The sequence below is a fragment of the Salvia splendens genome, unplaced genomic scaffold (assembly GCF_004379255.2).
Source record: "Salvia splendens isolate huo1 unplaced genomic scaffold, SspV2 ctg1014, whole genome shotgun sequence".
In the NCBI taxonomy this organism is placed as follows: Eukaryota; Viridiplantae; Streptophyta; class Magnoliopsida; order Lamiales; family Lamiaceae; genus Salvia; species Salvia splendens.
In genome coordinates, this window is record NW_024598553.1 from 25020 (window position 1) to 97108 (window position 72089).

The 72089-nt window shown below is 40.6% G+C and overlaps 4 protein-coding genes and 2 pseudogenes across 4 annotated transcripts in view; 4 read left to right on the forward strand and 2 right to left on the reverse strand.

The window, feature by feature from the left end:
- Positions 1-14756: 14756 nt before the first annotated feature.
- Positions 14757-16991, forward strand: LOC121788328 (annotated as a pseudogene).
- A 9033-nt stretch (positions 16992-26024) lies between these two features.
- On the forward strand, positions 26025-30352 carry LOC121788335 (SMR domain-containing protein At5g58720-like). The gene is made up of 11 exons (XM_042187043.1): positions 26025-26928; positions 27293-27318; positions 27475-27564; positions 27790-27872; positions 28426-28655; positions 28854-28930; positions 29013-29069; positions 29450-29517; positions 29594-29700; positions 29807-29877; positions 29953-30352. The coding sequence occupies exons 1-11, from the start codon at positions 26403-26405 to the stop codon at positions 30079-30081; spliced, it is 1464 nt and encodes a 487-aa protein (XP_042042977.1). The 5' UTR covers positions 26025-26402; the 3' UTR covers positions 30082-30352.
- Positions 30353-34561: 4209 nt separating this feature from the next.
- On the forward strand, positions 34562-35307 carry LOC121788329 (protein EARLY FLOWERING 4-like). The gene has a single exon (XM_042187035.1). It carries the CDS (start codon positions 34752-34754, stop codon positions 35112-35114), a length of 363 nt encoding a protein of 120 aa, XP_042042969.1. The 5' UTR covers positions 34562-34751; the 3' UTR covers positions 35115-35307.
- Positions 35308-35432: 125 nt separating this feature from the next.
- On the reverse strand, positions 35433-38340 carry LOC121788330 (peptidyl-prolyl cis-trans isomerase CYP20-1-like). Its single transcript, XM_042187037.1, has 7 exons — positions 38184-38340; positions 37741-37819; positions 36757-36804; positions 36646-36669; positions 36221-36403; positions 36053-36128; positions 35433-35706 (listed from the first exon to the last, which is right to left on the reverse strand). The coding sequence occupies exons 1-7, from the start codon at positions 38250-38252 to the stop codon at positions 35568-35570; spliced, it is 618 nt and encodes a 205-aa protein (XP_042042971.1). The 5' UTR covers positions 38253-38340; the 3' UTR covers positions 35433-35567.
- Positions 38341-55510: 17170 nt separating this feature from the next.
- LOC121788333 lies at positions 55511-63657 on the forward strand (annotated as a pseudogene).
- A 7008-nt stretch (positions 63658-70665) lies between these two features.
- LOC121788331 overlaps positions 70666-72089 on the reverse strand; it is a 1482-nt gene continuing 58 nt past the window's right edge. Inside the window, exons 1-2 of the mRNA XM_042187038.1 lie at positions 71287-72089; positions 70666-71232 (exon numbers count right to left, since the gene is read on the reverse strand). The exon at positions 71287-72089 is cut by the window's right edge and continues 58 nt beyond it. Coding sequence (XP_042042972.1) covers positions 70666-71232; positions 71287-72089 — 1370 coding nt within the window. The remainder of the gene's footprint in view (positions 71233-71286) is intronic.

Here is a 72089-nt window from a genome sequence, read left to right on the forward strand (position 1 = left end):
GACGTGATCGAACTTCAATTGGTGCGGAGATTGACGATTCCGCTCCTCTGCAATTGGTGAATTCAGAACTGCAATTCTTTCTTAATCAACTCTGAATTTCATGGAGTTTGACGATCCCCTGTCATGGAGATGAGTCAATTCCCCGAGGGTAAGAAAATCATCAAGCCGTCGTAATGTATTCTCTAATTGAAATTCATGAATTCCTTGCTGCAAGTCATTGTTGCTCCTTCGATAATCTGTAAACTTCATGTTTTTTTATTAATGATTATTTGATAATCTGCAAATTCATCGTTTGTTTGATTCATAATTGTTTGATAATGTGTAAATTTCATGTTTTTTTAATTAGCTTTGTTAATCTGAATTTGATTCATGAGTATTATCTATTGTTATTTGTCTACTTGATTTATTTTTGGTGTAACAAGTTTTATGAATCTCATATGTTTGGTAATGTATTATGAATTGCATTTCTTTGAACTTGCAATTGCACAAGTACTGTTCAAATTCATATTGATTCGTTTACGAACAAGATGTATCGTGTTACGCTGTTGGCACACGTTTCTTGTTTCCCCAAGGGTTTAATAAGATTAGAGGCTAGGGTATAGTACGTACACATTAATAACAAATTATAAACCGATTTGAATAATGCACCAAATTGTAACGAGTAATGGATATTATTGACTATATAATGCAAAATATGTGAACTGCAATGCATACGAATAAGATGTACCGTGATACGATGTTTGGCACACGTTTCTTGTTTCCTCCAAGGGTTTAATAAGACTATGGGCTAGGGTATAGTACCTACACATTAATAACAATGTTTTTAAAAGCGCTTGTTTGTACTTGTATGCATTCGCTGAACTATTTGCTTTTTTTTACAGTGGTGGTTGTACTTGAATGTTCGTCGGAGTCGAAGCCTTTATATCTCTCATAATGCAACGTTTGATTTTTATTTAATGAAGTCAACTATGTATCAGTTGTGTTCGGATGGATTATTTTGTTTGTTCCAATTTTTTTTTTATTTTCCTAGGTCATAATGCAACGTTTTAATTAAATAATGCACTAAAATGTCTACTGCAGAATTTATTTCCGATTTTATTATTCCATGGACCCCTGAATTCTGGCGAAACATTTAACTTAAATAATTCACTTATTGGAGTAAATAATGCAGCCCATTGATAGTTCGTATTCAATACAAAATTTTAAATAATGATAATATCTTGGTAAATAATGCAACGTTTTAATCAAATAATGCACTAATTTATCTATTGCTGAATGTATATCCAGTTTTAATATACCATGCACCCCTGAATTCTGGCGTAACGTTTAAAAGAAATAATGCACTTATTTGAGTAAATAATACAACACATTGAAAGGTGGTCTACCATACACCATTTTAAATAATGATAAGGTCTCGGTACATAATGCAACGTCTTAATCAAATAATGCAATTATCTGTGTACTGCTGAATTTATATACACTTTAAATATACCATGCATACTTCTTTTAATGCATAATTAATTGTACATAATAACAATATAATTACACATAATGCTCAGACTTTGCATATACACAATTATTATCCTAATGAACACTATATTGCAAATAATGACAGTCGATAAAGGAATAATGCACAGATTGTAAACCACAATGCATAATCTTTAATGCTGAATAACGACAATTTATGCAGAGTCTCAAAATCAGTAGCTAATATCCGAACACACTTATTAAGTTGCGAAAAAGTACAGTTTTAAATTGAAACATCTATCTGAATATCAGTTAACCCATTAACCAAGTTCACCCTATAGCCGAACCAAGACTCATGCCAGACCATAATTCTCGACCCACTGTTCAAAGTTGAACTTGGGAGGTCTCTCTCTCCAATAGAGTCGATCAGTTAAGGAATTCTGACGGCGTTCGCCGACAGTAGAGTCGATCACCTTTTCAACCTGTAGGTTGATTCGGCTCACCCTCACTTCTAGACGTACTTGGGCCTACATCAGCTAATCTCTCTCTTAATTTTTTTGCCAACGCAACTGGTATAATGTCGTGCACTGCGTAGTCTATCTCGTCTATAAGCTGCTTCTCTGATATTACCAAACAACACAACACATCAGAAAATTATCACCAACTCAAAAGACAGCATGATATGAGCTGTGTAAGTTTGTTGTGGGAAGTGCATTAAGTTAATCAACAACCTGAAACTTAATGCATAAAACAGAATCAATAATGCGTTTGCCAAAGCAAATAATGTGTTAGACAAAGCAAATAATGCACATGTATTAATCACAACAAATATTGCTTCAGTCAGAACACATAATGCATAAAACAGTACCCATAATGCGTTTGACAAAGCAAATAATGCACTTATTAACATCTAATAACATATTTGTCAATTTAATCAACAACCTGAAACTTAGTTTCTAATCTGAGGCAATTAACAAATACAATCAACACCTCTGATGTGCTTACTATACTCCTAATAGTTACATAAACCGGCTGCACAATGGCATGACATATATTAATAATACCCTGTTATAATGCATAATATACTTCACATAATGTAAATTTCATAGGACATAATGCATTGTCTAAACCCAAAAATGCACATGTATTACACCCAAAGACTATTAACCAATATCAAGAATACAACTCATAATGAACCATAAACTACAACATATGCATAATTACAGATTCATACTCCAACTCCCAAACCAAGTATTAACCATATTCAATCTAGACTGAGTTGCTTAAACATCATAGACAATACCGGTATTTATGCCTAATATAGACAGCATAATGCAAAATACATGATACATAATGCACAGTCCAAAATAAATAATGCAAATATACAATTATGCCCATGTATTACACCCAAAGACTAGTAACCAATATCAAGATTACAACTCAGGCTGAATCATAAACTCCAACAAATGCATAATTACAGATTCATAATGCACTTCCCACACCAAACAATAATCATATTTATACTTTGCCGGAGTTGCTTAACCCCCGTAGTCAATACCCGTATTAATGCATAATATAGCCATCATAATGCAAAAATCATGTTACATAATGCATAGTCCAACATAAATAATGCACAAATATAATTTTGCCAGAGTCTAGTCAGTAAAAAACACAACACCCTACATAATGCATCATTTACTGCACATAATGACACTTACATATATACATAATGCATTAATCACACTATCCTTCCACAAAATCGACAGATAATGTATTGAATAGCACAAGCAGCGCCGCAAATATACCTGCCGCTTGGGATGGTTGTGAGCGCGGACGTCCCGCTTAGGCATATTAAATCTGTCGGGAAACAACCAAATCAAATACCAAATCAAATACAAGAATCCACGCTTTCAGACCCAAAATACAAAAAAACCAGTCGGATACAGAGAAATGTCAGCATAAACAATATAACCCAGTTGGATAACAAAATCCATGCTTTTATACCCAAAACAATAAAATCCAGTGTGAATTTCATGAGCCGCGACAATTGTCACTGTTCCAATTTATAGTTTTCGAGGCTACAAAATAATTACAGGAAAGTAACGTACCTTGTCGCCGGTAGCGGTTCGGTGTTAGCAACGGTGGAGGGTGGGTGTTGAAATATAGGACGATTACTTCAATGAATTCAGAGCGGCGAACGAGATCTAGGGTTTAGATAGTGGAGAGAGTGGAGAGTGGGTTTACAGAGTTTAATGAGCGAGAATGAAGAGACGGATGTTTCAAATCCCAAAAATTTTGCCCTTTCCAAATTCTGGCGGTTCTATTTGTGTAGAATGACAATTTTAGCCTTATAATGCATACACACAGGTTCCATAATGCAACACGGATAAATATTGGTAGTAAAAATCTGAACCGTTGATGCATACGATCTAACGCCTAATAATAAGAAGAACAAAGGATGTTAGTGTTGAATAGGAGAATAATGCTCCCTTATATATATATATATATATAGGGATATATTCATTTCCTTTTCCTATATTTCCTCCTTTTTCCTTCTTAATATCAGCCATTAGATTAGAGAAATGGACGGTCAAGATCAACATTGGGTAATTAATCACGTGTTGCATTATTTGTCCTATTTTGTGCATTATGAGGGTACAATAGTAATCTAATAATGGCTGGAAACCGCTACGAATAATGCACCACATGGTCACGAGTAATGCATATAATTGCCTATATAATGCACAATATGTGAACTGCAATGCATACGAACAAAATGTGTTGTGTTATGATGTTTGACACACGTTTCTTGTTTCCCCTAAGGGTTTAATAAGCTTAGGGGCTAGGGTATAGTACGTAGACACGTATGTAATCTTCACATGGTAACGAGTAATGGATATAATTGACTATATAATGCACAATTTGTGAACTGCAATGCATACGAACAAGATGTGCTGTGTTATGATGTTTGACACACGTTTCTTGTTTCCCCTAAGGGTTTAATAAGCTTAGGGGCTAGGGTATAATACGTACGCATTAATAACAAATTATAAAACGATACGAATAATTCACCAAATTGTCACGAGTAATGGATGGTATTAACTATATAATGCACAATATGTGAACTGCAATGCATACGAATAAGATGTACCATGTTATGATGTTTGACACACGTTTTTTGTTTCCCCTAAGGGTTTAATAAGCTTAGGGGCTAGGGTATAGTACGTAGACATTACTAAATGCACGTATGTAATCTTCAATCCGTTGATTAACCCATATACACAATACCTCTAATAATGCATAATATACTGAGATAATGACAATTAACAGCTACATAATGCACTACCTAAACCAAATAATGCACATTAGTATATTCCAATAACAACAATTTGTTAGTAATGTCTACGTACTATACCCTAGCCCCTAAGCTTATTAAACCCTTACGGGAAACAAGAAACGTGTGTTAAACATCATAACATGGTACATCTTATTCGTATGCATTGCAGTTCACATATTGTGCATTATATAGTTAATAGCATTCATTACTCGTGACAATTTGGTGAATTATTCGTATCGTTTTATAATTTGTTATTAATGCGTACGTACTATACCCTAGCCCCTAAGCTTATTAAACCCTTAGGGGAAACAAGAAACGTGTGTCAAACATCATAACACATCACATCTTGTTCGTATGCATTGCAATTCACAAATTGTGCATTATATAGTCAATTATATCCATTACTCGTTACCATGTGAAGATTACATACGTGTCTACGTACTATACCCTAGCCCCTAAGCTTATTAAACCCTTAGGGGAAATTAGAAACGTGTGTCCAAACATCATAACATGGTGCATCTTATTCGTATGCATTGCAGTTCACATATTGTGCATTATATAGTCAATTCTATGCATTACTCGTGACCATGTGGTGCATTATTCGCAGATACCAAAATGTGGTAGTTACTTTTCCGTCATATGTCAATAATAAACCTGTAATGCATACAACCACCTTCTATAATGCAACACAGAACCAGTTTTATAGAATCAATCTGATCCGTTGATGCCTTAGATCTAACGCGTAATATTAAGAAGGAAAAAGGATCTAAGATGTGAAAAGGAGAATAACGCTCCCCTATGGATGTATTCATTTCCTTTTCCTATATTTCTTCCTTTTTCCTTCTTAATATCAGCCATTAGATTAGAGAAATGGACGGTCAAGATCAACATTGGGTAATTAATCACGTGTTGCATTATTTGTCCTATTTTGTGCATTATGAGGGTACAATAGTAATCTAATAATGGCTGGAAACCGCTACGAATAATGCACCACATGGTCACGAGTAATGCATATAATTGCCTATATAATGCACAATATGTGAACTGCAATGCATACGAACAAGATGTGTTGTGTTATGATGTTTGACACACGTTTCTTGTTTCCCCTAAGGGTTTAATAAGCTTAGGGGCTAGGGTATAGTACGTACGCATTAATAAGTAACTGCCACATTTTGGTATCTGCGAATAATGCACCACATGGTCACGAGTAATGCATAGAATTGACTATATAATGCACAATATGTGAACTGCAATGCATACGAATAAGATGTACCATGTTATGATGTTTGGACACACGTTTCTAATTTCCCCTAAGGGTTTAATAAGCTTAGGGGCTAGGGTATAGTACGTAGACACGTATGTAATCTTCACATGGTAGCGAGTAATGGATATAATTGACTATATAATGCACAATTTGTGAATTGCAATGCATACGAACAAGATGTGATGTGTTATGATGTTTGACACACGTTTCTTGTTTCCCCTAAGGGTTTAATAAGCTTAGGGGCTAGGGTATAGTACGTACGCATTAATAACAAATTATAAAACGATACGAATAATTCACCAAATTGTCACGAGTAATGAATGCTATTAACTATATAATGCACAATATGTGAACTGCAATGCATACGAATAAGATGTACCATGTTATGATGTTTAACACACGTTTCTTGTTTCCCCTAAGGGTTTAATAAGCTTAGGGGCTAGGGTATAGTACGTAGACATTACTAACAAATTGTTGTTATTGGAATATACGTATGTGCATTATTTGATTTAGGTAGTGCATTATGCAGCTGTTAATTGTCATTATCTCAGTATATTATGCATTATTAGAGGTATTGTGTATATGGGTTAATCAACGGATTGAAGATTACATACGTGCATTTAGTAATGTCTACGTACTATACCCTAGCCCCTAAGCTTATTAAACCCTTAGGGGAAACAAGAAACGTGTGTCAAACATCATAACATGGTACATCTTATTCGTATGCGTTGCAATTCACATAATATGCATTATATAGTTAATAACATCCATTACTCGTGACAATTTGGTCAATTATTCGTATCGTTTTATAATTTGTTATTAATGCGTACGTACTATACCCTAGCCCCTAAGCTTATTAAACCCTTAGGGGAAACAAGAAACGAAGTAACTGCCAAATTTTGGTATCTGCGAATAATGCACCACATGGTCACGAGTAATGCATAGAATTGACTATATAATGCACAATATGTGAACTGCAATGCATACGAATAAGATGTACCATGTTATGATGTTTGGACACACGTTTCTAATTTCCCCTAAGGGTTTAATAAGCTTAGGGGCTAGGGTATAGTACGTAGACACGTATGTAATCTTCACATGGTAACGAGTAATGGATATAATTGACTATATAATGCACAATTTGTGAATTGCAATGCATACGAATAAGATGTGATGTGTTATGATATTTGACACACGTTTCTTGTTTCCCCTAAGGGTTTAATAAGCTTAGGGGCTAGGGTATAGTACGTAGGCATTAATAACAAATTATAAAATGATACGAATAATTCACCAAATTGTCACGAGTAATGGATGGTATTAACTATATAATGCACAGTATGTGAATTGCAATGCATGCGTATAAGATGTACCACGTTATGATGTTTGACACACGTTTCTTGTTTTTCCTAAGGGTTTAATAAGCTTAGGGGCTAGGGTATAGTACGTAGACATTACTAACAAATTGTTGTTATTGGAATATACGTATGTGCATTATTTGGTTTAGGTAGTGCATTATGTAGCTGTTAATTGTCATTATCTCAGTATATTATGCATTATTAGAGGTATTGTGTATATGGGTTAATCAACGGATTGAAGATTACATACGTGCATTTAGTAATGTCTAAGTACTATACCCTAGCCCCTAAGCTTATTAAACCCTTAGGGGAAACAAGAAACGTGTGTCAAACATCATAACATGGTACATCTTATTCGTATGCATTGCAATTCACATACTGTGCATTATATAGTTAATAACATCCATTACTCGTGACAATTTGGTAAATTATTCGTATCGTTTTATAATTTGTTATTAATGCGTACGTACTATACCCTAGCCCCTAAGCTTATTAAACCCTTAGGGGAAACAAGAAACGTGTGTCAAACATCATAACACAGCACATCTTGTTCGTATGCATTGCAGTTCACAAATTGTGCATTATATAGTCAAATATATCCACTACTCGTTACCATGTGAAAATTACATACATGTCTACGTACTATACCCTAGCCCCTAAGCTTATTAAACCCTTAGGGGAAACAAGAAACGTGTGTCAAACATCATAACACAACACATCTTGTTCGTATGCATTGCAGTTCACATATTGTGCATTATATAGGCAATTATATTCATTACTCGTGACCATGTGGTGCATTATTCGTAGCGGTTTCCAGCCATTATTAGATTACTATTGTACCCTCATAATGCACAAAATAGGACAAATAATGCAACACGTGATTAATTACCCAATGTTGATCTTGACCGTCCATTTCTCTAATCTAATGGCTGATATTAAGAAGGAAAAATGAGGAAATATAGGAAAAGGAAATGAATACATCCCTATATATATATATATATATATATATATATATATATATATATATAGGGTAGTGTTAATCTCCTTTTCCTCCCTTAGATTTAAGTTCCTTCTTAATGTGGGTCGTTGGATTTGGTGGATGGAGGGACAGGATGAAATCCCATTTTTTAATCCCGTGTTGCATTATATGGTGGATTTTGTGCATTATATAGTGGATTGTTGAAGGCGTCGACAAGGTAGGGTTGCAAAAGGTTTCTATGGTGTTTGATGTTAATTTGAAGAAAATGGGGTGTGATGAATTGTTGATGGTAAATTGATGTGATTTCCTTTTCAAATTATGTATAGGAATCCCACCGGATCAGAAGCAATTAATTTTCGTCGAAAAACAGCTTGAAGATGGCCTAACAATTGCTGATTACAACATACAGAAAGGTAATTCTCTCTCTTCATTTCTAGATTTAGTTATGTTGTTACGCTCTGTATTCTGATTAGCGGAGTGATGAATAATTCTGTAGAGCCGACTCTGCATTTGGTATTGAGGCTTAGGGGAGGTATCATTGAGCCTTCGCTTATGGCATTGGCTAGGATCTACATCAAGTAGTCTTCGTTGGCGCATTCGTCAACAAATTTTGTAAATGGGTGGAAGGGTGAATGTAAAATTCTTGTGTGCATTATTTGATTGTTTGGGTACATTATTAATTAATGATTACACATTATTTATCATGTATTATCCATTATTTGACTGCTTATGTATATGCGTGATTGGGTGAATGCAATATTCATGTGCGCATTATTTGATTGAATATGTGCATTATTTATCTTGTAGTATGCATTACTCATAATGTATTAGGCATTATTTGACTGCTTGTGTACATGGGTGATTGGATGAATGCAATATTCCTGTGCGCATTATTGGATTGAATATGTCCATTGTTTATGTAGTAGTATACATTATTTATCAATTATTAGGCATTATTTGACTGCTTGCTGAGGGACGTGGGTGAATGGGTGAATGCAATATTCCTATGTGCATTATTTGATTGAAGTTGTACATTATATAGCTAGTATGTTACATTATTTATCAAGTAATAGGCATTATGTGACTGCTTGTGTACATAGGTGCATGAGTGAAAACCGGAATTCCCAAATTTGCTTGTATAATATTCCTTTGTGCATATCTGATTGAATTTGTACATTATTTAACTAATAGTATAAATTATGTATCAAATATTATGCATTATTTGACTGCTTGTGTACATATGTGAATGGGTGAAAGTCATTTTCCTTTGTGCATTATTTGATTGCTTCTGTACACTATTTATCAAGTATTATACATTATTTACCAAGTATTATGCATTAATTGACTGCTTGTGTACATGTGTGAATGGTGCATTATATGTACATTATGTGTATAGGTAAAAACTACTCCCTAGCCAAGATGATATCTGAACCCTAGATGAATAAGTGAAACTCGTCCATTCAATTGGTCATCCTCGTTCGACTTCTTCTTGCCTTTCCTATTGCATACAACATAATACGAGGTTGTAACGTCGTCCATCTCTAGGGATTGAAATTTCTGACCGTTGTACATTATTTAGCTATTTCTATGCATTATTTATCTTGATTTATGCATCATTAGACTGCTATTGTACATGATTCTAAGAATGAATGCAATATTTGTATGTTCATTACTTGAGTGATTATGTACATTATTTGACTATTTGAATGCATTATTTATCATGTTTTATGCATCCTGTGGTTGATGTCGTACATACTAGACCCTAGCCCCTAGGCTTGTTAAACCCTTAGGGAAAACAAGAAATGTGCGCCAAACATCGAAACACGACACAACTTAAATTAAACGGGTTAGGATAAATATTCATTTCATATTACAAATAATGCATGACAGAAACTAAACTACGCATTATACTACACTAAAATGTTCTTTATGTATGTCTATTTTAAAAAATACCTACGCGCTATACATGTACAACCCGAGATGAATTACTGCAGCTCATGTATTTGGACAACGTTTTTAAGACTTAAAACATACTACACCCTAGCCCCTGGGCTTGTTAAACCCTTAGGGAAAACAAGAAACGTGCACCAAACATCGAAACACGGCACAACTTAAATGAAACGGGGCAGGATTTACCTTTTTGTAAATTATTTACCTTTTTTTATGCGTTATTTATCATGTGTTAGGCATTATAAACCTGCTGTTTTACATGGGTCAATGGGTCAATGCAATAATTGCATGTTCATTATTAGATTGAATCTGTACATAATGTTGATATTTCGATGCATTATTTATCATGGTTTAGCCATTATGTGACTGCTGTTCTACATGGTGCAGAGAGTGAATGCATTATTTGTATGTTCATTACTTGATTGAATCTGTACATTATGTGGCTTTTTCTATGCATTATTTATTAGTACATCATGTATTAGTTTTTAGACATTATGTTGTATCTCCTATTACATACAAAAACAACAACGACGCAATATAATCAAAACCAGACAAAACGGCTAAGAAGATCAATACATGGCAGTTAACATATCATGCATTAAATATTCAATACCATGCATTATCTATAAACAGTTGGTGCATTATGTGTTGATTACAATATGTAAACCCTTAAGGACGGACTAATACTCGCGGTCTTTCGTAGAGGTTGTGTTGCTTACAATATAGTACACCCTAGCCCCCGAAATTGGGCAACCCTAGGGGAATGAATGAACCCTAAACCCCAAATAATCAAAATCAGACTAAACGACTAAAAGATCAATACATTGCAGTTAACATATCATGCATTATATATTCAATAACATGCATTATCTATAAATAATTGGTGCATTATGTGTGCCGGCTTAAACTACTACCCTAGCCACGCCAAAATCTAAACCCTTAAGGACGGACTAATACTCGCGGCCTTTCGTAGAGGTTGTGTTGCTTACACTATACTACACCCTAGCCCCCGGAATTGGGCAACCCTAGGGGAGTGAATGAACCCTAAACCCTTAACGACTGACCTATTCATGAAATTCTATAACATATACAAACAAACCCGCTCATAAAACCTATACATTGCCGTTCGCATGTCATGCATTATATAATCAATACCATCCATTATCTAATAACATTTGACCCATTACTTGTAGCGGTTTAAACTACTAACCTAGCCATACCGAAAATTAAATCGTAAAGGAATGCCTCATACTCGCGGTCCTTCGTAGAGGTTGTGTTTCTCACAGTATACTACACACCTAGCCCCCATAATTGGGCAACCCTAGGGGAATGAATGAACCATAAACCCCACATTCAAAAACTGGCAATCATGTTTCAATATAAAGCTACGCGCTATGAATGTGCAACCCCAGATGAATTACTGCAGCTCGTGTATTTGGACAACGTTAATTAGACTTAGAACATACTACACCCTAGCCCCTAGGCTTGTTAAACCCCTAGAGAAAACAAGACACGTGCGCCAAACATCAAAACACGGCATAAGTTAAATTAAACGGGTCAAGATAAATGTTCATTGCATATCACATATAATGCATTACAGAAACTACACTCTGCATTATACTATACAATATGTAGATTATGTATATCACATATAATGCATCGTCGTCTTCGTCTTCATCAAAATTTCGATCGACAACCTCGTGTTTGACGTGAGGATTTTGATTTTTCCTCTGATAATTCCTCAGCAGATCTCTCGCCACCTCCTCGACGCGGCGGTTTTGATCCATGACGGGTGCCATGAGCTCTTCGTTGATCACGCTTCTGATGCTATTCATGTTGTTGTGATTCTTCGTGGAAACGTCGCGATTTGGTGATGATTTGTTGCTGATTTCTGATTGTAGTGATTTGTGGCGGCGATCGTCGTCGACAATCACGCTGACCGAAGATAATCTCACGGATCTCTTTGCGCCGACGGAGTGGTTGCCTCTAGATGACGGCGTTTTGCTGAGGCAGGATCGGGAGAACGACGAAGCGGAGGAGCACGTCGATGCATTTGTGGATTTCAGCGACGGCGACACGTCACCGCCGATTTTGCTCTTCTTCATGTTTTCGCCAGCGAAGAGCGAGTTCAGGAATTCGGCGAGTTTGCCGCCGGGGGAAATCGGCTGCTTCACCTTCTTCAATTAAACCCGGACGAATGGAGTAACAATTCAACGAAATCTGCATAAAATATTTTGCTAAACTGCTGGAATACTCTACCGCTGAAATCATGGAGCATTCCATAACTAACTCCAAATGCTAATGTCTATTAGGCCCTTTACACGTTAAATATTAAGAGAATTAACTAATTTCAGCCAAATATTTTAACCATCCGATCACTACAAATTCATGGATGAGATTAAGAAGGAGATTGGATTAATAAGGGGAAAAGGATTTGAATACAATCCTATATATATATAGTGCAAACATGCTACCACTAATTAATTATGTACTAGTACCTAAGGGTTAGATTAGATATGTTGAGTTATTTTGGAAAAAAGAATGGTGAAATGATGAGATGTAATGAACCAATTCTTTTGATTAAATCATTCATATGGGAACAATTATTTCGATTTTTTTGTATGTATGATATATATAGGTAATCTAATCTGGTGATAGATAGAGTCATTCAATTTTTTAATTAATACTATTGATGAATGATTTTTGTTATCACCTTATGAATAGTTTAATGCATGTTTTTGTAGATGGAGTAGGTATACGAGGCCCATATTTGAAGCCCACGTCTTAGGTGATAAAAGCCCAATTCGTGGAGGCCTTAGTTTCCAAGTTGAAAACTAATCGGAATAAGAAGTGGAAACAGAGCTTACCAGTGTATGAAAATTTTCTAATTAATTTACATAGTACTTAGTAGTATATTATTTAAAAACATTTAAAGCAACCCTTATTTTCACCAAAAAAATTATCAGAACTTTTATTAATATTTGTGCAGACTCGAACTTCTTAAATTTATTATGTACATTCAAATATTCTTTAATTAGGAGTCCCCAATCCTTAAATAAAAATTAGAATTGGAATTTATATAGAAAAGTTGCATAGGATAGGAGTGTGCTTCCTTAATTTAATTTTGTTCACATTATAAACATAAATATATTTAAGTCGAAATCGAACTACGACATGCATAGAATGGGGACACGTGGGGGGAACTGCTATATTTATAAAAAATGAAGTAAATTAATTAGAGTTTGTCTTCCAGCACGTGTGAGAGTGACTAAGCTGATTTTGTCTTATTTCCCTTTTCATCGTCCGTCTATTTTCACAACAAAACGATAAAATGAATTTCCATACTGTTGGTGAGTTGTTAGAGTCATTAAAAATAAAAATAAAAATAAAAATAAAAATAAAAATAAAAATAAAAATAAAAATAAAAATAAAAATGAATTTCAATTTAAATATATTTATAAGGCCAAATTGTAAAAATAAATATACATTAAATACAAGTTAAATTCCATTAGAACTTTGTTAAAGAAATGAAGTACACTTTACATAACTTTTTATTCAGACTCAATTCAAATTTATGAATACATTTAATTATATTTATTTGTGTAATGAGTATTAATCCTTTATTAATTCCATGAATTTCAAAATACGAGATTTCGTGAAGAGCAGTGTTTTCAAAACCAGACCAGCCGGTCGCACCAGGTTCGGCCACGAACCAATCCTAGTCCGATCCGGTTCACCATATAAAACCGTCGGCACATTAAGCCATTTTAAACCTAGTGAGCCGGTCAGTCGGACCGTGAGCCGCTGGCCGGCTGGACCGTGATCCCAAGGGGTTTCGAACCATATACCTCAAGGATGAGAGGCCAACTCTTTGCCACTGTACCACTTTAATTGGTTTGAGATATGAACAACCTTAATTATACTTAGAGTAAAATGTCGTTTATTTAATATTTAGTACTTCTCAGTAATTAATTATTAATACAATTAATTATTTTTTATACCAACTAATTTATTCTAATTTGCTATATGTAAGTTATTTACTTATTTTTAATACTAATATTTTATCGTTCATTAAATCTTAATATTGACATATGTATATGTATAAATATATATAAGTTTTAATATTTTAAGTATATATTAAAAATTTCATTATACTTATTATCAACTAAGTTTAATAAGATGATGTAATTCACTAGATTATAATGTTATAAATATATATTTTGATCAAAATTTAACCATATCTTTATTATAAATTTGTATATATATATATATTTAATTATATATGATACAGTAAAACAGTTGAATCAATGGTTGAACCGTGAATCGGTAGTTTAGAACCGTGAATCAGAGCATATATTCGGAAATAGAGAACAAATCGGGCAACTAAAAGCAGAATCATAGATTTTCAAATGTTCGCTCAATCTGAATGCAATTGCAAATACTAGCTTCATTTCAAAGCATCAAACCCTACCCCGTCTCCTCCACGCGTTGCCACCAATCGCCCCTCCCATTTTTGTCCCCTTCCCTCTCTCTGCATTTCAATGGCGTTTCCAATTCACTAACGCCTCCAATTTTCCAATTCCCCCGAAAAATGATCGAAAATCGATGCCCTAATTCCTGCCTCGTCGTCGGCAACTACTGCCACGACGTCCTGCTCAAGGATGGCGTCGTCCTCGCCGAGTCTCTCGGCGGCGCCGCCGCCTTCATCTCCGCCGTCCTCGACGGTGCCGCCGTCTCCTCCACCTTCGTCTCCAAAGTCGGCTCCGATTTCGCCTACTCCGTCCCGCGGCCCCCCTCCGTCTCCCTCTCTTCCAAAACGACGGCGTTCCACGCTCATTTCTCCTCGCAGGTGCAGCGGCACGATCGGGTGTTGAAGCGGGTGGAATCGTGCGCCCCGATCGCCCCCTCCGACCTCCCCGCCTCGCGGCGGTTCGAGTTCGGGATGGCAGTCGGCGTTGCCGGGGAAATTCTGCCGGAGACGCTCGAGAGGATGCTCGACATCTGCGACACCGTGTTCGTCGACGTCCAAGCCCTGATTCGCGCGTTCGATCCCGACGACGGGACGGTGAGCCTCGTGCATCTTAGGGATTCCGGATTCAGTCACCTGGTGCCGCGGATCGGGTTCCTGAAGGCGTCGTCGGACGAGGCGCCGTACGTCGGCGTGGAGGCGGCGAGGAAGGAGTGCTGCGTGGTGGTGACGAGTGGGGAGGAAGGGTGCACGGTTTATTACCGGAACGCGGAGCAGCGGATTGCCCCCTTTCCTACCGTGCAGGTCGATCCGACGGGGCTGGAGATAGCTTTCTCGGCGGATTGGTGGCGGGGTTGGTCCAGGGGCTGCCCGTGCCCGATGCCGCCCTGTTGGGGAATTTTCTTCGGCTCCCTCACTGTCGGGCAGCTCGGGTTGCCCAAATTTGATTCTAAGGTTTTGCAGGTTCGTCTGTAAAATCAATCTCTCTTTCTCTCTAATTGTTTTTTATGATCAATTAGTTGTAGTTTTTCCTCTAATTTAGCTGTTGAGTTGATTGCATGCTTTCATAATTTAATGATTTGAGATTGTTGAAGTGCTGCTGATAATTCTGGGCTGTCAACTGTTTGAGAAAATGATCAATTGCATGTTTCCTGAATTTGTTTGAAACTCTGTAGCAGAGGATTTGTTATTCCTCTATAATTAAGCAGATAATTACCTCACTAGCAGTGTCAGTTTCTTTTATCAAAACCTGTGATAATTGTTAATGGAACTCTTTAACATTTCTGCTTCTCAAATCATATGGATTTGAGGAATTAGTATGTATAATCATTTTGCCTGTTCTTGGTCTTCAATTTCGTGGATTTGGATTTTTGTTACTTCATCTAGTTGGGTTGGTAGGGAAATTGTTCAAATCAATGTATTAAGAATGAATTTGTTGCTCCAAAAACTAGCAAAAAATATGCATAATTGGAAGATTCTATTAGCTTATGTTACTATTTATGCTTGTATTGCTACTTGACCTTTTCTTTTGCTGATTATTGCTGTACTCTGCAATTTCCTTCAGGCAGTCAAGGATGAGCTCCAACGAAGGAGGTTGAAAATGCTTGGCAACGAGAGGCTAAACGGAGAACTGGTGTTCGTGAAGCCAAATGATCACGAGGACTTCCATATGGCTCTTGTTAGAGCCAAGATAATAGCCTCTCTTCCAATCCGAGACTGCCAACAAGAATCACCTAGATTTGTTGAAAATCACAACCACGTCTCCTCCAACGGGCAGCCAAAGCTTTTGTCCAGCCATGCTTGTGAGGAACCGATCATGTCAGCTAACAGGATACCTTGACGAATCTCTGCAGCACCAGCCCACCACCACCACCACCACCACCACCACCACCAATCGGGCAAAGGATCAATAAATGGGGAAGCAAAAAGATATGAAAAATAAAGAGCCGAGGACACTGGCCAAGATTGTTCCGACTCCAAGCACACTTCAATCTTATAATCGTCGATGTTTCTTGAGTTGGTGAGCGGCAGTATCTTCGTGCTGCCCTCGCCACCATGCAGTCGGAGGACAAAGAAGAAAGATGGTAGGGCGAAAGATGTAGGCATATGTAGTACATTTAATGGTCTTCGAAAAATGTAAATTATCTATTTGGTTTTCTATTTTCGCCTTATTTATTTCTCCATATATTATTTCCACAAACATAAAACAAGCTTATTTTAGTATAACAAGTTACTAATTTAGTTCGAGAGTTTTAAGATAATTCAAATTAAGAAGTGGCTTATAGTTTGGGATATTTCAAATAGGAATACAGTGAATGATTATGATGGGAGAGATTGAATAGATATACAGGGAGTGGAGTACTGCCGTAGACTACAGTTTATTTGTTGGTGATTATTAATTGAGTTAATGATTGATTTGTCTCTATCTTTAATTTTATTCAAACTTTTAAAAATAGTAATTTTTATTTTTATTTTAATATTTTAAATTTATCAATTTTATCTTCAATTATTTTTTTGTATCGATTCAATCTTTTTATTCGTATCAATTTAATCAAATTTTAAATAATTATTTCTAAAAAGTAAAAACTAAAAACAATATAAAAGGTTAATATTAATTATTGTGTGTACAACGTAATTTTGGCAAAAAAAGTAAGTAATAGTTTGATACGTCATGAAACAATTTCTACCTTAGAGTGAAGTTTTCATAGTAAAAATTGTTATAGATTAAAAAATTACAGTATATGATATAATTGATAAGTTAAAAAGATTAAGATATAAATCGAAAAAAGTTGTGATAAATATTAAAGGCTAGGTACCTTTCGTTAATTAATTTTTTTCCTAAATTAAATCTAAATCCAATTTATATTAATATAACGGTATAGTGATTTGAGGTTTGATAGGAAAACTAATATGATCGGGAAACTGCCAAGAACAAACTCCATAAACACTAGTCGCGTGTAGTAGAACAAATAGTATTTGGCCCTTTCAAGAAAAAGTTCCGATGGTAAGAGCATCCACGATGGTTTTAGATAAACAATAGCCTAGCCACAAACCCCTCTTGTTACATCAGTGATGAATCCGCGAATTTCTGATGTTTGTAAATGCGGGTAGAAGATAAAGACTACGACACAAAGAATTTACGTGGTTCGATTTACTGAAGTAAATCTACGTCCACGGGAAGAAGGGAGGGCAAGATTGTATTGCTTGATCTGGGATTACAGCTTACAACACAGACTTGCTATATGATCTTTTATCTCTAGAGTTAGTCCCTCCTGGTCTATCAGATCTAAGTTCTATTTATATATTGAACTGAGATCGTGGCTTGCATCACCACCCTAAGTCGTGGAGGTCATGGAGGTCATGAGATCCTGCATGGCCACTAACTAGGCAGTGGCTTACATCATCAGTAATTATGTCGTGGATGTCGTGGAGGTCATGAGAGCCTGCATGGGTCCACCACTAGATAGATCGTGTAGTGGAGGTCGTGGCTCCCAGTTCGGTATTGCCGAGCAGCTTTTGCCGATGCTGAGACCGAACTGCTGAACTATTGCCGAGCAGCTTTGTAGAGCTTGATGCCGACCTGAGAGCAGAGTTTGATTGGTTGGCTTTTACCGAGCTGTAGGCTGGGGCCGAACTCTTTGGTTGTGCCGAACTGAACTTCTTTAGTTATGCCGGACTGATACTCTTTAGTCATGCCGAACTGATACTCTTTCTTGGGCTTTAGGCTGATGGGCTTTACTGCTGTTGGGCTTGTTTAGTACGTACTCCATCACTACCCCCCCCGGAAAGTGAAGTGAATTACTTCGGCATTCTGGATAAAGGTACGGGGTAAGTTGATGTTTGTCCTCGGTCTTATGAAGTGAACTCTTCTTTGACCGGACTCGTCTTTGGTCTGATGAAATAAACATCTTTGACCGGACTCGTCTTTGGTCTGATGAAATAAACATCTTTGACCGGACTCGTCTTTGGTCTGATGAAATAAACATCTTTGACCGGACTCGTCTTTGGTCTGATGAAATAAACATCTTTGACCGGACTCGTCTTTGGTCTGATGAAATAAACATCTTTGACCGGACTCGTCTTTGGTCTGATGAAATAAACATCTTTGACCGGACTCGTCTTGGTCTGATGAAATAAACATCTTTGACCGGACTCGTCTTTGGTCTGATGAAATAAACATCTTTGACCGGACTCGTCTTTGGTCTGATGAAATAAACATCTTTGACCGGACTCGTCTTTGGTCTGATGAAATAAACATCTTTGACCGGACTCGTCTTTGGTCTGATGAAATAAACATCTTTGACCGGACTCGTCTTGTGTCCTAATTTGGCGAGTTTTATCGCTCGGATCGGACTTTCCGTTGTCCTAATTTGGGGATCGGACTTTCCCTTGTCCTAATTCGGCGAGTTTTATCGCGTGGATCATACTTTCGTTGCAGTTCGTTTCAGACGAAGTGCTTGATTCTTAAGCTGAATTGCGGTCTTGTATCCTCTTTAGAAGCTTGGACTTCACAATCGTTGGCTTATTGCAGTTCGTTTCAGACGAACTGCTTGTTTAAGCTGAATTGTGGCCTTGTATCCTCTGTAGAAGCTTTGACTCACAATCGTTGGCTTATATATGTTCTAAAAAGGGGATCAGCCTTCGAAGAACAAGATACCTCAGCAACATTTGTAAGAGACGACACGCACATAGACAGACAAAACGCACATAGACAGACAAAACGCACATAGACAAAAAGACCAAGCAAACCAAAGAAAGCACATTGACCGAACAGGACTCAAGACTGACTGACTGACCGGACTGTCTCTTACAAATGGAACTTCTTGAGGTTGGAAATGTGCCATGTTCGGGGTACCTGTTCTCCTGACATGTGAGCCAATTTGTAAGACCCTTTGCCGAGGACTTCTGACACCCGATACGGACCTTCCCATGTGGGTTCGAGTTTGCCCAGCTTTTCTGCTCGGCTTACTTCGTTGTTTCTCAAGACGAGATCTCCCACTTGAAATTGCAGCTTTTTCACCCTTTGGTTACAATACCGGGCTACTTGCTCCTTGTACTTGGCTGCTTTTATGCAGGTCAATTCTCTTCTTTCTTCGGCAAGATCTAGTTCGGCTCTCAGTCCGTCACCATTCATTTCTGAGGAGAAATTGAGTTCGGGGACTGGGTATGCCGATCTCAACCGGAATCACGGCTTCAGTGCCGTACACCATCGAGTTCGGCTCCGGTGTGACTTCGGTCATTTCGCTTGCCTCTGACTCCGGCTGCTGTGATTGCTATGCTTGATGGTGCCGAACTGATTGCTCGGCACTTTTAAGCGCAATCTGCGAACACACTTGCTCTTTTTCGATCACCTCGGATGACCGCTATCCCTCCTTTGGTGGGGAAGGTGTTCGGCGAGGAAGCCTCTGATCGCTATGATCGGGCTTCTTTTTGTCTTCTCTAGATGAGCTGTCTAAAGACCGTTTTCGACGGTCCGCCTCATCGGCACGAGAAAACTTGTCCGCAATGTCCCACATCTCTTGAGCTGTTTGCGGACTGCATTCCACGAGCTTTCTGTAGAGAGCTCCGGGCAGGATTCCATTTTGGAATGCCGAAATGACAAGTAGATCGTTGAGATCATCTACTTGTAGGCATTCCTTGTGGAATCTCGTCATGAAGTCGTTGATCTTTTCGTCGCGACCTTGACGTATAGAAAGCAGCTGAGCCGAAGTGATCCGGGCTTCCGCTTTCTGAAAGAACCTCCTGTGGAAAGCCTCCATTAGATCTCGGTAAGATCTAATGCTGCCTTGGGGGAGGCTATCGAACCACCTTCTTGCGTTCCAGATAAGCAGCTCGGGGAACAGCTTGCACATATGGACCTCATTGAGACCTTGGTTCGCCATATTATACTGATAGCGTCCCAGGAAGTCATGAGGATCCACCAACCCGTCATAAGTCATCGACGGAGTTCGGTAGTTCTGTGGAAGGGGAGTTCGGGTGATATCGTCCGAGAACGGAGTCTTCAATGCTCCGTACATGGCGAACCCGACATCTCTTCGGTATGGAGGAGATGGAGATCTCCTGTGATTCCGGTACCGAGGAGGAACAGGAACATGTCGGGGTTGAGGATTCTTCTTCCTGGAAGACACGGCACTACTGCGGTAGTGACTTTCATGTCTGGATGAGGAAGGAGAACTCACCGTTTTCGTCTTCGGCTGTTGGCTCTTTTGCAGGAAGGCTAAGAACTCATCCTGCTTCTCAGCCAAGAACAGCTTGACAGCCTCATTCAAATCAGGCTGCTGGGAAGACTCGGTGTGTGGACCTTTTGAGCGGCTTGTTCCTTCATCGTGAAAACTGGAAGTAGATGTCTCCCGAGGCTGTTTTCCGGACCTGCGGGCTGGACTAGCTTCCTCATGGTTTTCACGAACGGTATTACGGGTAGTGTGTGATCTGGTATGCATTTTTTTGGGGTGGAAAAAGGGTCAAAAATTCGCTTTATCACAAATTTGGTTCTCTGTTTCCCACAGACGGCGCCAGTGATGAATCCGCGAATTTCTGATGTTTGTAAATGCGGGTAGAAGATAAAGACTACGACACAAAGAATTTACGTGGTTCGATTTACTGAAGTAAATCTACGTCCACGGGAAGAAGGGAGGGCAAGATTGTATTGCTTGATCTGGGATTACAGCTTACAACACAGACTTGCTATATGATCTTTTATCTCTAGAGTTAGTCCCTCCTGGTCTATCAGATCTAAGTTCTATTTATATATTGAACTGAGATCGTGGCTTGCATCACCACCCTAAGTCGTGGAGGTCATGGAGGTCATGAGATCCTGCATGGCCACTAACTAGGCAGTGGCTTACATCATCAGTAATTATGTCGTGGATGTCGTGGAGGTCATGAGAGCCTGCATGGGTCCACCACTAGATAGATCGTGTAGTGGAGGTCGTGGCTCCCAGTTCGGTATTGCCGAGCAGCTTTTGCCGATGCTGAGACCGAACTGCTGAACTATTGCCGAGCAGCTTTGTAGAGCTTGATGCCGACCTGAGAGCAGAGTTTGATTGGTTGGCTTTTACCGAGCTGTAGGCTGGGGCCGAACTCTTTGGTTGTGCCGAACTGAACTTCTTTAGTTATGCCGGACTGATACTCTTTAGTCATGCCGAACTGATACTCTTTCTTGGGCTTTAGGCTGATGGGCTTTACTGCTGTTGGGCTTGTTTAGTACGTACTCCATCAATCAGTATCCCTAAAAACTCCTCATGTCACATTATCAGGACAAGCCACTGGACAAACAATAGCCCAGCCACAATAAACAAAATTATAAAAACAAATAATTAACAATCACACAAAATACGGAACTAAATTTTTGACACAGATACGGGAATACTCAATAATAATATTAAAATTTTAAAAAATACATTAATTAAAAAAAGTACATTAATTTTTTAAAAAAAATCCTCCTCCACACACGAGCCCCCGCCGTTGTCGCCGCTATCCGGGACCCCCAAATCTGCGGCATCTGAGCCCGCGTCTGAGGCCCCCACCTGTGCCGCGGCGGAGGTTAAATCGGCCCGCATACTCACGAGCATCGCGTGGAGAAAATTCTTCTCCTCGGGGTCGGTTACCGCCCTCCATTCAGCTAAGACCTTCCACATCTAAGAGTGCGTTTGTTGACGTGCGAAGAAGGCGAGGTCGGTTGTCGACTGGCCAACAGGGGGGATGCCGACTGGACCTCCTGGGAGGCCTGGCGAGCCCGTTGCGCCCGCCTTTGACCAATCGGGCGAGTGCAGCGAGCAAACGCAGGAGGGGACGGGAACTCCTGTGCATCATCGGGGAGGTCGTGGGAACCGCCGCTGTTGCCGCCGCTGTAATCACCGGTATAGTTCATGCGCTGCTTCTTTGGCCAGCCAGCGTCTACACCTGCCCGAAACTTCTCGGAGTCCATCAGCACCTCGTAGCAGTTCCAGTAGGTGAACTCCTTGTAAAGCCTGGGCACATGGAACTCTTTCTCCGCCATCCTCCTGCAGTCCTCGTCAGTTTAGCCACTGGACTGCATGCGGAGGGCGTTGGTGTACAAGCCCAAAAATCGGGAGACCCCAGCCATGATTCGGTCCCACGCCTTCCGGCACTCCTCCCCGCTGCGTGGCCGCCCATCTGGGCAAAATGCCTTGTAGGCTGCTGCTATTTTAGCCCACAAGTTGACGATCCTCTGATTGTTCGAGGTGAGGGGATCATCGCAAACACTCACCTACGCCTTGGACAGCGCGACGTTCTCGGCGTCCGTCCACTTCCTCCGTGCCGGGCTGTCGTCACCAGCCGGCTGCGACGACTCGCCAACCACCCTCTTCCCCTTCTTCTTCTTGGGCGAGCCCCAACCCCGCCCTATTCCCCCGTTTGAACGGGAGTGCCCGCATCCCCGAGATCTATTCCCAACTCCTCTAAGGAGAAGGTCTCAAACCCAGTGTACTGCGTCTCCGCTGGGGTCGATGTGTGCGAAGAAGCAGTAACAAAATCAAGACTTGGACGATAGACGTTGCCCCCCCCGGCGTCGACGTCCCCTGCATCCCCGGGTACCCCGGCATCATCTGCATCCCGGGTGCCCACCCTGGCATCATCTGCATCTCGGGTTGCATCCCCGGTACCCCTGCCCACCCGGCATCGCTGGCCCGCCCTACATCGCCGGCCCCCCGGCATCCCCTGCCATCCCGGCACACCACCCCCGGGCATCATCTGCTGCCAAGAGTACATGTTGTAGTACCCGGCCATCGGATCCCATCCACCTCTCACGGGTACCGTGGGGGTTTGAGACCCGCTCGTCCCTGGAGTAGGCTCGTTGTTGTGCTTCATTTCGTGTTGTTGGTTTTGTACAGAAATTAAGATAGAGAGAGTACTCGTTATAACAAGTTGTGCAAATGAAAATGACGTGCAAGTCGAGTATATATAGTGTTTCAAAAATTAAATTAAAAAAAAAATCCGTTTGCCGATTGCTCGCCGATCGGGAGCGATCAATGGCGGCCAGCCGATCGGCGAACGCTTCGGCCAGCGCGAGGGAATCGGCGTGCGCTCGCCGTTTTTCTCGCCGATTTGGCGCTCGCCGGCTGCAATGGTTCAGCGAGCGGACCGGCGAGCGCCAGGGATCGACTAGCCGATGGGCTCGCCGCCATTGCGGATGCTCTAAATTGATGATATTTATGAGGTATTTTTCGAATCATCAAGATCTACTTCTCTATGTTTTACGTATTACGTAGTAATTTATTTGAGCACATATTCAACATAGAGTTTAGGTGCTAATCAGATTTACAGAAAGAAAAAATGGATTTATGATCCATAATTTATGTCACTACAAATTTTCTATTCAGTGCAGAGTTTAGGTGCTAATCAGTTTTACAGAAAGAAAAGATGGATTTATGATTCAAATTCTATTTAATAATATGCCATTACAAAAGTGCATGTCAGTCTTGAAAGATATTAGTACAAGAGGTTATTTTGAGTTAATTGGAACTATTAAGTATTATCATCTTCAGCATTTTATGTCTGGTTAATTTTCTTCTTAGGCCACCCACAATGGGGTGCCCGATGGCGGCCATCGTCTTCGGGCGCGGACGATGCCTCCATTGTGGGTGCCCGCCATCGTCCGGGCCCTAAGCCCACGCCTGATGCATCGCGGAAGAAGCGCGGACGATGGCCTATCGTCCGCGCCATCGGGCGCCCCATTGTAGGCTCGGCGGACGATAGGCGCGGACGATGGCAGGCGTTTTTTTATTTTTTGTACCCCACCTTCATTTGTAACATTTCATTTCATGATTCCACTCTCGAAACTCACATTCAGTAAGGAATCGTACGGTTTGTATGACATGGAGCCGTCTCCAAACCGACCCGTCGACGACTGCTGCGGCGCCGCCGCCGCCGCAGCAGTCGCCGACACCACCCCATCCGCCGCCGCTTCCGCCCCCGCCAAAGAGAAGCGGATCCGGCACCGCGCGGAAAAGTTGCCACCTCCGGGCAATTGTGAAGAGTACGCCCCCGGCCGTACGAACTACCAGCCGGATGAAACCCTCGTATTGGCGAGGTGTTGGGTGGATATATCGGAGAACTTGATATTCGCGAACAACCAGAGGCAAGTGGCGTACTGAGAGCGCATCGTCGAGCGCTACAATGCGGCGAAGCCGCCGAGCTCGTACAAGCGCCAACGGGAGCAGCTCCACAAGCACTGAGATCAGGTGAAGAAACAAGTCAACCTGTTCGCGGCGGAGTACGAGAAGTGCTCGAGGGAGCAGGGGAGCGGTGAGAGCTTGAGCGACGTGCGCGCTAAAGCTCTGTTGTCGTACCAGTCCCTGTACGGCGACTTCAAGCATGAGGTCATCTGGGCGCTCTTGAGGGACAAGCAGAAGTTCCAAGGCGGGATTCTGCACACCGGTGCGACAAAGAGGACGAAGACCACCGAAGCTGGTGGTTACATGAGCAGCGAAAGGGGAACTCGTCCGGTGGACCTCAACCGGACCTACGAGGACATTGAGAGTTCCAGCACACCGACGTCCTCCTTACGTCCCATAGGCGTCAAGGCTGCGAAGGCCAAGGGGAATACGGCAGCGACATCATCCTCGACCGCCGCCGCCCCATCGCCGATCCCGGTCCCGATCCCGACCCCGAGCCGGACGGCCGCCGCGTATGAGTCGTTGGCAACAGCCTCGATGGCGAAGACGTTGTTGCAGACACACAAGGCCCTCAAGAAGTGTACGGACCCCGTCGAAGCCGAATATCTCCGAGGGTTGATCGATGAGCTGCGCCGGAAGTTGGAAATTGCGTAGATTAGCTAACTTGAATCGTGTAACTTTTGTGTAATTAATGCAATCTTCGCCTATTTTTAGTTACTCGTTCTGTTTTTTAATTAGTTTGCATTATATATTTGAAAACATTTAAATTAATTAATAAAACAATAGTAAAACATATAGGGCGCGCCTTAAGGCGCCCCATTGCAGGTTGAGGTAGGAGGATAAAACTGATGATGTGGCGCGCCAGAGAGCGCACCTTAGGTCGCCCATTGTGGATTTGAAACTGAAAATCCTATTGCTAATAATTATTAAAAAAAATTAAAGGGCAAAATAAATTTAAGCATGGGCAAAATTGGAAGTTTGAAATTCAACTTGAGTCCACACATCACATCCATACCCTAATTTTTAGGCGCATCTTTGGGCCACAAAACAACCTTTTAATATTCTCTTCTGGAAAAATATTTTTAAAATCGCCCCCCTTTTTGCTACCGTTTTTGACCCCTAATTTTTCAAATTAGGGATTTCATCATCGATCCTTTTCGCAATTTCGTGTTTATCTTCCTTTATATCATCGAGATTCTCTGTTTCCTCAAATATAGCGCGTAAATTATCGCGCTATGATTGGATCAAACGTCCCAATTTCTGCTTTCCTCCTTTTTGGACGTTGACCTAATTCCATTCCTTCTTCTGCCTTCAAAGGGGGGTTTTGCCGTTTGCTTTTGTAATCGTAACGTAAAAATGCGAAACGGCACCTCTGTTGTGAAGGGATGATGATTTTGTAGATAGTTTCTGTGTATATGTAGGGTTATATATCTATATTTCTGGAAGATGACAAGTAGGAAGAAGAAATCGAGAGCCGCTAGGAATGGGAATGCTGAAACTCATGCTAAAAGATCTGGAGAAAATGGGCAGAAATCCGAGAAAAATGCGGTAGAAGCGTTTGCTTCGATGTCTTTGGGGGAAGCTCCGATTAGGGCTGCAGAGATCCCTGAAAAGGCTGCAGTGATGGAGGATCAGAGCACCACGTGTTCGAGCTCAAACGGGAGCTATGAAATGGGCTCGTGCTCGAGCTCAAGCTCGAATGCTTCGGATATGTTTGGTTTGGGGAATGGTTTCCGTCAAGAGGAGGAGCTTAAGCAGAAGAGTAGGCCTAAGATGAAGAGAGTTGTTGCTACTTCTGGAACTGTGTCGAACATGCTGGGGAAGGACTATGTGAGGTCTGTGCCAAAAAGGGAGGCTTGGAAAAGTAACGGTTTTCTCGAGGAGAATTGGAGCAAGGAGGCTGAACTGTTTCTCTGCTCGATGCTTGGAGATGACTGTGAATTAAGCATGGCTGTAGTTAGTGATGTATTGTGTGAGTTGTTTGTGATCATGTGTCAACACTTTCCTTTTTTTGCTATTTGTTGGTTTTTGTTCCTAACTTGGAGGATTGGTTTGGGGTTGGATTTAGGTCATAATATGAAGTATCTTAGATTTTAAGAGGAGGATTTGATGCCATGAGATGTACTTTTTTTGTCTAGGAACTGGGAATGTTGAATGTGAGTAATTTGTATTGGTTAATTGCCAAATTGTGGAAGAGTAGAAGAGGATGACACTTGCTTTTGAATAGAAATAGGTTCTTTCTAGGGGATAAGGATTGTAGGTTGTACTTCAGTGGAGTATGTTTTTTTGGATAGTTCTAGATTCTTTGTATCCTAAACTCATCTATACTTTTGCAGGTCAGTGCGGAAATAACCTAGATAAGGTGAATGACACTAGCTCTCTTTCTTTCTTTGCCTAAACTTTTGTTTTTCGAAGTAACTATGCAATGTGTCTTTTCCTTTTGAAGTATCGGGGTAGTAGCTAAACTCCAAGTTTTGATTCATTTCATATCTGGGTTTTTATGCCTTATATTTGTCAGGCTTTGGATACGTTGCTTGAATTGTCAGCTTCCTCAAATGAGCAACCCGGTGGCTATTACGAGTCTACTAGCAGTGAATCAAGTGAAAATGTATGCTGAAAATGATTGCCTTTTATCTTTTCCAGTCTACGTTAGGATTCACCAATCTTCTACTGAGCATGCTCATGTACTTTGCTAGTAGGTAGTAGTATAATAAGGCAATGACATTTTACATTAGGTTGAAACTGCATAGAATATGACAACAACTAAGGTGTATTACTTAGTGTTAGAATTGGATGAAATAATAAAATTTTATAATTGACTGTTGTGTTGCAGGTAATTGATGGAACATCTGACTCAACTTATCGTTCAGCATTTGTTGAACCTGGCAATGTGTGGTTTTCAGGAGACCTATTCTGGTAATGGAGTTGTTCTGCTTCTTCATGATCAATGTCTTACTATATTCCCAAGTTAAATGGTTTTATCAGTTTCATTTGTTTGACCGGAACTTCGAAGTGCAGAGTTCATAGACTATAAGTGTTAATCATTCTCTATAAGAAAAACGAATTCATAATCATTCTACTTCCTCAAATTCTTAATGTATCATGGGCAAATTTTACTTTTGAGTAATTTCTGTGTACAATGATATCTATTGAATAAGCTCATTCTTTGCTTTCTTTTACCATCTGATTCAGAGACACATTTTCCTGTAAATGACCCATGGATCAATTTACAAGGGAACATATTGTGTTTTCAGAGGGTTGTCCATCAAGGAAAATTCTGCGTTGGAGATAATTGAAGAGCATTATATATTGTGAGAATGGAAAACATGCAAAAGTTGTATGTTCTCAAGTGATGGGAACGCATTATACTATTAATATGATTACTAGTTTCAGCATGATGAAGTTGATCTCCTTATTGGATACTTGGTTTGTGGATGCTTAACTGGATCGCTCATTTTTATTGCCTCAGGGATGATCCAAAATTTCCCCAATCCAGTGGGTCCCGCTGCAAATCAGAGAAAGTAGTCAAGGAGGCAGAACTTCCTCAGAAGGTGTTGCAATCCTTGTTTAATATGCCCACGCCCAAGGAAGCCGAACAAGAACCTAACAAAATGAACTGGAGAAATATTGTTAAGAAAATGGTTTCCCTTGGTCAAGGATCTAAAGATGAAAATGAACAGCAGCAGCAGCATATCCATGGTACTGATAAAAATGTTTACTGGTGGGATTCTCTTGTAAAATGTTTTTGGTTAATGCTGATGATTTTTGTTCTCTGCTGCATCGGTTTTACTTGTTCCTTGTGTGTTCTCTTGTCACTCGCCCCTAATTTATAAGCTATTATGAAATTTTATGTTATTTCTAGCCCAAACTTAAAATTAACTGATCTCAAACTTGTAGCTCAAGGAGACGAATATCATGTGCTCAGGGAAACTGCCCATGAGCACTGGGATTCAATGAAATCATACTATCAAAAGGTCATAACTGCTGTTTCTTTACGCGGCTGTAATTGGTTTTCAAATTAGATCCTTTAATCTGAGAAGGCTTATTATGCTGCAGGCTGTTACAGCATATTCAAGTGGCGAGAGAGGATATGCATCTTATCTTTCTGAGCAGGTATTTTACCTTAATTAGCTCATATGCTCTCTCCGGGTGGTCTTTGTATTCTGTTGGTGTGTGTATACTGTACACTTGCTTAGAAGGAGGCTTGTCTGCGGGGTTGCTATTGATTTATTATTCTATCCAAGAAGCTACCCTACAGTGCATTCCTTCCTTCACATTCGATGTTACCATATCCTCTGTGCAATGGCTTTAAATAGTGCTTTGCCTTCTATAAGCTTTGGATTTAGTTGCTGCATGCTATACTCTTCATTAGATCCCTCTCTGCACATGTATTTACGTGTGTATAGCACTCCCTTAGTGTCTGTGTCACCACATATCAGGTTAAATTTTTCGTTGCATAGTAATGCTTACGAGATCTCTATGGATGGCTGCAGGGGAAGTTGCAAAACAAGAAGGCTCAAGAGGCAGATGTGAAGGCTAGCCGAGATATATTTGCTGCAAGGTGGGGCTTATTGACAGTTGAAGAAAGACTATGTTGTTAGTAGATTTGTCCACTTCACCTATTTCTCGAATTGCAGGAACAAGAACATAGAAAACATGATAACAATCGATCTGCACGGACAACATATTAAGCAAGCAATGAAGGTTCTGAAGCTCCACCTTCTGTTTGGAGCATACGTCCGATGTAGGATTCCACACCACCTCTTCACACTAAGATTAATTGCCATTTTGGAATCAGATTTCTTAGCTTCCAACACTTACTCTTCTTTTCTTTATCTTGCAACTCCCAGCTGTGAAGGTATTCAGGGTTATCACTGGATGTGGCAGCCATGGCGTTGGCAAGTCGAAGCTAAAAACCTCGGTAAGATTGAATCAAGCTTCCAACTACAAGGACTCTTTTTTGACCTTGTTCGATCTTTCTGAACTCTGTGCGCAGGTCATTGGTCTTCTGCAGAAAGAGGGTATTAAATGGTCGGAGGAGAACCGCGGAACACTGCTCGTGAGGCTCGAGGGGCAGACGGACTTCAGCTTCCTCGACTCGGGTTCAGGCAGCGACGGTGATTAACCCAGGCAGGTTAGCACCAGTTCTATATTTTGGCATTCCTTCCTTGTATCTCTGGAAGAAGTCCTCAAAGTTGATATCTTATGAAGATTTAGGTGTACAATGTTAGAGAAGAGAACTAACTCTGTTCCAGATTAGGCTTTTCTAGTTTGGTTTGATGTGGGCTGCAAATAAACTAATTGTAGCTAACCATTATTGGCATCATTTGTATTCTGTACAAATTTGTTGATTTGAGGAATATTATTATTCAATCTCTGATTGTTGACTTGTGTAATACTATCTCTCATGGGGTTTGTGATATTTGCAAAATTTTTATTGTGTTGTTTGTGTTATGCATTACCATTATTCCGTCATTTTGCCATAAAATGTCGTAAATTCGCTTTTATCCCTCGTGACTGCATGACAAAATTGAACAATTAAGAATTTGCTAAAGCTATCATTTTTTAGAGCATCCACAACCGTGCTCTTGCCAGCGAGCACGGTTGTGGTCCCGGCGCCACTATTCCTACATGCTCTCTGGCAAGAGCACAACACCCACAGTTGTGCTCTTCCGCAAGCACGAGCACAATTCAATTTGAAATTCAATTAAACAAAAACATTTCCATAATATTAAAATTCATTAAAAACCCACAATAAATATTACAAATTACAAATAAAATAAAAAAGATATAATTAAACTCCTAAAAATTAAAAATTACATAATTAAACTCCTAAAAATTAAAAATTACATAATTAAAGCACTACTCCCAATTGTCTTTGGAGGCCCAATATCATGGCCTCGTGCGATCGAAGTTGCGAGGGGGTCATAGTGGACCTATCGGCCATATTGAGTTGGGCCAAAAGCTGCCACAACGAGTTGGTTGGGGGGGGGTGGAGGTGGCTCATATGGAACGGGAGCGGGAACTGGAGCATCGGTGGTTGCAGCCACGGCTCGACGGCGGTTGGCCGCCGCCTTCTTCCTTCCTTGCGGTCAACGTTGGGAACCACTCGGGCCAGTGTCGGGGCTACTCAAGTTAGCTCCGGCGAGTTGGCTAGCCACTTCTTCGGAGCCGGTGTCAGATAGGGATACCGACCTTGACCGTTTGGAGGAGCCGCTAGAGGAGGATGTTACGCCTCCCATATACTTCGGGTGCGTCCGCGTCTCCTGCCAAACGTTGAGGTACTTGAACGGCTTGTAGTTAATGGATTGGTAGGTGCTCATCGCGGCAGTGATGAAGTCGACCTCGTTCCGGCCGCTCCCCGCATTCCGCTCTTCCTGGCGGAAATAGCCATTGAACTTGCCAATTTCATCGTTGGCTCGGAAGATGGCGTTGCGCACCATACTCTCGTTGCGCTCGACTGTTCCCGGCGGCCGGTTTTCATTGTACCGGCGAGCGATGCGCCACCAAAAGTGATCACTGGATTGGTTCGTGCCAACCACCGGATCTTCGGAGATTTCCAAGTAGGCCTTGAACAATTTATCCATCTCCGCCGGAGTGTACGGTGTGCGGACACCGCGAGTAGGATGAGTCGGAGTTTGGGAGGGGGCGGTCGGCCTAGGCTCCGGTGTCCACCCGTATCGCCCTTCGGGGGCACCTTGGTCGTCGATTGGGTATGGCCGGTAGCCACCCGGAACGCCCGAACTTTGGTTTTGAGGAGGGGCCGAGTATTCCGTTTCCGGACTAGGAAACGGTGGTGAACCGAACCATTCGAGGTTCCAACCGAAGCCCGGGGGGTTATTGTCGTGGCCGGACATTGTTATGGTGTAGGAGTGGAAGAAAGATTGAGAATGAATATGGGAGAATGAAGATGAGAATTGTGTAGTTTGGTGTGAATTTTTGGGTGTGAAAGTGAGGGTATTTATAGATGAAAATGTGTATTTGTGGGGAAAAAAAAAATTAAAAAGTGGTAAAAAACGGTAATAAACGGATATATTTTTTTTGAGAAGTGAATTTTTTTTTTATTTTTTATCGGTTTTTTAATTAAAAACGATTTTTAATTAAAAAAAAAATTCAAAGGCAACGGCACATCGCCTGCTCTCTGGCACGGACGTGCTCTTCGCAGCGAGCAGCGCCGTGCCAGCAGCACGGACAGACGAACGCCGTCCGTCCAACGCTGCGCATGCTCTTAGACTTGTAAAACATGAAAACGAAAAATGTCGAAAGTGGAAATGATTTTTAACATTATTCTTTACAAAGCTGAAATGATGGATACCATAGTATAAGGTAATCAATAATTTTCAGTCAATTTCATTTTGTCCTACACTCTTAATCAGTTTTAATTAAAATAACAATGAAATCCGTCTAAATTTTGAAAAATTTCATATGCACAAGTATATCACCCATTATCAAGTCTGTTTAGTCGATATGATCATTAATTTATTAATTTTATCCGTACATACTAATATCATTAATTTTATAATTTATGTAAAAATTAAGTTCAACTTATAATTTTTTTATACTTTAAATAAATAAATATAAGAATAGAAATTAAACTTTAGTTCCTTAGAGCATCTCCTATGGCGCCCCTCCGGTAGGACGTCCGGTCGGACACCGGGAAGGGCGACGGGACGTCCGCCGTTGGGAGGTCGGAGGTCGGATACGGACGTCCCGTGAGGACGTCGGGTGTCCTCGGACATCCCGGCGACGGGCGGGCGGACGTCCGCCACTGTGGCTTCAACTCGGACGTCCGGTCGGACGTCCCGTTTTTTTTTTTTTTTTTTTTTTGAAACTCTATATATACGGCTCGTTGAATTTTATTTCATTCGCACCACTTGCGTTAATAACAAGTTTCTCTCTCTACATCTATAATCTCAAGTATATCTAGAATGTCTAGTGAAAGTGATAGCGAGAATGAGTTGGAGGTCGCTGTTTCAGGTGCTATACAGAGGCTGCTACAACAGAGGTTGCAGCGGCGGCAGCAGGCGGCGGTACCTCGGCCGATCCATCGTCGAACTCAAGTACCCCGTGACCACATTGCTGCACATATTCGGTTGTATGCGGACTACTTCGCTCCGCAACCGCGTTTTGGGGAAGCCTTATTCCGGCGACGCTTTAGGATGCATCGTCCGCTGTTTCTGCACATCGTGGGTGCTTTAGAGAGTAGATACCTGTTTTTTAGGATCAGAGAGGATGCAGCTGGCAAACCCGGACTCACGCCCTTGCAGAAGTGCACTGTCGCAATCAGACAACTGGCGTATGGAGGCGCGGCCGACATGTTCGACGAGTACCTCCACATTGGCGAGTCGACAGCAGTCGAGTGTCTGCAAAATTTTTGCGCGGGCGTGAGAGCGATATTCGGGGAGCGGTATCTTCGGAGTCCGAGCCCCGAAGACTGCCAGATGCTGATAGATATGCATGGGTCGGTGCACGGGTTCCCTGGGATGTTGGGCAGCATAGATTGTATGCACTGGGAGTGGAAGAACTGCCCCGCCGCCTGGAAGGGGATGTACACTACCGGCTTCAAAGCCAAGCATCCCACGATGATCCTTGAAGCTGTAGCTGACTACCGGTTGTGGATATGGCATGCTTATTTTGGAGTCGCCGGGTCCAACAACGACATCAACGTTCTCCAGTCGTCGCCCCTGTTCAACGATCAGTGCAATGGCGTTGGTCCCGCCATCAGTTTCGTCGCCAACGGCAACCAGCATAATATGGGGTACTATTTGGCAGATGGGATATACCCAAACTGGCCTGTCTTTGTGAAGTCAATCAAGCATGCGACCGGACAAAAGAAGACATACTTTGCGAGCCGTCAGGAAGCAGCGCGCAAGGATGTGGAGCGGGCATTTGGTGTGCTCCAGAGTCGGTGGGCGGTAGTGAAGGGTCCTGCACGGCAGTGGTATATTCCCAACATCGGCGATGTCATGTACGCATGTATCATAATGCACAACATGATTGTCGAAAATGAAGCTGCGGAACTGACTCAGTGGACCAATGAAGATGATACGGGTGCAGGTCCAAGTCACGGCGTGGCCACCGCGAATGTGAATATGGGGGTACCTCATGGAGAGGTCGAGCGGCTGCGTGCATTTGCCGACATGCGGCAAACAGATGCCCATATTCGACTTCAGCAAGATATTATCGAAGAGGTTTGGACTCGGAGGGGTTGACGTGATAATGTATGAATTTTTTTTTATTAGTGTGTAATTTTTTTTTTCGAATCATGTATGTTTTTTTCCGATAAAGTTGTTAATTTTTCCCGTTCGTATTCTCGGTCAAATTTTATTTCCGTAAACGTAAATTGTTTTATTTGTGAATTTATGATTTTTTTTATTGCGGGATGTCCTAGTGGGAAGGGCGATGGGAAGGGCGGATATGCATGGGATGTCCTAGTGATGTGGCAGTGGGGTGGGATGTCCTAGTGACGTGGCAGGAGGTGTTTTTGGGATGTCCTAGTGGATGTCCGAGTGGGATGTCCGCCCACTGGAGATGCTCTTATACTAATACTATAAATTAAAACGAGAATGATGTTATAATATTTTCGTGTATAATTAGAATGACAGGATAAGGACTTCAAAATTCAAATAATGTAAAATCTGAAAAACATTGTTTTGGTCAAAAAGAAAAATGATTATAAAATAAATAACCGCCATGGCTTTTCACCGCCTAATTCAACGGATCCTTTGAATATGCAATATGGGAACCTCAAAATACCACCAAACCAAAATCTCAGTCCCTTGATCCTCCTCCGCAATGAACGACGCCTCCAATTTGCTCATCTCCGCCGCGAACCACAGATTTTCCGACGGCGAGGACGCAGCTGCAGAGGACGAAGAAGAAGACGAGGACGATCTGTGCGACGTTGAGGCATGGGAAACCCTAACCAAGAGCTTCGGCGAGGTTCAATCGGTGCTCGATCGCAACCGCCGCCTAATTCAGCTGGTTAACGACAACCACCGCTCCAAACTTCCCGATAATCTGGCCAAAAACGTCGCTCTCATATGCGAGATCAACGATAACATGGCCAGAGTCGTCCGTCAATACTCTGGTCTCTCCGCCACCTTGTCCGCCGCTGTTGTTCGTCGGCGGCGCGAAGGAGATCGAATATTGAAGTAATCTGCAGTCTACTCTTTTTTAATTGACAAACTTAGTATGGTTGCTGATTGAATTGTGACGATTTTTACTGTTGTGTTGTGTTTTGTGGTGAGCTATGGCCAGCCTACCCAATTTTGCAATAATGATGTACATATGCAATGTTTTGAAAGACTTTGTTTTTTTCTTTTTGGAAAGGAAAATATTTTTTCTCCTAGCTTTAGTTTTAGAAGAAGAATAGTGGAAAAGTGCTTGTGCTAATGCAGGTTAACGAAATCATCAGGTTAATTTCATAAATTCATATTATCATTGTACGAAGTAGAGCATAAAAGCTCTTCTATCTAATAAAGAAAAATCAAATTTATGTTTAAAATTGGAAGGTTTGGCCGATAACTTGAGCATTCAAACTCACAAAATTTCTAAGATAAAACCATAAAACTTTTGAGTCTTGGTGCATCTAACATGCATAAAAAGTGATCACATTGGGAGTTCACCACTATCTACAATCACAACTTTGCTTTTGGGTGTGCCGCTCTGATTGCCTTCAGCTTCAATCTTGTACACCACATCCATCCCGGACAGCACCTTTCCAAATACGACGTGCCGGCCATCTAACCTGAGACACGGCAACAAGTAACTTGTTGATTTGCAAGAATTGGAACTAGGACTTAGTTTTCAGATCTGATGGGTGTATTGTGCATTTCGTACTGAAAACAAAATTATCCTTGGCAGCTGCAAATCCAGGTGGAAATTGTACTCAAATAAAAGCCAATTGTCATTCCGAAGATTTCCGATTGCCAACATAAGGTTTCAGTACCAAGCATAGATTTGTAAACAAACTCAATTTATTGGGTACTAAAATGTCCTTGTGGAGAAAGTATGAGGCGATTCTGAAAACAAACGCATTATTTTCGTCTAGACAGTAATATTCCATATTTACTCTACTGAATATGATAACGTACCAGCTGGTTGTCACAGTAGTGATGAAGAACTGGGAACCATTAGTGTCAGGGCCAGCGTTTGCCATCGATAGGAGTCCTGTAAAGCACACAGATGATAGAAGTTGTTAAGATAACGACATGTTCAATCTTCTTCGTCAATTAGATTAGCAAAAGAATAGCAAGATATACCAGGTCCTGTGTGTTTGATCTTAAAGTTTTCATCAGCGAACTTCTCCCCGTAGATTGATTCTCCACCTCTTCCATCGCCTAGAGTAAAGTCGCCTCCTTGAAGCATGAAGCTGGGTATAATCCTGTGGAATGTACTTCCCTTGTAATGCAAAGGCTTCCCGTGTTTTCCAATGCCCTTCTCACCTGAATTTAGACAAAATAAGATTGCCTCACACAAAGAAGCATTCAGCAACTCACTCAAAATGGCTGATAAAAGATTCTTTAAGTTTAGTAGACCATAGTCAATAACTTACGTGCCTAAGATACTGAACAGAATTATGAAGCTATCAAACTAAAACACAAATCAACAGGGACTCTGTGGGTCATCCGGTTGAGATACTGACATGGTACGCAGAAACAAGAAAAAGAAGACAAAAGTGCTGTACCTGTGCACAGAGCTCTAAAATTTTCTGCGAGACAAAATAATCAAAAGTCAGTTAGATAAATAGTTGAAAATTGCTCAGGAAGCCGAAGCAATCCCGGAAAGCTAATCATACCTGCTGTCTTTGGAACAGTTTTCCCAAAGAGACCCATAGTGATGCGTCCTAAGAACATATACTCTCGTATTAGTCAAGGCAACAGTAAACTAATAAACATAATTTTTTTCATTTAAACACATGGATGCGTGAATCTGAATATAAACTACCTAGTATCTAGTAGCATACATCATGTTATGGGTGGTGCAATGATGAATTGACTTCTAGGGCATGTGGCAGTTTGTTAAGATTAAAGGTTAGTGGATATGCTGAATGCGTAAGGGTGTGATGAATGTGGTTATGGGGGAATGGTCCCCATAAAACAAGCAAGAATCTTACGTATATTACCATTCTCATGCTTACAAACTATAGTTGTTTTGAAGTTTCTTTATCACCATCACAGACAAACTTCACTACCAACCTGGACCAAAATCCTAAATACAGTTAAACTCACATGTTCTCTACTCTTCTACTACTCCCATAAATCAGACTTCATAGCCAAAACTCATGACTTTCTAAGCACCTGTGTAAGAACCTGTGTTCCTTATCTATATCTACTCTGAATCAGAGCATAGTGGTGATCTTCCCTTTAAAGTTTTCTTGTGTGACAACAATGTTCTCCATTTTATATTCTTTATCTGTCTTGTAACTTGTTTCACATACTCTCCAACTAAGTCTATATGTAGCTACAAAGACCTAGATGCACAAATAACTCTAGTGTGATGCAGACCACTTCAACTATTCTGTATACAATCCCTAATTTATGATGTTTGGTGATTGACATGGACATAATACAGTCGCAATGGTTATGTGGCATGATGCTTTGCAAAACTATGAGACGTAACACTGCTCTAAAAATTAGATTTGAAAATCCGATGTACATAAATATCATAGAATTGGAGAAAGCCAGTGCACGATGGCTAGCAAAAATAAGAGAGAAAACACTACATCGCAAAATAGATTCAAATATCCAATATCCAAAACTATTATAGAACTAGAGTATACCAGCAGGTTTGCCATCAATCTCAACATCAAAGTAAACCTTATGAGTCACTTCTTTCAATTTTTCCTGGGATTGCTTTGCCTGCAGGAGAAATCAATGACAATGCCCTTCATACGCATAAAATTAACAGAACGATAACGAAAAAGACACTGCCACGGATATCTCATAGCAGAATACACAAAACTCAAGATCTCCAGGTGCGATATGAGAAATGATATACACACTTATTTCATAGAACAAAAGTTTTCCCCCAAATTTGAATTATACTCATAGCAGAAACAAAAGGTTAAAATCGAAGATTTCTAAATCAAATCAGTCACGAACAGGCACCGAGAGGGAGAACAACAGCAAAGTACAACGGATTTCTCAAGAATTAAAAATTATTTAAAATAATAAAACAAACAATAGTGAAAAGGAATAAAATTAAAAAAAATTGAAGAATAACCTGTGCAAGAGAGAAGCTGAGACAGATTAGCAAAGTGAAGAGGGGATGTAGTCTCTGATTTGCCGCCATTTCTGTTCTGATCGAGGTTTTCCTTCAGCTTTAGTTACTCAGCTCAGAAGAAGTGAGAACTGGCGATTTTAAATTAATCGTTTCTCTGTTAGCGTCATAAGATGGGGTTTCTTCCAATGGCGTAACGACACGTCTGCTCATTACTTACCCTAAATTAATTAATTAAACTATAAATATTTCTCCTAAATTTATCGACTCTAATGATTCATACCCCTAAATAAATAAGTTTTGTGCTTGAGTTAATGTACCTCACCTAAATCTTTGATTTATCAACTCTAATTATTACTAATTATTATAATGGTAATAAATTCCACAAAATAATTATAGTAGGAGTATGTCATATAAAAAAAACTCTTGATAGTGAATATAAATTCAATAAATTATATAAAATCGAAATTTAACAAGAGTAGTGATAAACGTACATAAATTATAGTAGTTTATTATTATTTTTAAATAAATTAGTATATTACACATTTAGCCTTCAAATAAATATGAGAAAAAGTTATGCATTTTTCTCTCCTCTCTTCCATATTTTTGGTAGAAACGTGGGTGCAGCATTTTCACATCTCTCTCTCCTTAGGCTATCGACTACGCTGTCACTATACCGTCTCTTAACCGTCCCTTAAACTACTATTTGAGGGCCTCATTGTCCTTTTTTACTCTATCCTTTAACTAAGGGATCCGTCCCTTAAATTACTATTCATTCAATTTTATTTTTTTTTATTTCCAACCAAATTCAATTAATAAAAACACACTTCATTAAATAAAATAAACTTACAACATAAAATTCGTAAAAAAAAACATAATTTAATAATTTCTTAAAAAATAAAAATACATAATTTAATAATTTTCTCTGCTAAAATTTGCCCAAATGTGCTCAATTAGATCCTCTTGGAGTTGGGTGTGAGCGCTAGAGTCGCGTGTCCTTGCACGAATAGATAACCGGTCTTGTATAGACGGATGCTCTCCACTTCGAGGCGGACTACTTGCGGTTAAGCTTCCGGGGGATTCGGGGTCGAACCAATTTCCCGCCTCGGGTCCTTCGTCTTGGACAATCATGTTGTGCAAGATTATGCACGTATACATGATGTCGACCATGCTCTCCATGAACCACGAACGAGCTGGAGCTTTGATGATGTAGAAGCGCGCTTGGAGAACCCCGAACGCCCTCACCACATCCTTGCGAGCAGCCTCATGCTTCTGCGCAAAAAGAGCCTGCTTTGGGTTCACAGGCCTGCTGCACGTCTTCACGAAGGTCGGCCACTTCGGGTAGATGCCGTCGGCGAGATAGTACCCCATTTTATACAGCCGGTTGTTGGCGACGAAGTTGATGGCCGGCGCTTTACCGTCCAAAACTTCGGTAAAGAGGTCGGACTGGCGGAGCACGTTTACGTCGTTGTTCGACCTGGGGATCTTGAAGTACGCGTGCCAGATTCAAAGCCGGTAGTCGGCAACGGCCTCGAGTACAACGGTTGGGTGGGTGCCTTTGTGGCTGGCCGCTCGTGTAGGACCCCCTCCACGCCACCGGGCAATTCTTCCATTGCCAGTACATGCAATCGACACTGCCAAGCATCCCGGGGAATCCGTGCACTTAATCGTGCAGGTTGAGGAGGAATTGACAATCGGTCTTGTTTGGCCTCCGGAGAAATTCGTCGGTGAAGGCTGCCCGGACGCCTTTGCAGAATTTGAGCAAGCACGCATGCCCAGTGGTGTCTCCGATGTGGAGGTATTCGTCGAACATGTCGGTCGTTTGTCTAGTCGCAAGTTGACGGATTGTTGCAGTACATTTCTGCAGCGTCGTGTGGCTGGGACAGCCGACCGCGTCGAACCCTTCTCGGAAGAACTCTTCCCGGGCCGCCAAAGTATTCACGATGTGGAGAAATAGCGGTTTCCCCATGCTGAAACGGCGACAGAAGTAGGTATCTCCCCAAACCGGGTTATCGCAGAAGTAGTAGCGTACTAACCTTGCGGCGGCTTCCTCCCGGTTACGATGGATGTACGTCCGGGAATGTCGTTGGGGCGACGCGGCTTCCTCCGCCTCCCGGCGTCGATCTTATTCAAGTGATTGTTCCATTATTTGGCGCATTTGCTCAAAAGGATCCATTAGTTTGAGTTGATTTGAGATGGAAATTGGAGTGGATATAGAGAGGATTTGAGAGGAATAGATGTGTGTTTGTGTGTGAAATGAGGTATGAAATATGAGTATTTATAGAGTAAAGAAATTAAAAACAAATTGAAAAACGGATAAAAAAACGGTAACATTACCGTTTGATTTTTTTTAATATTTAAATTCGAATTTAAAAAAAATGAATTATTGCGTCAGCGTGACGAAACCACTTGCGGGCCAGCGAGTGGGCGTCACGCATGGCCTGGGAGCTCACCACGTCTCCTCGGCGCGTGGCAAGACGTCGCGTCGCGACATGACGGGTCTCAGGACGGTACTGGGACGGGCTGGGGACGGAACGATCTGCTCTAAGGCGTCCCGCCTCGGTTCTGTCCCTCCGTGACGGAACGCGGGACGGTGATGGGACGCTTAGTAGATGCTCTTATTCTTCCATAATTTTACCGAGAATTATGTGTGTTGTTTTCTCATATCTGCGGGATGGTGACGGGATCTGCGGGATGGTGACGGGATGCGTAGTGAATGCTATTATTCTTCCATAATTTTACCGAGAATCATGTGTGTTGTTTTCTCATATCTCTCTCTTCCATATTTTTAGTTTGCAATGTTAACAACTTCTTTCTCCTCATCCGTGATTTTCCATTTGATCTTTAAAGTTCCACGCTCTCTTCTCACTTCCTTGGTAGGAAAAATGAAACTTTCAAATTAAAGGTTTTATAGATTTAGAAGATATTTTATAAATTTAGAAAAATATTAGATATTATTACGACGCGATTCATTTTTACCAACTCTTCTTCCTCCCCTTTTCATCTTACCATAAATTTATTTTTAACTTTTATTCTTCTTTTTTGTTACGTTCATTAATTATGAAGATTAAAATATTACTCCGTAATAAGATTATCAAGTGTTAATTATAGAGTATTGAATTACTTTGCCAGATATACTATACTCATGTAACATTAATGAATGAAGATTCTTGTTAAAGTACATGAAATATTAATTAATAATAATTACTTATAATTAACTCATTAAAGAAATATATATGTAAGTTATTTTATTCATAACCATCTTAAAATATAAACAAAAATATTTCATTAAAATAATCAATTGAAAATGAATGAAATGAATAGAAAACTAGAAACTAAACTTAAACAAAATTGAAATAAAACATAATGAATCCAAATTGATAACATGGATATTGGCGTGAAGAAGATTCATCATTGTCAAAGATGATCTTCTCCTTCTCCTTCAGGTCATGGCACATTGATGGATCCGTGAATTTCTGATGTTAGTAAAAGCTGGTAGAGAATGAAACTACAACACACAGAATTTACGTGGTTCGATTTACTGAAGTAAATCTACGTCCACGGGAAGAAGGGAGGGCAAGATTGTATTGCTTGATCTGGGATTACAGCTTACAACACAGACTTGCTATATGATTTTATCTCTAGAGAGCTTAACCTTCTTCTATCTGATCTAAGTTCTATTTATATCTTGAACTAAGATCGTGGCTTGCATCACCACCCTAAGTCGTGGATGTCGTGTAGGTCATGGCCTAAGATCGTGGATGTAGCGTAGGTCATGGCCTACGATCGTGGCCTGAGTTGACACCACGTGGTAGTGGGTGTGTTGGACATCCTGTATGGGTCCACTAACTCCTTGTTCGGTCGAATACTGAGACCGAACTGCTTTGGTTGCCGATCTGAGAGTAGAGCTTGATGCCGACCTGAGAGCAGAGCTTGATTGGATGGCTTTTACCGAGCTGTAGGCTGAGGCCGAACTCTTTGGTAATGCCGAACTCATACTCCTGCTTTGGTTGCCGATCTGAGAGCAGAGCTTGATAGGTTGGCTTTTACCGAGCTGTAGGCTGAGGCCGAACTCTTTGGTAATGCCGAACTCATACTCCTGCTTTGGTTGCCGATCTGAGAGCAGAGCTTGATAGGTTGGCTTTTACCGAGCTGTAGGCTGAGGCCGAACTCTTTGGTAATGCCGAACTCATACTCTTCCTTGGGCTTTGGGCTGATGGGCCGTCATTGCTGTTGGGCTTGTTTAGTACGCACCCCATCACTACCCCCCCCGAAAAGCGAAGTGAATCACTTCGGCGAAGCGAGTCACTTCGGCATTCTGAAAAAGGGGACGGGGGAGGCTGAAGTCAGGGGACGTGCCCTGCGCGTGACTGCATTAAATGCGGCATTAAATGCGACAGTAAAATCCGGCCGTCGAATCCTGAAAAGGTGGGATATGAAACGGTGCGATGATTTGAAATCTTTTCCAAATCTGATAAATACCGCCTTTCTTCATCATTTGAACACCTTTGCTATTGGCTTCTTCTGCACTCTCTATCTTTTGCGTGAAAAATTTCCTTCCGCTTTCAAAAATTTCCTCAGGATTTCTTCAAACTTTCAAAGAGTAAGAACCATGTCTGCTTCTTCTTCGTCTGAGTCTGGTAGCGGTAGAAAAGGGGGTAAGGGGTCTTCTAGCCGGAAAGAATCCGGGGAGAAGACCGTAGAGTATTTTCACAGTATCTTGAGTAAGGATACTGTGATATCCCTTTACGAAAAATACTCTTTTCCTGGGGGGAAGGCGGTGGTTCCCGACGATGATCATAGGGCTAACGACCCGCCGGAGGGTTATGCCACCGTTTACGAAGCCTGCTTAGAATGCGGGCTTCGTTTCCCTCTTCCCCCACCTTTTGTAGAGCTTCTTGATTTTTTTCAACTCCCTTTAGGTCAGGTGACTCCGAACTCTTGGAGGCACTTGTCGGCTTTTGCTGCCGAACTCCGTAGGTTAGATAAGGATCTGTCTCTGCGGGCAATCCTTAATTTTTTCCAATTTAAAAGGAAGGGATCTTGGTTTTACTTGATCCCCTTACAGCCGTTTAGGGCATTCTGCAAAACCAAGTGGCCGAAATGGCAAAACCGCTTCTTTTTTTATAATAGGACAGCGGCTCCGGGCTTCCCCTGGAGAGGGCCGAAGTCCGTGATTCCTCATCCTCGGTTAGAACCATTGGCCGAGCTCGATGGCGAGCTCAACAAGATTCCCGTAGTTAGGAAACAATACACGGAGTCTGAGCTCGTCAAGGGCGACGTCGTGTTCGACATCTCGTCTTCGGACGAAGAGGCCGAGGGTGAGGATTTTTCTTTACCTTTATGTTCTCTACTGCTTTAACGAAGAAAACTAACCTTGCTTTCTTGCTTTTTGGCAGTGTACATGCTGAACAAGGCTACCCGAAAATCTTCGGAGTCCAAGGAGCCGGAGAGAGAGAAGGCCACCAGCTCGGCGTCTGATGCCGAGAGGACTCCGAAAAGGCAAAAAACCTCTTCGGATCCGAAGAAGCCGGAGTCAACTTCGGCAAAGGGGAGGGGGAAGGCCCAGAAGCCCCCGAGAGCGCCAGAGAAAGACGTGGTCTTGGCGCCTCCTTCGGAACATATCTGTGAGCCGTTTTTATGGCCCACGGACTTCGCCGAGGTGAATTCTCTTCTTGATTTTCTGGCCTTGCTTTTTTCCTGTATTTTTTGTGGTCCCTTTGTTGACTTTTTTCTTTATTCATTTTCAGAGGAACGATATGCTCTCCAAGCTCGTCGCCGTCGAACTCTCCAAAGCGTCCAATGACTATGCTGAGATGCAGAGGAAGTTGGCGGCTGCTTGTCATCGGGCCGAACAGGCTGAGGCTAACTTTGAGAAGGCCAGAGCTGCTAGGATTTCGGCCCAGGATGAAGCTCAGTTTGCCAAAAACCAGCTCGTCATCCAGCGGGAGCAGACGAAACGTCTGGATGCTGCTGCCGTGGTTGCCCAAGGGGAGGCTCTCCGTGTTTACACGGAGAAACTCTTTTTGAGCAGCCAGTTCTCGGCCTTTGTCGGTAGTCTGGTAAGGCTAATTGCCGATAAGGGCGAGCAGGGGGCCGACGTCGTGCTGCCTCTGTACAGCCGAGAGATAGCGGCTCGGCTTCAGAATCTGCCGCTCCTTGAGGAGCTCGCTTCATCTTCGGTCCTGCTTTCTGCAGACCGAGTCCGGAGTTGTCGAGCTGATCGGGACGAGAACCTGGAGGCTATCTTTGCCTCCGTGGGACCCGTTTCACCCGCTTCGACTTACAACGGAGAGGGTGAGGCCGAGCCACTGGAGCGGGAGGCCGAAGTCGATCAGGCCGGGCATCCGGAGAAGGAAGCCGATCAGGAGGCGGAGGCGAGGCCGGCGAGAGGCGAGGCTGAGGCTGAGGTAGCCCAGGAGAAAGAAGCTGTACCAGACCGAGGAGCCGGAGACGAAGCTGGCGGAGTATGATTTCGTCTCCCTTCTCTTAGTCTAGTTTCTTCCTTGTAAAATGGCCTTGAAGCCCTAGTGTAAAAAATTTTCCTTGTGAATGAAAAATTCTCTACACTTGTCTTCGTATAGCTTTTCGTACTCGCCTTTATTCCTGTTGTATTTTACTATCTGCTCGGTACAGCTGCCGAACTAATATAGCTGCTTTGTACCCAAGGAGATGGAGATACTTCACTGGAAACGGCTGTACTCTTCGGCTTTGGACGAAGCTGAGAGAAGAGCTATAGCCGATCAGACGAAGAATGACGAGCTTCTGGCTCGTTTAGTGAAGCTGGAGGCCGATAATAAGGACTTAGAGTCCGATAAGAAGGATCTGGAGGCCGAGCTGAACACGACCGTTGCTGAGAGGACTGCGTACGAGGATTACATCCGTGTGCGCGGGGGATTGACCATATCAGATGTTCAGAGTCGAGTTGACGAACTGTGGGAGGAATATCATGTACTCCGGAGGAACAATGCGCTGGAGAGCTCGGCTTGCCAACAAGTTGTGAAATCATTACGGCGCTGGGCTTCTCGGTACGACATTGTTCTTTCTCGGCGCCCCTCCATAGAAAGATTCCTTCGGCATGTCGTGCCAACAGATGCTCGCACTCCAGATCAAGCCTCTGGTTCCCTTGTTCAAAATCCTACTTCCAGTCAACAACGAACTCCGGAACAGCCGGAAACGTCAAGACGAGAACGGGCTCAGGAGCAACCGGAATCGTCAAGACAGGGACGGACTGAAATTCGCCGAGGAGTTGTGACTATGAGCGAGCAAGATCAGCAGATGATTATTGCAGAGACTCTTCATCGCCGAGGTGTTAGGACTTCTCGGGCTCGGGGAAGAGGCGTTGGGTCGAGGATAGCATCTCGTCGACCTGCTTATTCTTCATCTGCTCGGAACAACCGAACTCGGCTTCCAGAGGATTTTGCAGATAGGTGGCTTAACTTCAGCAACCCTGGACAGTAGAATAGTCCTTTGTAATAGCGTAACGCCATTTTGTAGGGTAGTTGAGTTGTATGCCGAACAAGATTTGAAAAATGAAATTTTGTTTTCGCTTCTAACACTGCATTTACAGCTTAGCGAAAAAATTTCATCGTACTTGTCCTCGGTCTTATGAAGTAAACTTCTTTGACCGAACTTGGTCCTTGGTCTTATGAAGTAAACTTCTTTGACCGGACTCGTCTTTGGTCTGATGAAATAAACATCTTTGACCGGACTCGTCTTTGGTCTGATGAAATAAACATCTTTGACCGGACTCGTCTTTGGTCTGATGAAATAAACATCTTTGACCGGACTCGTCTTTGGTCTGATGAAATAAACATCTTTGACCAGACTTGGTTTGTGTTCTAATTTGGCGATTTTTGTCGCCGGGATCGAACTTTCCCTTGTCCTAATTCGGCGAGTTTTATCGCGTGGATCGGACTTTCCCAGTTAACCGAAGTGGTCTTATGCAGTAAACCTCTTTGACCAGACATGGTCGTCCCCGGTCTTATGAGGTAAACTTCTTTGACCGAACTTGGTCGTCCTAATTCGGCGAGGTTTATCGCGTGGATCGGACTTTCCCTTATTGCAGTTCGTTTCAGACGAAGTGCTTGTTAAGCTGAATTGCGGTCTTGTATCCTCCTTGGAAGCTTGGACTCACAATCGTTGGCTTATTGCAGTTCGTTTCAGACGGACTGCTTGTTAAGCTGACTTGTGGTCTTATATCCTCCTTAGAAGCTTGGACTCACAATAGTCTTTAATAATCGATCTAAAAAAGGGGATCAGTCTTTAAAGAACGATATACCTTGGTACCATTTGTAAGAGACGACAAGCACATAGAGACAAAACACATAGAGAAAAAATGAAAAAGACGAAAGAAAAAACTTTAAACTTTTTAAAAAACGACAAGTAAAAGGTACAAGTAAAAAACAAACAAATAAAAACACATACCCCTATGACCGAACTAGACACGAGACGGACTGACCGGACTGTCTCTTACAAGTGGAACTTCTTGAGGTTGGAGATGTGCCATGTTCGGGGGTACTTGTTCTCCTGACATGTGAGTCAATTTATAAGACCCTTTGCCGAGGACTTCTGACACCCGATATGGACCCTCCCATGTGGGTTCGAGTTTGCCCAGCTTTTCTGCTCGGCTTACTTCGTTGTTTCTCAAGACGAGATCTCCCACTTGAAATTGAAGCTTTTTCACCCTTTGGTTATAATACCGGGCTACTTGCTCCTTATACTTGGCTGCTTTTATGCACGCCAATTCTCTTCTTTCTTCGGCGAGATCTAGTTCTGCTCTCAGTCCGTCGTCATTCATTTCTGAGGAGAAATTTAGAGTTCGGGGACTGGGTACGCCGATCTCCACCGGAATTACGGCTTCAGTGCCGTACACCAGACTATACGGAGTTTCACCGTTGGAGGTTTTGGGCGTAGTTCGGTAGGACCATAGGACTTGAGGGAGATTTTCTACCCATTGTCCTTTGGCTTGTTCTAACCGGGCTTTTAACCCTTTCACCAGAATCCGGTTCGTTACTTCCGTTTGTCCGTTTGCTTGGGGATGGGAGACCGAAGTGAACCGCTGTTGAATGTTCAGCTCTTGGCACCAATTCTTGAACGTCTTGTCGGTGAACTGGGTCCCATTATCCGAGATGAGGATGTGGGGTATGCCAAATCGGCACACTATGTTCTTCCAGACGAAGTCCAATGCCTTTGAGCTCGTTATCGTAGCTAATGGTTCCGCCTCCACCCACTTCGTGAAGTAGTCCACGGCAACGATAAGGAATTTCATTTGCCGAGGAGCTTGAGGAAGTGGTCCCACTATGTCTATGCCCCATTGCATGAAAGGCCAAGGGCTTTGCATAGTGTATAGATCGGTCTGCGGCATCCTTGGGACATTTGCATGAATTTGGCACTTCGTACACTTCTTGACGAGCTGCACTGCCTCTTGTACCATGGTTGGCCAATAATATCCCCATCTCAGAACTTTTTTAGCTAAAGCTCTGGCTCCGATGTGGCTACCGCACGATCCTTCATGAACTTCTCTGAGGATGTAGTCCGTCTCTTCTGGTCCTACGCACCGCAATAACGGCTGGAGGTAAGACTTTCTAAAGAGGACTCCTTCATGAAGTTCGTACCGAAGTGCTCGGCACGTGATCTTCCGAGCTTCTCTCTTATCCTCGGGCAATTGTCCTTGATCCAGATACTGCAAGATCGGCGTCATCCAGTTCGGCGAGCTAGATACTGAATGTACCTCGGCTTCATCAATGCTTCGATGCATTAATTCTTCCGCCTTTGAGCTCGGATCTGAGGCCAACTTACTTAAGGCATCTGCTCGGCTATTTTCCGCTCTGGGAATGCGGATTATCCGAAAATAGGAGAAACTTCGGCTGATGCTTTGCGCTTTGTCCAAATACTTCTTCATTCTCTCGTCACGAGCTTCACTTGTACCCAACATGTGATTTACTATGACTTGTGAATCACAATGGACTTTGAGAGATTTGACGAGCAGACTTTGCGCTAACTGGAGTCCGGCCAGGAGGGCTTCGTACTCGGCTTCATTATTAGTAGTGGGGAATAGGAAACGAAGTGAGTAGGTTACCTCGTGTCCGTCGGGAGCGACAAGTAAAATACCAGCTCCACTTCCCATCTTGTTTGAAGCTCCATCTACGAATCCGCTCCAGCAGTCCGGCGGCTCTACTTCGGATTCCAAGGGCTGTGCTAGTTCGGCATTGGCAGAATTCTTCTGTTCGGCAATAACGGGAATTGCTTGATCGAACTTCGCTTCTGCAAGAAAATCCGCCAAGGCTTGTCCCTTGATGGCTTTCCGAGGTAGATATTCAATTGTGTGCTCTCCCAACTCTATAGCCCACTTGGCGATTCTGCCTGATGCTTCTGGTTTGGTCAACACTTGCCGAAGTGGCAGATCAGTTAAGACGCATACCTTGTGAGCATAGAAGTATGGCCGCAGTCTCCTTGCTGCATTTACTAATGCTAGAGCAATCTTTTCCAGAGGTTGATACCTGGTTTCTGGACCTCTTAATGCTCGGCTTGTAAAATAGATGGGAAGCTGCTTTAGGCCTTCTTCTCGTACGAGCACCGCGCTGATGGTTTGATCCGATGCCGCTAAGTATAAGAATATTACTTCGGCTTCGGTTGGAGCAGAGAGAATAGGAAGCTCGGCTAGATAACTTTTGAGCTCGTCAAAGGCCCTTTTCTGCTCGGCTCCCCACTCGAACTTTGGTGCCTTTTTCAACACCTTGAAGAACGGCAGTTGCTTTTCGGCTGCTTGGGAAAAGAATCGATTCAGTGCGGCTAGACATCCGGTTAGCCTTTGCACGTCATGTATGGACTTCGGCATTGCCATGTTCTGAACGACTTGAACTTTTGAGGGGTTTGCCTTGAGTCCGTCCTTTGAAACCCAACAACCCAGAAACTTTCCCGAATCTACCAAAAAGGTACACTTTGGGGATTAAGTTTGAGGTTGGCTTTCTTGAGCACGTTGAGAGTGGACTTGAGGTTGTGCTCGTACTCCGAAGTGCTTTTGCTTTTGACGACTATATCGTCAACATATACTTCGACCTCCTTTCCAATCAGGTGCCGAAAAAGCTTGTCTACCATCCTTTGATAAGTGGCTCCGGCATTCTTTAAACCGAATGGCATCTTTTTATAAGCGAAAATGCCGAAATCAGTAATGAAGGCCGTTTTTGAAGCGTCAATCTCATCCATTAAAACCTGATGGTATCCTTTGTATAGATCAAGAAAACAAAAAATTTCAAAGCCTATCAGAGCTTCTACTTTTTTATCTATGTTCGGAAGGGGATAGCAATCTTTGGGACAGTGCTTATTTAGATCGGTGAAATCTATGCACATCCGCCATCCTCCTTCCTTTTTCTTGATCATGACAGGATTGGCCACCCACGAAGGATACTTCACTTCGAATAACACATCCGCCTTCAATAATTGACGGACTTCGTCATGGATGACTTGACTTCGTTCTGCCGCAAAGAGTCTTTGCTTCTGTTTTATCGGCCGGACCGAAGGATCAATATTTAAACGATGAGTGATTACCTCGGGGGGCACTCCGGTCATGTCCAACGGAGACCATGCAAAGACGTCTTTGTACTCCTTGAGGAGCTGGATGGTTTTTTCCCGAAGTAGAGGCGTTCCCGCGAAGCCGATCTTAACCGTTCTGGATGGATCGTCTTCGTACAGCTGAACTGTCATCGAATTCGGCTCCGGTATGACTTCGGTCATTGCCTCTGACTCCGGCTGCTGTGATTGCTATGCTTGGTGGTGCCGATCTGACTGCTCGGCACTTCTAAGCGCAATCTGCAGACATTCTTTTGCTCTCTTTTGATCACCTCGGATGACCGCTATCCCTCCCTTAGTGGGGATCTTGATGGTGAGGTGATAAGTAGAGCAAACGGCCCGAACTGTGTTGAGCCAGTCTCTTCCCAGGATGACGTTGTACGGGGACCGAGCTTTCACCACGAAAAACTCAATCATCGTACTGGAGCTAGTAGGCGCTTTCCCCACCGTGATCGGAAGGCTGATAATACCTTCAGGGCGGGTGTCCTCCTGGGCGAAGCTCTTCAGGGGAAGCGGAGCCGGACTGAGCCGAGCTGGGTCCACTTCTAGTTTGTCGAAGCACTCTTTAAAAAGAATGCTAACCGACGCTCCTGTATCCACAAACACCCTGTGGATCAGTTTGTTTGCCACTCCGGCTTGGATGACAATGGCGTCTTGGTGAGGAGAGATGGCCGGGACGGGATCAGCATCCGAGAACGTAATCACTTCGTCCTGCTTCAGCCTTTTATGCGTTGGCTCTTCTCGATTGGAGCCTCTGCGCTCTGACTTCAGGGACGACTTGGTCTTCCCGGCAGGGAGAGCGTCAATAGTCAGGATTACTCCATCATATTGCGGCTCGTCATCGTCTTCGGGATCCGGCTGCCTTTTCGGATCCTGAGGAGCGCAGTTCGCACCTCTCTGCTTCTTATTCTTCTTTGACTGCTTGCTTTGGTATTTTTTCAATGTCCCTGCCCTCACAAGAACATCGATACCTGCAGCCAAGTTTCTGCACTCCTCGGTATCGTGACCGTGGTCTTGATGGTAGGAGCAGTAGTTATCCTGGGGTCGGCGCGCGGCAGATTTCGTCATCCGCTTTGGCTTTTCGAACAGGTCAGAGTGTAGTTCGAAAATTTCCGCTCTCGGCTTGTTCAGCGGTACGAACTGAGCGGGCGGCTTCTCGGGATTGAGACGGGGTCCCAATCTGTCTTGCACCGGAGTCCTTTGAATCCTTTCAAAAGGAGTTCGGCGAGGATGTCCCTGATCGCCAAAAGGAGTTCGGCGAGGATGTCCCTGATCGCTTTGATCGGGCTTCCTCCTGTCTCCTCGGGACGATGAGCTGTCTAACGACCGTTTGCGACGGTCTGCCTCATCGGCCCGGGAGTACTGGTCCGCAATGTCCCACATTTCCTGAGCTGTCTGCGGACCGCACTCAACGAGCTTCCTGTAGAGAGCTCCGGGCAGGATTCCATTTTGGAATGCCGAGATGACAAGCAGATCGTTGAGATCGTCTACTTGCAGGCATTCCTTGTGGAATCTGTCATAAAGTCGCTGATTTTTTCGTCGCGACCTTGACGAATGGAAAGCAGCTGAGCCGAAGTGATTCGGGCTTCCGCTTTCTGAAAGAACCTCCTGTGGAAGGCATCCATTAGATCTCGGTAAGATCTGATGCTGCCCTGGGGGAGGCTATCGAACCACCTTCTCGCGTTCCCGATGAGCAGCTCGGGAAACAGCTTGCACATGTGGACCTCGTTGAGACCCTGGTTCGCCATGTTATACTGATAGCGCCCCAAGAAATCGTGAGGGTCCACGAGCCCGTCGTAAGTCATCGACGGAGTTCGGTAGTTCTGTGGTAGGGGAGTTCGGGTGATGTCGTCCGAGAACGGAGTCTTCAGTGCTCCGTAGACGGCGAATCCGATATCTCGTCGGTATGGAGGAGATTGAGTTCTCCTGTGATTCCGGTACCGAGGAAGAACAGGAATGTGTCGGGGTTGAGGATTCTTCTTCCTGGAGGACACGGCACTACTGCGGTAGTGACTTTCATGTCTGGATGAGGAAGGAGAATCCTCCGTTTTCGTCTTCGGCTCTTGGCTCTTTTGCAGGAAGGCTAAGAACTCATCCTGCTTCTCAGCCAAGAACAGCTTGACAGCCTCATTCAAATCAGGCTGCTGGGAAGACTCAGTGGGACGATTTTTGGAGCGGCCTGTTCCTTCGCCATGAGAACTGGTGGTGGATTTATCCCTAGGCTGTTTTCCAGACCTATGGGATGGATTGGCTTCCTCCTGGTTCTCACGGGCAGGAATACGGGTACTCTGCGATCTGGTATGCATTTTTTGGGTGGAAAAAATGGATCAAAAATTCGCTTTATCACAAATTTTGTTCTCTGGTTCCCACAGACGGCGCCAGTGATGGATCCGCGAATTTCTGATGTTAGTAAAAGCTGGTAGAGAATGAAACTACAACACACAGAATTTACGTGGTTCGATTTACTGAAGTAAATCTACGTCCACGGGAAGAAGGGAGGGCAAGATTGTATTGCTTGATCTGGGATTACAGCTTACAACACAGACTTGCTATATGATTTTATCTCTAGAGAGCTTAACCTTCTTCTATCTGATCTAAGTTCTATTTATATCTTGAACTAAGATCGTGGCTTGCATCACCACCCTAAGTCGTGGATGTCGTGTAGGTCATGGCCTAAGATCGTGGATGTAGCGTAGGTCATGGCCTACGATCGTGGCCTGAGTTGACACCACGTGGTAGTGGGTGTGTTGGACATCCTGTATGGGTCCACTAACTCCTTGTTCGGTCGAATACTGAGACCGAACTGCTTTGGTTGCCGATCTGAGAGTAGAGCTTGATGCCGACCTGAGAGCAGAGCTTGATTGGATGGCTTTTACCGAGCTGTAGGCTGAGGCCGAACTCTTTGGTAATGCCGAACTCATACTCCTGCTTTGGTTGCCGATCTGAGAGCAGAGCTTGATAGGTTGGCTTTACCGAGCTGTAGGCTGAGGCCGAACTCTTTGGTAATGCCGAACTCATACTCCTGCTTTGGTTGCCGATCTGAGAGCAGAGCTTGATAGGTTGGCTTTTACCGAGCTGTAGGCTGAGGCCGAACTCTTTGGTAATGCCGAACTCATACTCTTCCTTGGGCTTTGGGCTGATGGGCCGTCATTGCTGTTGGGCTTGTTTAGTACGCACCCCATCACACATCATGTACATCTTCTTCAGAAAGTAGGTTTCGAGAAACAACGATCTCAAAATCATGAATATGTGATCAAAAAGTTCATCGAATACATTTGTATAAAAACTTTTTTGGTATAGTAGAAATTACAATTCATAATTCTTTATACATATATGATATATTCATGTTTTATATACACACATTAGTAGTTACTTTTATAATAACATAAATTAATTGTTTCTCTCACATCAATAGGCACTGGTTAACTTATTTTTAATTTAAATATTAGTTATTCACTTTGAAACCTTTTATTATCTTGATAGCAGAATATATCATAATTTATCGAACAAATATCAGTTTAATTTAATAAAGTCATGTATTAAACTATTAAAGTCATAAAATATAAATAATTTTAATTTTAAAATGTTCTCTTTATTTTTTTAAAAAAATCTATTGTTTAATTCATTTCATTATCATCAACATCGATTTAATTTTGGTGTACCGACGCCAACATTATATTTATTACAATAATCGTATTTATATCTAGTTTTTAGAATGTACTCCGTATCCTTCTAGGGGGTAGAATTATATTTTTATAATTAAATAATAGTAATATATTAATGTTCGAGTAGCACTACTGTCTATTGGTCGCGAAAACTAAAATTTAACTATAGCATAGATAACATTAAAACTCAAATATATTTAAAAATTTCATCAAGGATATGCAATAAGAATAAGAATACATACTGTAATTCATAACACATACTCCATCCGTTCCATGTTAATATAGACATTTCTTTTCGGCACTGAGTTTAAGAATATTGTGTTAAGTGGATGGTAAAAAAATGTAAGAGAGATAAAGAGAGAATAACGTAATAAATGATTATTTTTTGCCAAAAATAGAAATGACTCAATTATATTGAAACTTTCCAAAATAGAAAAATTACTCTATTAACATGGAACAAAGAAAGTACTATGTTTTAAGTATAAAGTGAACTACAATCTGATCCGACAGAAATACATAACTAGGTTGCACATACATATTATTCATCTAAAAAATAAATATATAAATTTAAATAATAACGATTTCATCTATTTTCTTGTTATAATGAAGCCTCTTAAAATAAATAAAACGTAAAGTATCAATAAAATTAGTTTTAGTTAAAAAATAAAACTACAAAATAGAAGTAGTTCATTAAATGATAGTACCATTTAGTTCATTGTTACTTCGTTGTTAGTTCACTATGAGAAATTCAGATCTTAAAGGATCTAGTTCATTTTTAGATGTGTGATTCATTTTAAAATCTGAATTTCCTATAATAAACTAAATGATATTATACTGACCTTATGTGTTCTCTTATAATGACCTATTTTATATAGTTTTGCGTTTTATATTTAAAAGGTGTTATGCCTTTAACGTAACTCATAAATATTTAAATATTAATTTGGGTACAAATAGAATAAGATGCAATATAGATCATTAAAAAATAAGATAAATAAAACATACTACAAAATAAAAAATTATATTATCTAAGAAATAAATATAATAAAATTGTAACATAATTATACCCTATTTAAGTTTAATTATTCCCACCAAATTATAATATAAATAGCGATTAGAGTAGGAGTATTAGTGGGGACATTTATATATCAAGATTAATATTTCATTTAGGACTGCATATGAATATTTAAATTATTTAATCGATGGAGACTGATTAGGAATCGGCGATTTAGTAAGTAAATGATACGAGTATAATTAATAATTCAGCTAAGAAATGTCAAGATTGTAATATGTATTTAATTTGATGAGATTGATTTTATCGATGGAGTAGGAATAGGAGAATTTAGATATGAAGATTTAATTTGTTGAGATATTTAAATATCAATATTTAAAGAATAGACTAAGGAAAAAAAACTAAAGTGATCATATATGTTTATAGTTATAAATGTTTATAAAGGCCACTCCTACGCTTGCAGATACTAATAAATATTTGAAGGAGCAAAAGTGTGGAACTTTGAAAGATTAATCGATGGAGTAGAAATATTTAGATATAGAGATATTAATTTGGAGATTTATATTAAGAAAATGTTTCTTTTAGGATTTGAAAATGTAAAAGGGGTAATTTAGTAAGTAAACAATATAATTATTAATAAAACCGGGTAATATAAAATCATTAAAAAATTAAGGGTATTATGTATGTAGAATTTGTGTATGTTTATCTTTTTCCAATTAACAAAAGTAATGAAATTAACATAAAAAATCGGATACAAAAAATGGCCCTTGAATCTCACCGAATTTGGAGGGGATTAGATTAATAGGAAAATTTCAAAATGTAATGATATAGACGCAACAATAATAAAGTAATAGAGTTGCAAATTTCTCAATTTTGCTTCATTACCTTAATTTGTAGTTTTGTTCTCTTATATAAATCTCCAAGAAGAAAGGTAAATGGAGAGGTATATTTTTATATTTTTTTCATTCACTAAACAATAAACAAGCTAGAAATTATGGGTACTTTCCTAATCTAATTTTGCAAATTGAAAGTGTGAATGTGGATAAAGTAAAGTGCAAGAAATAAGACTATCTATCTATCACTTCACTAACTCCTCTTTCCTATTCCATTCTTATCTCTATCAGTAGTCAGTATCAACCCAAATGCTCAGCGTCTCTTCACTCATCTAAAATATGGGCACCGCCGCATCCACGAGCGCCGATACCAGCTCCGAACACCACGCTGGCGGCCAGCTCTACGTCTCTCTCCAGATGGAGAACTACAGGCTCAAAGGGGAGCTCGTGCCCCATGTCTTCGGCTCCGCCCCTCTCGTTGGCTCCTGGGACTCCTCCAAAGCTGTGAGACTTTTCTTTCCTTTAATTGCAAATTTCCTAATTCTGCGCGCGTTATTGAATTCGATGAGATGCGTTCACATTCTTCTTCCTATTTTCACTTACTGATCATCGACTTGTGGATTTTTTAATTACTCTCTAATTGACGGAGTTTTCCCTCAATTTTGTGACTTTATTGAATAGGATTGCATTGGTGTCTTTGTCAGCACTTACTGATTAATTCATTCTACTGTATACTATAGCTCTCTATGGAGCGTGAATCGACTTTTATGTGGGAATTAAGCTTTGTTGTACCACCTAATCACGGTAATTTAGCTCCTAATACGTATAACCAGCATTATGTTGCGTCTCCATTTTTTTTGCGTATCAGAAATTTGAAGTCGGATGTTTCTTGGATTGATTGTAATAGAGACGCTGGATTTTAAGTTTTTGTTGAAGCCCAAGCATGGCAACGTGCCGTGTATTGTGGAGGAGGGTCCGAATAGGCATCTGATAGGAGGTTGCATTGCAAGGGGACCGGAACTCAGCCGTGTTTAAGGTGGCTGGGGATGAGGTTCTTGAGTATAAAGTGTTCATTCAAGCAGATAGGGTTTCACCGTTCGATCTTGCTGCAAGTTGGAGGGTGTATCAGGAGAACTTCCAGCGATCCACTGTCCGTGGTATACCAGATGTCAGTATAGCTTCTGCTACTCAAGCTGGTAATGAGGTAGGTATAGAGTGTTTTGTACTAATGATAGTGTTCTCAAGTTGTAGATTGTATTGGGATTCCCATTTTTATTCATTCTAACTGATCATTTATTAGATAGCTGCTCATGTAGTATTTTTCTTTCCCTTTATGCCTGGGTTCATCAATATTGTACAAGCTTTCCTTGTAAATTGCCCTTTGCTTTGGGATTTTGTGTGGATATTAGCTCCCCGTCCCCTACTGTAACTTATATAATTTTGTACGGTTGAAAGCATCTCCATAAGTGAAATATCACTTTATTCAGTGGGCACTTTTTGATACAGAATGGATCCCCAGCAAGTTTGGAGCTTGATATTGAGCATTATGTTGTTCCAGCTCCATCATCGGCCAATTCAGGTCCTGTGTATGCAGCAAATATGACAGAAACTCCTAGGTCACTCACTCGTACAGGGAAATTTTCCAGGAATGACAGCTCTAGTGGTTCATCGCATTCTCAAAAGGATCCTGGTGCTTCAGTTGACCGACCTGGTGTATGGTGTTAATTTGTTCCTCCCTTTTCCATATCTGACTTGTTTACCGTTCTAATGTGATAATCATGAGAATTTTGTCTACTTCAGCCACATAATGATTGAATCTCCAGAACTTCATTTATCATAGTTTTTTCATACACAATAAATCTGTATGCATTGTTATCTTCCTACTTTATATAGAGGTACTGACACTTTTTATTGATGGAATATTATCCTTTTGATAACTGAATCCATCAATGTAATTGAATGCTATTCTTTTGCCAAGGCAAAAAGAAAGACCATCCTCCAAATGTAGTCATGGTATTATATGGCAGAAGTTACTCTTGACATGGATAGAGAACTATTAAAAATAAATATCTGATGTGTTTACATACCATCTCATTGTATTGACTATTGAGGACAAACTCCTTTGTTATTACAACTTCTGTACAAGTGTTCCTTCTTATGTTGACTCTGTGGTGTCAACTTTCTATCAGGGGATGGAAGTCATTGTCCCAGAAACAGCAAAGTTGTCTTTAGAATCTGGCTTGGTCGAGTCAAAGTCAGTTGGAACTTCTTCTAACATGCAGAAACATGAAGGACACAGAGGACTCTTTGTGGATAGGGGTGTAGGATCTCCTAGATTATTAAAATCATCAAGTGCATCAACTTTTGCTCTTGATGTCAAACTTGATTCAGAATCCAAGGTTTGTGAGAAATCTATGAGATGCTTGGTCTAACATTGCTGAGAATGTATATCTTTCATGCAGAAGTAACCTCTGAGACATCATTGATTTTTTTTTTCTAGAACTCTATGCCAGCTGCTGCAGGAGCTGTTGCAGCTGGAGCTATAGCAGATCAGATGCTTGGCCCCAAGGAGGATAGACATCTGGCAATTGTCCTGGTACGTTCCGAGTATTCTAGCCAACAGTTGATTGAAGTTTTAATTACCTCTTTAAGGCCTGGTAGATCTTTCTGGGAAGACTGCCTTAGTTGACAATTAACTGTTTCCATCTGCCCTTAGTTTCCCATTTAAGTATTAGAAAATTCAGGATTCAACAATTGTTAGATAAAGTCGCATATATTTTTCATTTCCATTTTGTTATTGAGATATTGGCCTTCCGAAAACCAAGTCCCAAGCAATTCTATGTCCACTTTTCTTATACTCCCTCCATCCCATAAAAATAGACACTTTTGGAATTACACGGGTTCTAATGCACAATCGGTAAAGTAGGAGAGAGTTAGAAAAAAATGACTGAAGTATTGTTAATGGAGAATGAGGCCCACATCATTAGAGAGAAAAAATGTGTGTGAGTTGGCCAAGCGGTAGAGTGGTAATGCATGAGGCCAAAGGTCCCGGGTTCGAGTCCACCTTGGTGCGACCTTTGAATTTATATTCATTTGCCCAAAAAAAAAAGCAAAAATAGAAGCGGACTATATTCATGGGATGGGACCTAAATGGAAAGAGTGTATATTTCTATGGGACGGAGGGAGTAGTACATTTTTCCTTCAAATGTCTATTTCCATATATGGTACATAATTATGTAAATATGTGATGCGACATACACGAACAATTCCAGCAATGTGAAGCTTAAACAGCAGCATGACATAATTTAAAATAAAAAATTAGTTGCTCTGCATTTTATTCGAGTCTGCATAAGGAGGCTTGGGGACGTTTCTTCAGAGAGCTAATATCTAAAGACTTAACCAAATAGGTAAACTTTTTATTAGGTTTCAATATTCTATCCTACATAGTTATACTTTACAGCTATGTATCTGATATGCAATATCCTTTCGACAATGCCCAAGATTCAAGGGATGTCATCTTGTATTTCATCCGTGGATTTTATGAGTTGTTATATTTTCATGCTCCAAATTGAGCTTTCTTACAGGTTGGGCTGCCTGCACGAGGGAAAACTTTTACTGCAGCAAAACTTACTCGGTATCTTCGCTGGTTAGGTCATGATACCAAACACTTCAATGTTGGGAAGGTCATTGATTTTCTATTTGGAATTTTCTTTTGTTATTTTCCTGCTAGTATTTCGAGAGTAAGCGACATTATTGTGTATTCTGTTTGCAGTATCGAAGGCTCAAGCATGGAGTTAACCAGGTACTGTTAGTTGGCCACATCTTTTCTTCCCCTTCTTTGTTTGCTTGTCTCACGAAGCACAGAGGTGTCAGTTCCATTCCTCATGGTCCCTCTAGATCCCTAATGTGCTGACATTTTAGCCTCTATTATCAAGAAAATTTAGAGCAAGTTTCCTCTTATTTGTGGCAAGTATCAGGAATAACTTTGACCCAATGTAACTTTCTTCCAGTATATGTATGGTATCATTAATATGAGATCACCAAGTGTAAGATAGCATTGGGCACAAATGCCTTCAACTATAATTTGCCAATTATTTGACAACAAATCAAACTTGTTAAACTCTAGTATCCTAGAAAGTTCAAATTATGATACTTATTTAACTCTCGTTGATATGGATCTCCCAGTATAACTAATTTCTTTGATGCAGACAGCTGATTTTTTCAGAGGTGACAATCCAGAAGGCATAGAGGCTCGCAATGAGGTATTCATATTTGGATTATTTATTTCGAATTTGATTTTTCAGTGAATGAATCCAATAATAAGAAGGTGCAGGTTTATGCAAAGTTTTATCGTTATGTTTTTCTTGTATAAAAACTTATAATCGGTATTGACCTTTTTCCATGGGCATAGTTTTAATCCATAACATGCTACTAGGTAGCAGCACTTGCAATGGAGGATATGATATCTTGGATGCAAGAGGGTGGCCAGGTAGGTATATTTCATATTATCCGCATGGACATTTATTGGAAACTTTGGTAATGCATTTTATAACTATGCTTAGGTTGGGATATTTGATGCTACAAACAGTACCAGGAAAAGAAGGAATATGCTTATGAAAATGGCTGAAGGTGAATGCAAGGTGGAGTACTGAACTTTGGTTGCTTTATTGATATTGATTCAGCATACTGTCTATTCTAAGTCATTTTCAATTGATTCGGTTATATGGTATGAAGTGATTGACCATTAATATGTTAGCATGCTTGAAGATGCTTACTTAAAGGATTTTCTTTTTAACTTGGATTCAACGCATAAAGAAGCAGAATAACTTCAAATGTGAATTGTGCATACCCGTTGAGAACGTCTGTCAGTTTATTAACAACACTGGAGTATTATTTTTGAGTTCTATTGTTTACTAAAATTTGGTTTTCAACTAAGATAAATGGTTGCTTATTATGAGTATGTTATAAATCTTATGCTGTATTTACTTTAAATGTGTATTTCCAGAGTATCAGTGTAATCATAATATAGTGTGATTTAGGTCATCTTTCCCACTAGATTTTTGATTATGATGTTTTTTACTCACAGATTATCTTTCTAGAGACCTTATGCAACGATAGGAATATAATTGAGAGGAATATACGTCTCAAAGTTCAACAGAGCCCTGACTATGCAGAAGTGTATGACACAAGATGGTTTTCTTGATATTTATGCACCACATATTATCACATAGTGATTTGTGATATATTTCAGGCCAGATTTTGAAGCAGGGTATAATGACTTCAAGGTCCGACTGGAAAATTACGAAAAGGTAGATCCAGGGACATAGCTTTTAATATTCGGTGCATTTTTCTGATGTATTATGTGGAGGTTAGTAATGGTTTATGAGCAGTTTTTCTTTTTGTTCAGGTCTATGAGCCAGTTGAAGAAGGGTCTTACATAAAAATGATTGATATGGTCTCTGGAAATGGTGGACAAATACAAGTAAATCCTCTCAATTTTGCTTAATTATCTATTCATTGTATTAGCTATCTACGTATTGGGCAAGAATATTTAATTCCTCTAAATATATGTGTTTTGTTGAAACAGGTGAATAACATAAGTGGATACCTTCCAGGGCGGATAGTATTCTTCCTGGTATGTTGTAAACATCTTCTATAGGGACTGGCTTTTGTTTTAGTAAGGACATTATGAAGATATATGCTTTGCCTCAAAATGTGATGATCAATTCTTTTTTTAAATATTGCATAAATTTGGGTGCATGCAGTGGGAGTTGTGTTTTATTTGTCACCAAAATTTACAATGTGCGCATGTTACATGATGCCAAATATGAGATTTGGCTGAAGGTGTTGCGTATCAAATTGCAGGTGAATACACATCTTACTCCCCGTCCAATTTTGCTTACCAGGCACGGAGAGAGCCGAGACAATGTCAGAGGACGAATCGGTGGTGACAGTGCAATAAGGTTCTCTTATTTGTGGAATGTGAATACACTATCTACTTTTCTTTGACCTTTTCCACATCCTCTTTAAAATTGATTTAACTTTCTGGGACAAATTAAAAAGGTGAGAATGATCCTTTTCCTGCAACCATGTTTTATTGAGAGAAGTTAATTTCTTTGCAAAACTACATGTTAACATTTCTTCAAGTGGTTTTGCACTAGCATAAATCTGAAATAATTTCCATTCATCGGAAATGATCAATGTTCGTTCTACCTTGTTTCAGTTATCGATACTCTTCTGTGTATCAGTGCAAGGGTAATTTGATCTGGTTTCATTTAGTAACTTTGGGAGCTAATTTTTCTTGTGTAGTGATTCTGGCGAGCTTTATGCTAAGAAACTTGCAAATTTTGTTGAGAGACGCCTAAAAAATGAAAAAGCTGCTTCCGTAAGATTCCCCGTCTTCATAAATTTTGGGATATAGAATTCCAGTTTCTATGCCTCGTTTTTTTATAGAATACTACGAGGTATTTAATCTTTATAATTTTCTGTTTCTACCGTGATCAGATATGGACTAGCACACTACAGAGAACAATTTTGACAGCAACTCCGATTGGTGGATTTCCCAAGGTTATCATAAACGCCCTTCTTCACTGCACTTCATAATAAATGTATGGTTGTCTGTTGTCGGTTTCTTGGACTGGCATCTAATATTACTCATTCTACTATATTATCATGTAGATACAATGGCGTGCACTTGACGAAATTAATGCTGGTGTATGCGATGGGATGACATATGAAGAAATTAAGAAAAATATGCCGGAAGAATATGAGTATGCTTCATCAGTTTACTTTCATCTATACATATTATTTTAGCCTGAAAGCAGTATAAATGAATATATATCATATATGTACACGGAGACCTATCCATTTGATGATATTACATGAAACTCTCCATTTTCTCATCTTTTCCTTTCGAAGATAAGTAATAACCACTTTGTAGTATAGATTTGAGAATTTTACATTTACTGCTAGTCATCCATTCCATGTACAAGTATGATTTAAGTACATAAAAATCTGTCTATATATAACTCTAACATTGAGGCCTCAACTGCTTGTATTATCAAGAATTGAATTCCACGAAGCATATCCCTAGAGAAACCTGTTAGGTCACTTATTTGAATTATCTCGTTCCCTGTCTTTTCTGTAACAGGAATTTTGTACCATTAAGAATCTGTTAACCTAACTAAAATAGGAAGATGTTATTTCCTGTCATTCGTTTCCTATATATTTGTTTATTTGGTACTCTTGTTTCCTTTCTTCTCATTGTCATTTGTTAACTTCTCTATATTAATGTCATACAAACTGCAGATCACGTAAAAAGGACAAGTTAAGGTACAGATATCCTCGCGGAGAATCTTATCTTGACGTCATACAAAGGTCTGTCCTATGCAGTTCAAATGATTCTATTGCTTTGGGTCAAGTTCCAACCTCATAATGCCTAGTACGTTGAATTTGTTTCTTCCCTTTTCAGGCTTGAGCCTGTGATTATTGAGCTTGAACGACAAAGAGCTCCCGTTGTGGTCATATCTCACCAGGTTATGCATCATCTATGATAGTATAATTTTAGTTTTCTCCAAAAAAAAGCCGAATATATGCTTGACTGCCAAATGACTTCTTCGGAATTTTCAGGCAGTTTTGAGGGCTTTGTATGCTTATTTCGCTGATAGGCCATTGAAAGAGATTCCCCACATCGAGGTATTACATTCACGGCTATGCATAATTTCCACGTCGTAGAATAACTACAAGTTTGGAACTTTGAGATTCTGTCCTTGAAATATAATCTGAATATTTGGTTTATTTGAGACAAAGCTGCAAACTATTTAGTTTTCATCTCTGTGAAAACTAAACTCGGCTCTTGTTTTCTTTGGAAATATGCAGATGCCACTTCACACAATAATTGAGATACAGATGGGAGTTACCGGTGTCCAAGAGAAACGATACAAGCTCATGTGAGAGCTTGCAAAACTTGACATCATTGCATAGTAAGCTTCCATTCGTTAAATACTAATGTTACTCACTGTAAAAAACTGATACAAGGGAAACACAAATAATGCTAGGTCAGGTGAAAGTTACTCAGCATGACCAGAATTTTATGGCTACTGTAACCTCAATGCCTGAAATCTGTTCTTGATCCGAAGGGGTCGAAAATAATGACCAATCGCCCGCCGTCTTGTCTCCGTCTCCGATTTGTTTGTGCACTATGTGTTAGGAGTCCAGCGGTGTCACAGGAGTTGTGATTTGAGCTCTGCTCCTCACATTATGATCTCTATTATTATATGATAAAAATAAATAGTCCAAATCAATTTCCTAACAAGTAAAAGTCCTTTCCTTTCCTTTTTTGAGTGTAGTATGTAACATACATTTTACTTTCTGGGAATAACATGGTGGGTTCGGCCTAATCATTTTCTAAACTGCTATAGATATATTAAACTCATAAAAAAATGTTTTATAGGAGTAATTACATGATTTCATTAATTGATGTGTTGGATCGGCTAAGGATCAACCCATACCATTAAAATCATGGGCTTTGCCTGCGATCTAATCTGTAATGTTTATTAGATTGGTATTTTCTTCTTTCCTGGAGCATTCTTTTATGGGAGATATATACTGGAGTTGTTGGCAATTGAAACATAAAAATAAATACAATAATATCTCACATCGGTATACACAAAGAACTTAATCCACTATATAAGTCTCATGGGCCTCTCCTCTTATCACCAATTAGTTTTAAGATGGAACTCATGGATTTTTATCATGGTATCAGAGCGGGTCGCCGACTGTGGGTCATATTTAACTGACCCAGCAGTATATCTGGGCTGAAACCGAAAAAAAATGACTGACCCAACAGTATAATTAGGCTGAAAAATTGGGCCAGTGGTCCAACCGATCGAAAAAAAAAATTGGGCCGATTGTCCAATCGATCATAAAAAAGTCCAACCCTTCACCTTGAAGGGTTTGAGGGAGGGTGTTGGTAATTGAAACATAAAAATAAATATAATAATATCACACATCGGTGTACACAAAGAGCTTAATTGGTTTTAAGATAAGTCTCATGGGCCTCTCCTCTTATCACCAATTGGTTTTAAGATAAGTCTCATGGGCCTCTCCTCTTATCACCAATTGGTTTTAAGATGGAACCCATTGATTTCTATCAGGAGTAAATGAAAAAATTTATACTCTTTTCATAGCGTAACTTAATTATAAATTTATTGTTAGAAAATGTGGTAAAAGAGGGAGAAATGTTACCACACTAGAAAAAAGGAATTCAATTTGTATAAGAGAAATTATCTATGCTATAAAAAGAATGAAAATGAGTGAAAAAAATATACTCCATTTTCTAAAACCCAAACGGCCGAATGTGCTCATGTGGTTATGAATTTATAATGTCGATATCACATTTGAAAAAAAATCTAATCAAACTATAAAACTCAATTCAATGATCGAGATCCAAAGTATAATACACCGTTCAATTGGTTAAGAACTTCAAGAGTTATGATACATAAATTACGTAGTTTTTGCAATATCTTTTTGACTTTATAAGTACTAGTTTTTGGTTCTACTATAAGGGCCTGTTCATGTTCCCTGAAATGCCCAGATATTGGGCTAATTAATGGACTTTGGGGGTGTTCAAGGTTCTTGTTGAAGCCTACTAAAGCCCGGTGCTATTTATCGGGCCGGCACTGTTCAGTGCTGTTATCTTTTGAAACCATTTCAGAAGCAGGAGATGGTAAATCATTTCCGGTCTCGAAATTCGGATCAAGTTATGAGTGTAATTGACTCCTTTGCCCCTGAAATGTTTCAAACAAACACAGGCGTGATGCCCTTCTCCCCCCTTGTACAAAAATCATATGCAACCCTAGATCTTCACTACACGGTCTCATATATCGTCGGTGCTTTGGAGGTGGCGTGGTGAAGTTTTCCAGCTCCGACAATTCCCCTATTAACCCCAGGTATTCGCTTGTTGATTTTCATGGCAATTTGCTTATACTAATCGGCCAGTGGATTCTTCCTGTGCGTAAAGTTGAAGCATCAGGAAAGCTAAAAGGAGAAGGCTAGAGTTCGTAATCGTGCTCCTCATCTTGTCTCTGGTAACCTCAGGTTAGCAGCAGTTAATCAACATAAATTGTTAAATTTGGTAGATATTGCGCAATGTTTACTGTTTTTGACGGTATTGGTGGTCTTACGCTTGTCGTTCGGGCTAATACCGCCGCCCACCTTGTTTAGATCTCTAATTTCAGGCGTTTAAAGTCGTTTATGTAACTTTGAGTGTCAATAAAATTTGATATCACAAAAAATAGCCGATTATTTGCTCATCCATTGGTATTTAGTTAAGGCCAGTATTCGGATCTGTCAAATGAGTCCTCATGCTACCAAATCAGCGCATTTATGTTTGTTGCTCGAGGACATTATGCTCCTTTATCGTGAAGAAACCACTACATTGTTACGTCGCTACATCCGTGCCCGATGTAGACGTGAGAGGCGTCAGATTGTAGAGGACGCGCGGCGACACAGCGTGCTCAACAAGATACCGGCACAGTTGAAGTACTTAGACCGGTTAAACATTGGAGAGCATCGTACATACCTTGCCCGTGCGGGTGACCAGCCTGCATCTTGCTGTTTGGCTTCCTGGGTCTGACGAAGCTCGTCTCCTTACTTTCACCAAATAAGGCTTGCAAGTGTAGAGCTTGCCGCCAAAGTAATTTGGGTGGCGGGCAAAGTCAAATGGAAAGGGCAGAGTAGGTAATGCATATATTGGGAACTAAAAAAAATTGATTGCCCAAATTTAGAACCCCTATTTCCGGAAGCACCCAAGCATCTTGAACACATTGAAGTCAAGGCTTAAAAACGTGATTGCACAGTATCAAAACCGGATCAGATATAATTGAGCATATTTCATGTCGGCCAACTTGAACAGGCCCTAAGAGTATTAAATAGGTGTGCTTATTTTTCCGTTAACTTTTTGACTTTGTAATGGTATGACTTTTATGTCAATTATTTATTTCATGATTATACTGCTCGTGTCCCTTAAAATTAAATAATCCTTATAAAAAACTTATGTGTTTTAATACCCAATTGATTAAGTAGAAGATATAAGAAAGAAAATAGTTGAAATACTCATAGTTACAAGTGTGGCTCACATTAAGTAGTGTTTAGTTATGGTTAGTGATGGATCGAGTGGTATAAGTTATCAATAATGTATAGTGGTAATGTAATGTAAACAAATTTTCAAGATAAAGCAGGCTAATTTTTTTAGATAGATCAAAATGTAAAAATGGAATTATTTAGAGGACATATGGAATAATTAACAAGTGGAGTGATTGGTAGCTTCAGTTAATATTTGAAATGATTAGTTGATTAACCAACCAATGAATTGACCTAAACCTCTAAACATAACCAAATCGATTAGCCAATCGGTTAGTCGTATTAACTAATCATTTAGTCGCAAATAACCTTAATAAAGTTTTAAATCTAATTTTATATCGAGGACATTAGATAATTTTTTTACAAGTGAACACATAATTCATTGTCATAATGGGTGACGGGTTGAGAAATAGATTTTGTAAATTCTAGTAATATTCATTATTAAAAAAATGCAAAGTGATGCATTTGGAGTTTAGAATGAAAAATTTCCTAGGCTAGAAGTTTGAGTTGGAAGAAAACAGTTAACTCGATTAAAATAAATTATAATTGTGATCTTAATTTTGTATTTATAAAATGAATAATATGGAATTGGATTCATGTATTTGGAAAAGCTATTAATGAGAATATTACAACAAATTAATGTAGTGTTATTTTATAAAGTAGTAATAACTTGTTTTAGATCGATTGTTCACTTATTCAATTATAACGGGAGATCAAATTTTTTTATTAACTATTAATCGGAATCGAACCAAAATAAAAGATATTGATCACTGGTTAATCAATAACAGACTTTAATCAATTGGTTCCCACTATAAAAAAATTTATTGTTTAAGGAGATAAAATTGAGACGCAATTACTTGCATTGGAATTTTTTTAAAATTACAATTATTCAGGACGCAAAAGAAATTGTTCCTAAATTAAGGATAAATTGACTTAATTATTTACTTTTTAAAGACGCTTTCATTTGTGTTCTTTAATTATAGTTGAAACATTAACAATAAAGATATTTTTTGAAGCATTGCTAATATATTTAGAAACATAAATAAACATCTTTAATTACATTCAAAATATCTATAACAATTTTTTGTTGTAGTGTTAGTTTAAATAACGCGATGCCCATCCTTATTAAATGACAAAAAAGTTTTTTGCAGAAAATTAGTTCCCTACCAAACCATCCATCAAAGTTTGCATAAATTTAGTGGACGTCTTAAATTTTCATATAACAATATTTTGTATTTTGTGGAGTGCTGCTTAACAAATTTGTGATGCTCTGTCTGATCAAATACCTAATTTTTAACGTCGCACTCCATATCGTACACGTTACTATTACTGCTTCTGTCCCCTCTCAATACTATAAACTATTTCTCTTTTAATCTCTTCCTAAAAAGTAGTACTCCCTCCGTTTCACCATTGTTGAGGCGAAACTTTTCGGCACGGAGTTTAAGAAAGGGTTGTTGAGTGTATTGAATAAATAGATAAAATAAGTAAGAGAGAGAAAAAAGTGGATATAATAAAGTAGAAAGTGAATAAGTAGAGAGAGTAAAGTAAGAAAGAGAAAATAATTACTATATATGGAAATGACTCAACTATGAAGAAACTTCATGAAATGGAAAAATGACTCAACTATGAAGAAACGGAGGGAGTAGTACTACTACTACATATGGGCCTCAGTCTCCATTAACATTATTTCTACTGTTATTTCTCTACCTCTCTCTTATACTTTAATAATTACTCATAAAGTTTTATGCTTAACTACATGTTCATACTATATGTCAAATCAATTAACTAAAGAAAAGTCAATAAAGAAAACATAAAAGAATAATAAAACTATACGTTGTACCCTTTATAGAATAATTAGTACATTCATCAACCTCTATGTTACCGTGTACTACCCCCGTTCCGCATTAGGAGTCACATTTATTTTTCTGCACTCGTTTTAACAGAATGATACTCCCTCCGTTCCAAGTTACTTAAGACATTTCTTTTAGGCACGTGATTTAAGAAAGTTGTGTTTAATGAGTTAAATAAAGTAAAATAAAGTAGAATGATGAATAAAATAAGAGAGACGGGAGAGAATAAAGTAAAAAAAAATATGTGTGACTAGATGTTTTGTTTTTAGCCAAAAAGAGAAATGACTCAAGTAACTTGTGACAAACCAAAATGAAATACGATTCAAGTAACGAGGGACAGAGGGAGTAATAAATACTATCTACGTCCCATAATAAGAGTCACATTTAGTGTGAGCACGGATTTTAAGAAATATAAAGAATAGTTAGTTGAAAAAGTTCGTGGAATATAATATCCACTTTTTCAGATTGGTTTTATATTAGAATGTGTGTGAAATGAGTTAGTGGAATGTGAGACATACTTACTATTTATGGTAAAAGTGAAATGTGACTCTTATTATGAGACAGAGGTAGTAGTTAAAGTGGAAAAAATGATGAGTAATAAAGATGGTAATAAATGTAAAGAAAACTTTTCTCTACATTATTATCTCTTACTTTACTATTTCTCCACTTTAACTACTCCCTCCGTCCCAGATAATTCGTCCCAGTATTCCATTTTGGTCCGTCCCACATAATTTGTCTCACTTCAAACTTTCCATATTTGGCAACAAATTACTCCACTTCATTTCTCACTTTCGGCTACCCACATTCCACCATTTACTCATCAACTTCATTTCATCTCCTTCTTCATTTACTCCACACAACCTCCACCGATTCCCCTTCTTCCTCTTAATTGCTTCGTCGCCTGCCCCAATTACACCATTAAATCCACTTCATTTCTTCTCCTCATTCATTACTCCACACAAGGCTAGATCTCCAACCGATTCCCCTTCTTCCTCCATAATCTCCATCTGAAAACCCTAGATCTACACCATTCCTCCACCATTTTCATCCGCCTCCACACAAATTCGAACCCCTTCAGGTCCAAATACTGGACCTACGCCCTCTGAAAACCCTAGATCTACGGTGATGGGTGATTATCCAGACTCTCCTCCTAGCATTTTAGCGGCCGATCTGGCCGATGTCGTCGTCCCAGAGACGCCGGAGTATATGTGGGGTTCTACCTCCGCCATTGACGACTCTTTCATCGCCGGAACCCTAGCTGACACTGTTGTTCCCGAAACCCAACTGGAATCCTTCATTCCCGTTGATGTTTGGTCTTCTCAATCAGCCATCGATTACTTGGACTGTGGTTGCCCCTACTACGGGCCGCCACCAATAGCCCCACGCTACAACCGTGTGCCACCACCAGCCACCCCCTCCTATGGTCCACAAGTCTCATCCGCCGATCTAGCTCAAGCCCCTCCCGTCGTGTATTCGGACTTTGAGAGACAGATGCTTGCCATATTGCTGCCTGGGTTTTTAGATTTAATCTAAATATGTTGTCTTTCATTGTTGTTGTTTTTCCGATTGGGTAGGAGGTTGGGCTTTGTTGGTTTGGGTTAGAGGCTGTGGTTTTAGGTGGGTTGGAGGCTGTGGTTTGTTGGTATGGGTTGGAGGCTGTGGTTGTTTGTGTATGCTGGAGGCTGTGGAGTGATTTTGTGTTGGCTGTTGTGGTTGTTTGTGTATGCTGGAGGCTGTGGTTTGTTGGTATGGTTGGAGGCTGTGGTTGTTTGTGTATGCTGGAGGCTGTGGAGTGATTTTGTGTTGGCTGTTGTGGTTGTTTGTGTATGCTGGAGGCTGTGGTTTGTTGGTATGGGTTGGAGGCTGTGGTTGTTTGTGTATGCTGGAGGCTGTGGAGTGATTTTGTGTTGGCTGTTGTGGTTGTTTGTGTATGCTGGAGGCTGTGTTTTGATGTTGTGTTGGCTGCTGTGGTTTCATTTGCTGATTGAATGTTGCTGTTAATTGTGTTGACCATACCCCTATGATGATTTGCAGTGTGTTGTTATTACAGATATGTGTTGATTATTAAGCCACCCCTTTACATGGTTAGGAGGCTTATTTGTGAGTTGATATAAACAGCAATATCTGAGGGAAATAAAAACCATACACTGACATTACAACAGCCACCCCTTTACATGGTTAGGAGGCAGTTTTGTTAGTTATGCAGCCTTAGAAGCCATCCCATACACATGTATGGTTTGGAGGTTGCCCTATGATGACAATGTTCTGAGGGATTAGGATTTTAGAAGCCACCCCTACACATGTAGGTTTGGAGGCTTTACAAAAGTGTACAAAAACCAGTTGATAGCATAAGTCACACCTAATCTTGAGGCTTCCACTTCCAACTGCCAAAAAATGCTTCCTAACTTACTGATCTCAGAAGCCTACGGCTCTACTAATACCTGAGATGTCATATGAGGTGATCTCATTATTTTCAGGCTGTTGGAGGTATGCCACTGCAGCCTTCACTAAATGTTCTTCAACTTCCAATGTCTTTGGCAGTATCCCCAGCCTTGTCAACCTTTCTTTGTTAATGTGTGGGGTTTTGTAGCCATTCCCCCCTTCCTCCTTCAAAATCTCTGTTAAACATCCTTGAAGAGTCAGAAAAACCTTGTTCAGTGTTCCTGCACTAAGTTCATCAAAGGCTGCTTGCACATTAGCCACTAACTCATCCACTCCCCTAGCCAATTTGTCATCCTGTATAGACTGGATGGCCCTGAAAAATCCTAAATCCAACACATTACAATCAGGAGAGTTAGCTGGTTGGCAAATTATATGGAATCTGAACCCATCTGTGTTTGCAATTGACTGAAATTCTGCATCATTATGCATGATGTGAGGTCTGGCATTGTCTTGTTGGATGAATATCTCCTTGCTTATGTTATCTGGCCATTTAGCCTTGATTGCTGGTATGATCTGCATCATTATCTCAGTGTGTGAGGCCTGGAGTATGATTTGATACAGTTTGGAAAAAAAATTGATGCAAAAACAGTGTACCTTATGAATAAGGCATTCTCTCATTACATCCTTGTTCACTGATTGAATGGGCTTGGTCTCCAAGGTGCCTCTTGGTCTGTTCTTTGATTTTCTCATTGCTGGCTCTTGTCTTGTGAATGGAAAGATGGCTATTTTTCCATCAAATATGGCATCTCCACTTTGTCCAAAGTATGGTCTACACACTGCACACATAAACATCACCTTTGTGATGAACCTCTTTGACTTGCATGACCTATATGGTTCTTCCTCATCTGGCAGCAGGTAGTATCTATCCGTAGTCTTTGTCATGAAAAACCATTTTTCATCTATATGCACTACGTTGTGCATTGTGTGGTATTTGAGCATACCATTGTTAACAACTGGCTGCACATGAGTGAGAGCCCATTTCATTCTTGATACCTTGTTTGCGGCTGTAAGCAGTGGCTTAACAGCATTTGTGTGTGGCCTCAGAACTCCACATTTCACCATCCGGCCTACTGTGCTCTTACTTAAATCTAGCTTGAAAGCCATCTTGCGGATGGTAGATCTTTCAAGGACCGAAAGAGCTCTTACCCTGTTTTGATCTAGCTTAATTTCATCATTGCGCTTGAAGCCTTTAACACGATCTTTTATGCTCACAGGTTCACCACTTTGGATTTGCTTGCTGGCCTCTGCCCAGATCCGATGGACTGTCTTCCTGCTCACTCCAAATTCCTTTGCTGTTTTGACAAAACCTCCATATGGTATTTTACCTAAACGGCTCACTTGTAGCATGCTTTGTGCTATCAGATTCTTGGTGTCCACTCCTATGATACGCTTGCCTT

Coding starts and splice junctions, on each gene's coding strand:
- LOC121788335 (XM_042187043.1), top strand. CDS start 26,403: ATGACAAGTAGGAAGAAGAAATCGAGAGCCGCTAGGAATGGGAATGCT. Junction 27,873..28,425: donor TTTTCAGGAGACCTATTCTG/GTAATGGAGTTG, acceptor TTATTGCCTCAG/GGATGATCCAAAATTTCCCC. Junction 29,701..29,806: donor GTTTGGAGCATACGTCCGAT/GTAGGATTCCAC, acceptor TGCAACTCCCAG/CTGTGAAGGTATTCAGGGTT.
- LOC121788329 (XM_042187035.1), top strand. CDS start 34,752: ATGAACGACGCCTCCAATTTGCTCATCTCCGCCGCGAACCACAGATTT.
- LOC121788330 (XM_042187037.1), bottom strand. CDS start 38,252: ATGGCGGCAAATCAGAGACTACATCCCCTCTTCACTTTGCTAATCTGT. Junction 36,805..37,740: donor GATTGATGGCAAACCTGCTG/GTATACTCTAGT, acceptor ATATGTTCTTAG/GACGCATCACTATGGGTCTC. Junction 35,707..36,052: donor ACTACTGTGACAACCAGCTG/GTACGTTATCAT, acceptor GCCGTGTCTCAG/GTTAGATGGCCGGCACGTCG.